A 72,089-nucleotide genomic window follows, 5' to 3' on the forward strand; every position below is an offset into this window, starting at 1 on the left:
AGATATGACATCCTCACACTAAAAGTCATCTTCTATGATGTATGATTTGAATGAAATAGAACTTTATACTTAGCACCAATAGACTTTCTATGTGCACTGAGGCTTTCTTTAAGTAAGAGCGAAGGTTCACGTAACTCTCATTAGATGAGACTGTCGGGAATGCCGGGTATGGGTCTCCTTATATCTCCAATTCTTTGAACCTATACTGCCAATATAGGGATCTAGCAGGGTTTGATCCCCTATATACACTTGCATGTTTTGGGTCACTTTGTCTGGTGATTCCACCTCCTTTCCGTATGGGGAAGATACTGGATTTCATGATTCTCCTATGATCTATGTTGGTGAAAGTTAAAGTTCCCAAAGAATGAATGATGCCAGCCTCAAATGATGCACATAATAAAATGAAAGATACCAAAGGTGTAAGTATAGGATAATCAAGAGGTGATCTAGACTTAAAGTAATGACACTAGGTTATTCTTGGTCAACGCACAACAAACCCGATGAGATTCTTAAACTACAATCCAGGTATGATTGGTATTGGAATAGTATATAACAGAATGAAAAATGAAGTACGTATGAATGAATTAAGCAGACTCTATGTTTCCTAAATAAGGATCCCTAGTTTAGGTACCATATGTGGAGCCCTGATTTTGGGAAGTCCTAACGTCAAGTCCATAATCCCATATCCTCATGGCATATGAAAGAATTGAACTAGGTGATATGATATGTGAAATATATTATGTGTTGTTTGCAAAATGATAAGTTTGATGATGCATGTTACACTCATGGCATGACTTTCCAAATCCAAATTTGGCAGGTCCATTGACTTCCGTGGTCCAAATTTGGCAAGTCCACTAACTTGACTTTCCATAAATCATGTTATTAGGAAAGAACTATTCTTTCTCAGGTATATCCTTTGTGTATGCTTTCATATACCCATACTTATACCAATTATGTACTAATTCCATACAAATATCTATTTTTAGGTGCAGGCACAGGTGGACGTTAGATCTTATAGTATGACATTGCAGCTATCAAGACGTGAAGATGTCATCTGGACTTGCTAGGCCATCATGCTTTCGAGCTTGTCTATTGTTATTATCTAGCTTAGATGTAGGCTTTAGATAGTAGATCATGTTCCAATAGTGTTTTTTTCCACTTTTATTTCACACTTTGTATTGGTGTCGTTTTGAAAAAAAATACTTTTAATGCAATTATGAATTGTTTCTTTCATTTGATTATCTCTATATTAGATTGTTAAGTTGTGAACGCCTATGATGTTACGTTCCAAATGTTTATCATGAAATAATAAAATAAAAATTTCAAATTTACCGCTAAAATTAACCTAGAAGGAGTAAGAATGGTGCATGAAGGCTTGTCTATGACCTCTTAGAGGTCAACGATGTTGGTCCCGTGTAGGGTGTATATTCTGGTTGTGACAAAGTTGGTATTATAGCACTAGGTTAAATTTCGAGTATAATAGGTTCACATCAACCAGATTTAGTAGTTTCTAACTCATGGTAGTGAAGTGCACCACTATCCTAAATTAGAAACTGCATGATACGTAGAAAATTTCCCTTCTTCTGATCTTATTGTGCCTTTCCTAATGTTTGACTTTCATGATGTTATTAGTGTATCTAACATCAATTCTTGTTTATTACTGAGAATGAACACTAGGAGAACTATTGGTCAGAGGAGAGGAGTAGCAGCTACTGGGAACAATCAGGTTCCACCCCAGGTTCCACATGAAGGAGTTGTTATGCCGATTAAACCAGCTGGGTTGGCTGATGAGGATATGTGGGCATCTCTGGACAAGATGGCACAGGCCATCACTATGCAGGCGAAGGCCATGATTGCCTAGGTCAAGTGGGAGAATGTTGAGAGGGACAACCCTCCAGTACGTAGCATGGCTGACAGGCTGAGAGACTTCATGAGGATGAACCCTCCTATTTTCACAGGGTCTAAGAAATCATAGGAACCCCAGGAGTGTTTGGATGAGGTGCATAATATTTTTGTAGCTATAGGGGCCATTGATATTTAGAATGTAGAGTTGGCTTCCTATCAGCTAAAGGATGTTGCATAGACTTGGTGCAGGATGTGGTAGGATAGCCGAGCTTTGAGCAGAGTTCCAGCCACTTGGGATCTATTTAAGACCGCTTTCCTGGGGACATTATTTCCCAGGTAGATGAGGGAGGCAAAAGTTGAGAACTTTATCAACCTTAAGCAATGATCAATGACAGTCAGAGAGTATTCCATGAACTTTTCAAATTATCCAAGTATACTATTTTCGTTAGAATCTAACAACACGGATGAGATAAGTACTGAAGTTTGTAAAATTATCAAGGTATTCTACATCCCTTGTATCTAACAACAGATGAGATGAGCATCTTCCTCACAGGAATCAACAGAGATCTGGAGGAAGAGTGTCACTCTACGATGCTCCATGATAACATTGACCTCTCGAGGTTCATACGGCTTGTCCAGATGGTATAGAAATGTCACAAAAAGAGGGGCATTCGTGATGCTAGGACGCTGAAGCCTCAAGATCACGCAGGTCCTAGCCATGTTGGCTAGAGAAACAAATTTGGCGTCCGGGAGCAGTCCAGGTTCACGAAGGGGAAGTAGAGTTCTGGGAATTCTAATTACCATAGGAGTAAAAAAATTAAAGGAGGCAGACCTGAGCCCAAGAAGGGAAATGGAGGTAAGATACAGCGTCCAAAAAAGCACTATTATAAGTGTGGTCGTGCTCACAATGGAGAGTGCAGAAATAGCACTAATTCCTGCTTTGGTTGCGGTAAGAGTGGGCATATGGTTAGATAGTGCCCACATAACAGAGGTAAGGCTGGAGGTAATGCTTAGCCTAGGCCTAAACCACAGGGTGCAGAAGCAGCCGAGCCTCATAAGAGGAACAAGTTCTATTCTTTAAATGGCAAGGAGGAGCGGGAGAAGTCTTTTGATATTGTGACAAGTATGCTTCAAGTATTCTAAACTTCTGTTTATGCTTTACTTGATCCAGGGTCGACGCTTTCCTTTCTAACTCTTTTGCTTGCTCTCAGTTTTAAAATATTTCCTAATGTTCTGCATGATCCTATAATAGTTAGTACACCTTTTGGAGAAAATGTAAAAACTGATAGAGTATACATGGATTTCCCAATAGTTGTAAGTGGTAAGACGATATGCGCAGACTTGGTAGAGTTACATGCATGATTTTGATGTTATCCTTGGCGTAGATTGTTTTCATAATTGTTATGCTTGTTTGGACTATCGTAGTAGGGAGGTGAGATTTCGTTTCCCTAATGAAGAGGAACTAGTTTGGGAGGGTACAATATACTGATGTCCAAGGGGTTATTATGTCATATTGTGAGTGTTAATGATATATATCTTGACATTCCTTTCATAGGCTCAGCTCATGTTGTGAATAAGTTCCTAGATGTATTTCCTGATGATTTGCCTTGATTCCCTCCTCCTCGAGAGATTGACTTTTGTATCGACTTAGAACCTAATACTAAGCCAATTTCATTTCCTCCCTTCAGAATGGCTCCAGCTTAACTCAAAGAGTTGAAGTTGTAGTTAAAAGATCTCACTGATAACGGTTTCATTCAGCCGAGCATATCCCTTTGGGGCGCTCAAGTGTTGTTTGTGAAAAAAATGATGGAACCCTTAAAATGTGTATCGATTATCGGAAGCTCAAAAAATTAACTATAAAGAATAAGTATCCACCTCCCGGAATAGATGTTCTTTTTATCAGCTCCAAGGGTCTAGTTTCTTATCTAAGATTGATCTTCGTTGAGGGTATCATCATCTTAGGGTTAAGGGTTGAGATATCCGAAAGACAACTTTTCATACCCGTTATGGAAATTATGGGTTCTTAGTTATGTCATTTGGTCTTACGAATGCACTTGCTTGATTTATGGATCTCATGAACAGGGTCTTCCGTGAATACCTTGACACTTTCGTCGTATTATTCATTGATGACATTATCATCACCTCTAGGACAAAGGAAGAGCATGAAAAACATTTTAGACTAGCGTTGCAGGTACTTAGACAACATCAGTTGTACGCTAAATTAAGCAAGTGTGAATTTTGGCTTACATCACTGACCTTTCCTGGGTCATGTTTTGTCCTATTAAGGTGTAGTGGTTGACCCCTAGAAGACTGAGGCTGTTAAGAACTGGTCAAAACCTCTTACTCCCACAGATATTCGTAGCTTCTTGGGATTGGCTGATTACTACTGCAAGTTCATGGAGGGCTTCTTCCATTGCTGCCCCACTAACAACTCTGATTAAGAAGAAGGACAAGTTTGAATGTACGGAGACTTGTGAGGAGAGTTTTCAGGAGCTCAAGGACAGACTCACTTCAGCCCCGGTGCTTACTTTGCCTAAGTATGGTGTGAATTACACTGTTTATTATGATGCATCTAGGGTTGGTTTGGGTTTTTTTTGTTAAGCAGGGTGGTAAGGTTATAGCCTATGAATCCAGACATCTCAAGGTTCATGAGAAGAGTTATCCCATTCATGACCTTGAGTTAGATGATGTGGTGTTTGTAATGAAGTTGTGGAGGCACAACTTGTATGGAGTTCATGTGAATATGTTCATATGCCACAAGAGTCTTCAGTACGTGTTCACACAAAGAGAGTTAAATCTACGTCAACGGAGATGGTTGGAGCTATTAAAGGATTATTACATTAATGTTCACTACCATCCAAATAAGCCTAATATTGTAGTTGATTCTTTTACAAGTATGAGTATGGGATGTACAACCCACATTGAGGAAGAAAAGAAAGAGTTAGCGAAAGATGTACACAAACTAGTCAGACTAGGTGTGTTATTGGTTAACTCTACTAGTTGGGGTGTTTCAGTTCATCTTTGTTCTGAATCATTCTTGGTAGTTGAAACCAAGCAAGGTCAGCAACTCTATCCTGTGTTTATGGAGCTGAAGGACTCAGTGTTAATAACGATGAATGATTCTTTCGCTTTGGAAGGTGATGGCAAACTTAAATATCAAGACAGGTTATGTGTACTAGATGTGGATGATTTGCGGACAAGGATTGTTGTAGAGGCCCATGGTTCCAGATATTCCATACATCAAGGTTCCACCAAGATGTATCGTGATCTTAAGCAAATTTATTGCTGTGATGACATGAAGAAGGACATTGCATATGTGGACAAGTGTCCTAATTGTCCGCCGGTTAAGGCAGAACATCTTAAACCTGGCGGTCTTACTCTGATTATTGAGGTTCTAATTTTGAAGTGGGAGGCCATTAATATGGAATTTGTGGTTGGTCTTTCGAGGACTAGGAGATTGCATGACTCCATATGGGTTATTGTGGACAGATTGGCTAAGTCTACCCACTTTATCCCTATGAAGTCTACTTACAAAGTCGTGGACTATGCGAGACTCTGCATATATGAGATTGTGAGATGGCATGGGATTCCTCTGCCTATCATTTCAGATAGAGAAGCTCAGTTTACTTCATATTTCTGGAGATCTCTTCAGAAAATCTTGGGCACGCAGGTAACGCTTAGTACAACCTTTCATCCTCAAACTGATGGGCAGGCAGAGTTCACTATTCATACATTGAAAGGACATGTTTATAGGGTGTGTGATTGACTCAGGGGTAGATGGGATAACCATTTCCCTTTGATAGAGTTTTCATATAATATTAGGTAGCACTCCATGTCTCGACCCAAATCCGGGCCGCGACTGGCACCCACACTTACCCTCCTATGTGAGCGAACCAACCAATCTAAACCTTAACATTTCAATATAATATAAACAGAAAGTAATGCGGGAGACTTAAACTCATTTATAAAAACCAATTCAATAACTATCAATATTCAACATCTATTATTCTTAAAACCTGGAAGTCATCATCACAAGAACATCTACTTTAAACTACTAATTCTAAGAGTTTCTAAGAAGCTAAAAATACATAAGAAGCTAGTCCATGCCGGAAGTTCAAGGCATCAAGACATGAAGGAGAAGATCCTGTCCAAGCTAGAAGCGTTAGCTCACCCTGAAGATCCGGTGTGACGAAGACTGGCTTGAGTTACTGTTGAGTCGAAGATGACGACACGTTTGCTGCACTCCACAAATAACAAGAAGAAAAACATAACAGTAGGGGTCAGTACAAACCACGGGTACTGAGTAGATATCATCGGTCAACTCAATATAGAGAATAGTATATATCAAGTAATATCATAAATCAACAATAAAACTCAACATGTAGCAACAACAAGTATTATAATCATCAATAAGTACCATCAAGTTCATCCATGAGGGCTCAAGCCTCAACACCATACTCATTTGGGAATTAAGTATATTAAGTTGAGTATATTATCATCTTTCAAGATTCATTATCTTTCCTCCTCTTGTGTCGGTACGTGACACTCCGATCCCCTACTACTATGTGTCGGTACGTGACACTCCGATCCCCTAATTCTATGTGTCGGAACGTGACACTCCGATCCCCTACATGTGTCGGAACGTGACACTCCGATCCACTAATACTATGTGTCGGAACGTGACACTCGGATCCACTAATATCATTCTGTAAATCATCAAGCCTTCTCTATTCCAAAGCATCATCAATCCCATTACTTTAATTCATCAAGCCTTCTTCTATACCAAGGCGTCATCATTAATAATGTATATTAAAGTTTCTTTTCAAGGTTTGGGATTCAATATTTTCATCATGCTTATCTTATCACAATCACATAATCATATTCGTGCAAGCATACCATTAAGACTATAGTAGGGTTTACAATACTACCAATACATATCATTCACTATTAAGAGTTTACTTATGAAGCATGAAAACCATAACCTACCTCCACCGAAGAATGGGAATCAACAAGCAATTTCCCATGCTTTGATATTCCCTCTGCCTCTTGATCGATCAATTTCTCTCTCTCCTTGTTCTCTCTATTTTCTTTATTCAAAACCTCTTTCTTTTACCCTAGTTAACATATAATTAAGTGTAAAAGATGGCAATAATACCCCACTAATTAACTTAGGGTTACCTCTTTTAACCCGCAAGAATTTGAGTTATTAATATAAACCCACAAAATCTATAATTAAGGAATGAATAGTCCAAAAACGTCCCTTAAAACGTGTAAGGAAATCCGATTCTGCCTGGGATTTGTGCAACCTGTGACGGGCCGTCGTGCCTGCGACGGTCCGTCCTGCAGGTCGTCGCAAAGTTCAGAGACCCAAATTTCCGCCAAGGGTCTGTGACGGTCCGTCACACCTTTGACGGTCCGTCCTGCCATTCCGTCACGAAGTTCAGAGAATCTATTTTCAGTACCCAATTTCAGATTTTCTAAGTGTTTTGAAACGAGACCCTACGACGGTCCGTCGTGCCCTTGACGATCCGTCGTGGGGTCCGTCACTTCTGCCAGTTTTTTCCAGAATTGAAGTCTGTTGCTCAAAACGACTAAACAGGTCGTTACAATAGATACCAATTTACCCATCGTTCATCCCCAAACGATCAAAAGAAGGAATACAAGGGCGAAAAGAAGTACCTGAATCTGTAAACAGATGTGGGTATTTTTCTCGCATATCCGCCTCCTACTCCCAAGTGGCTTCTTCAACAGGTCAATTCTTCCATTGAACCTTGAACGATGCAATCTCTCTTGACCCCAACTTGCGAACTTCTCTATCTAAAATAGCAACAGGCTCCTCCTCAAAAGACAAGTTCTCATCAAGTAAAACTGAATCCCAACGGATGATATAGTTTCCATCCCGATGGTATCTTTTAAACATCGACACATGGAATACCAGGTGTACTCCGGACAGCCTTGGAGGCAAGGCTAACTCATAAGCCACCTCCCCTACTCGCTTAAGTACTTCAAATGGTCCAATGTACCTTGGACTTAGTTTACCCCTTTTACCAAACCGCATCACCCCTTTCATGGGTGAAACATTCAACAAGGCTTGTTCACCCTCCATGAACTCTAAGTCTCTAACCTTTCGATCTGCATATTCTTTTTGTCTACTTTGCGCCGCTAGAAGCTTTTCTTGAATAGACTTCACTTTTTCCATCGAATCCCTCAAGAGATCAGTACCCCAAGGTCTGACCTCGAACGCATCAAACCAACCAATGGGAGACCTACATCTCCTACCATACAATGCTTCAAATGGAGCCATATCAATGCTTGAGTGATAGCTATTATTGTATGAAAACTCCGCTAAGGGTAAGAAGTTATCCCAATGGCCACCAAATTCTATCACACACGCACGAAGCATATCCTCCAACACTTGAATCGTTCGCTCAGACTGACCATCGGTCTGAGGATGGAACGCAGTACTAAGGTCCAACATAGTACCCAATTCCGCATGCAATGTTTTCCAAAACATAGAAGTAAACTGCGTACCTCTATCTGATATGATGGATAGTGGAACCCCATGCAATCGCACCACTTCCGAGATGTAAAGTTTGGCTAACTTTTCTGCATTGTAAGTCACCTTGACCGGAATGAAATGAGCAGATTTAGTTAACCTATCAACAATCACCCAAATGGAGTGATACTTACCCATTGTTTTCGGAAGACCAACCACAAGATCCATTGCAATTCTTTCCCACTTCCATTCTGGTATGGGCATTCTCTGTAGTGTTCCTCCGGGCCTTTGGTGTTCATACTTTACTTGTTGACAGTTTGGACATTTAGCAATAAAATCCACAATGTCACGCTTCATTCTACTCCACCAAAAGTGTTGCTTTAGGTCACGATACATCTTGGTTGCGCCCGGATGTATAGAATACCTTGAACTATGAGCCTCTGTCAGAATAGTGTTGATCAAACCATCGACGCGGGGTACACATACCCTTCCCTTGATCCTCAAAACACCTTCCTCATCAATTTGTGCTTCCTTAGCCTATCCTTGCAATACCTTATCTTGAATTCTGCGCAGTTTCTCATCATCAGACTGTCTTCCCTTGACCTTGTCAAGAAAGGAAGATCTTGCTTCCACAAAAGCCAACAACCCTCCCTTCTCATTTACTTCTAATCTCATCAAGTCATTAGCTAGAGTCTGAACCTCTCTAGCCAATGGGCGTCTAGAAGCTTGCAAGTGAGCTAGACTTCCCATGCTTCCCGCCTTCCTACTTAAAGCATCCGCTACAACATTCGCCTTCCCCGGATGATACAAGATAGTGATATCGTAGTCCTTTAGTAACTCCATCCATCTCCTCTATCTTAAGTTCAAATCTTTCTGCGTAAAGACATACTGAAGGCTACGATGATCCGTATAGATCTCACACTTAACCCCATATAAATAGTGCCTCCATTGCTTGAATGCAAACACTACCGCAGCCAATTCAAAATCATGAGTTGGATAGTTACGTTCATGCACTTTTAATTGTTTTGAAGCATAAGCAATCACACTCTTCTCTTGCATTAGTACTGCACCCAACCCAGAATAGGATGCATCACAATAAACAATGAAGTTCTTACCCTCTACTAGCAAGGTAAGGATAGGTGCGGTAGTCAACAAAGTCTTGAGCTTCTGAAAGCTTTCCTCACATTCGTCCGACCATACAAATGGAACATTCTGCTTAGTCAAGTTCATCAATTGGGAAGCAATAGAAGAGAATCCCTTGACAAATCGGTGGTAGTAGCTAGCTAACCCAACAAAGCTCCTTATTTCTGACACATTAGTAGGTCTTACCCAATTCTTCACTGTCTCAATCTTAGAAGGATCCACCATCACTCCATCCTTAGAAACCACGTGCCCCAAGAAGGACACTGCATCTAGCAAAAACTCACACTTAGAGAACTTAGCATAAAGCTTTTTCTCCCTCAACATTTCCAATACCATTCTCAAATGCTCTTCATGTTCCTTCTTGCTCTTTGAGTATACCAGTATATCATCAATAAATACGATCACGAAGAGGTCCAAATATGGCTTAAAAATCCCGTTCATCAAGCTCATGAACGCAGCAGGGGCATTCGTAAGACCAAAGGACATCACTACAAATTCGTAATGCCCATACCTCGTTCGAAAAGCAGTCTTTGGCACATCCGTTGCCCGTATTTTCAATTGATGATAACCGGATCTCAAGTCAATCTTAGAGAAGACACAAGCACCTTGTAACTGATCGAACAAGTCATCAATGCGGGGAAGAGGATACTTGTTCTTTATGGTTACCTTGTTTAGTTGTCTGTAGTCTATACACATTCGAAAACTCCCATCCTTCTTCTTTACAAACAAAACCGGAGCACCCCAAGGGGATGCACTTGGTCTAATGAAGCCTTTGTTCAATAACTCTTGAAGTTGTGCCTTTAACTCTCTTAACTCCGCGGGAGCCATTCTATAAGGGGGTATAGAAATGGGGCGAGTACCGGGTTCAAGATCAATACAGAAGTCAATATCCCTATCCGGTGGCATACTAGGAAGATCTGCAGGGAACACATCTAGAAACTCACGAACTACTGAAACCGACTCAATCGAAGGTACTTGAGTAGTGTCATCCTTGAGATGTGCCAAGAAAGCTAAACACCCTTTACTAAAGATTTTCTTAGCACGAAGAAAGGAGATGATACACACCGGATTGGAAGTGTAGTCACCCTCCCATACTAACGGGTCTGTCCCAGGCTTGGCTAACGTCATCGTTTTAGCATTATAATCCAAGATTGCAAATTGCGGAGAAAGCCAAGTCATACCCAGAATCACATCAAAATCATCCATTTCTAAGATAACCAAATCTACATAGGTGTTGCTCCCCACAAAGTTTACCACACAAGACCTATATACCTTTTCAACTACCACAGACTCACCCACCGGAGTAGAAACACAAATAGGCATATCAAGAAATTCACAATGTAAATTTAGACCATAAGCAAATGAGGAAGATACATAAGAAAACGTGGATCCAGGATCAAACAATACAGAAGCCATGCAATCACAAACCAGAAGATTACCTGTGATGACAGCATCAGATGCCTCCGCTTCAGACCGCCCAGGGAAAGCGTAACAATGGGCCCTATCGTTCGTCTGTCCATTGCCCCTACCATATTGTGATGTAGTGGCTCCAGTGTGCCCATCACCTCGGCCGTTTTGGTGACCACCATTACCTCGACCACCACGTCCTCCAGAATAATGGCCTCTACCATGACCACCTCTACCTCTAGCTATTGGGGGTCTATAACTTTGTCTGGGACAATTTTTCCTAATATGTCCAATATCCCCACATCCATAACATTCTCTGGAGTCAATCCTAGGCCCCTCGGAGAAGTGTTGACCGGTCTGAGGTGGTCCCCCAACTACAGTCTGTAGTGAAGACTGAATTGGTCGGACTGAGTAACTTACCGAACCCTGTCCTCTAGTGTAAGAACCATTAAACTCACCTCCCTTTCAAAGACTTTTTGATGTTGATGTTGGGGTGAAGTCGTCTGGCTTCACTCTTTCCACTTCTATCACAAAGTCTACCACTTCTTGGAAGGATTTTGCCGTTGCCGCTACCTGTAAGGCTGAAATCCGCAATTCTGACCTCTACCCCTTCACAAACCGGTGAATCCGCTCTTGAGGACTGAAACAGAGTTGAGTGGCATATCTGGATAGTGCACAAAACTTAGCCTCATAAGCATTAACCGACATCCTACCTTGCTCTAGGCTCAAGAACTCATCCCTTTTCCTATCCCTCAAAGTCCGGGGGATATACTTCTCCATAAACAAACTAGAGAATAAGGCCCAAGTCATAGGTGGTGCCTCTATTGGTTGACACTCGATATGTGACCGCCACCACATTTTGGCGTTCCCTTGAAACTGATAACTCACGAACTCAACACAAAACCATTCTACTATATCCATCTTGTGTAGTAGCTCATGACAGTCAACCAGAAAATCGTAAGCATCCTCAGATTCTGCACCCTTGAAGACTGGAGGTTTAAATTTCAAGAACTTACTGAAAAGTTCATGCTGATCATTTGTCATTATAGGCCCAGTAGTCAGACGTGGAAACGTGCCTATTTCCAATGGAACATCCATGCGGGGAGCCATAGTAGCCGCATGTTGTACTTCTGAAATAGGAGGTGTTGGCGCAGAAAACACTGGAGGTGCCTAACCTTGATCAGATCACCCGCTAAGATAAGCCAGAACCTGATTGATCATCTCTGGGGCAGGTTGGGGTGGCATTTCCTCATTTTGCACTTGTTCAGTTTCCCCATCCTCCCCTTCTCTTATTACTTCCTTAGTCGGTGGAGGAGTCACTGCCCTAGTATCAGATGGGCTAGGTTTTCGTCCTCTTCCCGTAGAGGACGTCCTCCCATGACCTCTTCCACGGCCCCTCGCCGCTGTTCTTCCTCGAGCCACAGCCCCAGTGGCTGGCTCCGTTGTTTTTTGTCTGGCCGGTGTTGGTGTTGACGTAGTCGTTGCTCTAGTTCTAACCATCTGCTAAAGAGAGTGAAGATGTTCAGATACCAATTCGTATCGCCTAGATACCAATTGGACTCAAGTAGTAGCACGAAAGAAGGAATGAAAGAGTGAAATTTTCCTAAAGTCTTATAGCCTCTCAAGGAAAAGTAAAGGCGTCCCCCTACCGTTCCTTAAGGCTCTACTAGACCTGTTCTTATGTGATGAGACCAACGAACCTAATGCTCTGATACCAAGTTTTTCACGACCCAAATCCGGGCCGCGACTAGCACTCACACTTACCCTCCTATGTGAGCGAACCAACCAATCTAAACCTTAACATTTCAATATAATATAAACAGAAAGTAATGTGGGAGACTTAAACTCATTAATAAAAACCAATTGAATAACTATCAATATTCAACATCTATTATTCCCAAAACCTGGAAGTCATCATCACAAGAACATCTACTTTAAACTACTAATTCTAAGAGTTTCTAAGTTGCTAAAAATACATAAGAAGCTAGTCCATGCCGGAAGTTCAAGGCATCAAGACATGAAGGAGAAGATCCAGTCCAAGCTAGAAGCGTTAGCTCACCCTGATGATCCGGTGTGATGAAGACTGGCTTGAGTTACTGTTGAGTCGAAGATGACGGCACGTTTGCTGCACTCCACAAATAACAAGAAGAAAAACATAACAGTAGGGGTCAGTACAAACCACGGGTACTGAGTAGATATCATCGGTCAACTCAAAATAGAGAACAGTATATATAGAGTAATATCATAAATCAACTATAAAACTTAACATGTAGCAACAACAAGTATTATAATCATCAATAAGTACCATCAAGTTCATCCATGAGGGATCAAGCCTTAACACCATACTCATTTGGGAATTAAGTATATTAAGTTGAGTATATTATCATCTTTCAAGATTCATTATCTTTCCTCCTCTTGTGTCGGTACGTGACACTCCGATCCCCTACTACTATGTGTCGGTACGTGACACTCCGATCCCCTAATTCTATGTGTCGGAATGTGACACTCCGATCCCCTAATTTTATGTGTCGGAACGTGACACTCCGATCCCCTACATGTGTCGGAACGTGACACTCCGATCCATTAATACTATGTGTCGGAACGTGACACTCCGATCCACTAATATCATTCTGTAAATCATCAAGCCTTCTCTATTCCAAGGCATCATCAATCCCATTACTTTAATTCATCAAGCCTTCTTCTATACAAAGGCATCATCATTAATAATGTATATTAAAGTTTCTTTTCAAGGTTTGGGATTCAATATTTTCATCATGCTTATCTTATCACAATCACATAATCATATTCATGCAAGCATACCATTAAGCATAAAGTAGGGTTTACAATACTACCAATACATATCATTCACTATTAAGAGTTTACTTATGAAGCATGAAAACCATAACCTACCTCCACCGAAGAATTGGAATCAACAAGCAATTTCCCAAGCTTTGATATTCCCTCTGCCTCTTGATCGATCAATTTCTCTCTCTCCTTGTTCTCTCTATTTTCTTTATTCAAACCCTCTTTCTTTTACCCTAGTTAACATATAATTAAGTGTAAAAGATGGCAATAATACCCCACTAATTAACTTAGGGTTACCTTTTTTAACCCGCAAGAATTTGAGTTATTAATATAAACCCACAAAATATATAATTAAGGAAGGAATAGTCCAAAAAAGTCCCTTAAAACGTGTAAGGAAATCCGATTCTGCCTGGGATTTGCGCAACCTGTGACGGGCCGTCGTGCCTGCGACGGTCCGTCCTGCAGGTCATCGCAGAGTTCAGAGACCCAAATTTCCTCCAAGGGTCTGTGACGGTCCGTCCTGCCATTCCGTCACGAAGTTCAGAGAGTCTATTTTCAGTACCCAATTTCAGATTTTCTAAGTGTTTTGAAATGAGCCCCTATGACGGTCGGTCGTGCCCTTGACGGTCCGTCGTGGGGTCCGTCGCTTCTGCCAGTTTTTTCCAGAATTGAAGTCTGTTGCTCAAAACGACTAAACAGGTCGTTACACTCCAGCATTGTGATATTACCGTTTGAGGAACTATATGGTACGAGGTGTAGATTTCAAGTTTGGGTGGTTTGAGGTTGGAGTGTCATCCATTTTGGGTTGAAAGATCATTCATGAGGCCTTAGAGAAGGTCCGAGTGATTAGGGACAGGTTTACTACTACTTACCATCGAAGAATTCATATGAAGATAACAGAAAACGACCCTTAGAGTTTGAAGTTGGTACCACGTCTATCTGAAGATATCACCTATGAATGGTGTAATGAGGGTTGACAAGAAGGGGAAATTAAGTCTGAGGTATGTTGGGCCTTAAGAGATCCTCAAGCGTGTTTGTGAGGTGGCCTATGAGTGTGTATTGCTTGTGGATCTAGCTTTTGTCCATACAGTATTTCATGTATCAATGCTAAAGAAGTGCCTAGGTGATCTAGCATCGATTCTACCTTTGGAAGGTTTGGGGATTGATTAAGACTTATCCTATGAGGAGGTACGTGTAGAGATCTTAGACAGACAGGCCAAGCAGCTTACAAACAAGGAGATTACCACAGTGAAGGTGTTGGGTAGAAATAATCTTTTTGTGGGTGCTACGTGGGAGGCTGAGGCCGACATCATATCATGTTACCCTCATATTTTCAGCTCTTGATGTTAGACTTCCTACTCTTAAGTCTAAATTTCCTTATCTCTCCATATTTTGTTGTCATTGCTTGGTTGTGCGTGGTAATTATATTATGATCTGAGTAGCATTATGTTAGATAGTGATAGTTTCATTGTTAGAGGAATGTTCCTAAGGGGGGATAATGTAACAAACCTAAAAACGAATAAGAAAAGAAATGCTTAACGAATCAAGAATTCCAATGATTAGACCAGGGTCACATGGATTGATGCGCCTAGAACAGGAACTCGGAACCCTTACTACTTCCAAGCCAGCTAACTTGGGGGTTATTTAAGCTTTAAATGTCTAGGTCCAACAATGTAGGGATCTCGAATACGAAGATTTACTCGAAGCAGTCTTTACTGGACTTAAAAATAGGAAATCTTAGGTTTGGAGGGACTAGGGGTAAAATGGTATTTTTCCAAGATAAGGGTAATATCAAAATTACCCTAACTATATAAATAATTTTTTATTTAATAGGGTGGAGGGGCGAATTTGGTAGAGAGAGACGAAATGGAGCTCTTGAAGTTAAGTCTTGCTCCACCCGGGTTCAAACCTAGGTGGAAGCAATGATTCAATGTTATTTTTTTTAATTTTTTAATTAATTTAATAAATTATTAGTTATTGACTCATTTAAAAAGGAAAAATCAGATTTTAATTACTAAATATTATTTATTTATTAATTAATATGTTTTTCTGACTAAGTCTCCTAGTTGACCAAGTCTAAACTACTTCACCTCTTTTAACTCTCTCTCAAGGTCATCTCTCTCATGTTTTCTTAACTATTTCACGTTCTCTCTGCTCGAAAAATACAAGAACTGATCAGAAAATAATCTTTCTTAACACTTGGAAGAACTTTCACGTTACAAATCTTATTCAAACATAACAAAAAACGTTAGGCAAAGGGAGGAGTCCTTCCGTCAAAAACATTGTCTTTAATACTTGGCTTGGGCGTGAGTTTAAGAGGGTGATTCTGAGCAGCAACTTGAGTGTTGAACAACACCATGAACAGGTAAGGGATTTCTCTCTTGAAATCCTTTGTCCAAGAGGAATTTATTTATACAAAAAGTCCACGTATAAAACTAGGGTGGTCCCCTTGAATGTTGAACTCCTTGTCCCTAGTCTCCTTCCGATTTCAATCTAAATTATGTTTGAAATCATGTTTTTGATAATATTACTGGTATTTCAGTGAGAAAATATGATGTTCATTGCAATTTTGTGTTTAAAAATAGGAAGCATGTTCAATGATGTCAACCGAGAATGATGTGGTGCAATATGTAAATGTTTGTTGTTGTTTCTATCCGTTTTGAAGTCTTAAAGTTGTTAGTTTGATGGATGAAATTTGCGTACATAAAATGTGTAATTCGTAATGTTCATATGAGGTGTATGTGACTGCTTTTAAGTGGAATGTGCATATAAAAAAATAATGAATCTACACATAACAACAATGTGTAAACAAATGCATGAAATACACCCCAAAAAGGTGTTAAATGATCCATGAACTTTCCTAAGTTTTCAAGTGTAAATATTTGTGAAGATAAGCTAATAAAATGACTAATTTTCCAGCAACAACTACAAGGTTCGTTTAGGGTAATGTGTAGAAGGGAAATCTGGAAACTTAATTGAGTATGGTTATGGGGCTTTGCGTGATCATTGCACTTGTTGACTTGATTGGGGTTCATTGGTAATTGTCTTGCTTTGTTATAATGAAATGTACTCTTATTCATGCTTATCGTTAATATGAATTGAATGTAGAGTTACTTGAGTATGTATCTACTAATATGGCATGAATGGTTGATTTGACTTTACTTGATATTTAAGTATTGTGAGGAACATGTCCGTGACTTAAATAATGTGAAGTATTGATTAGTATGGTCTTGTTGAAGATGCATTAAGGTTTTTAATGAAAAATGCATACTTATTGAAATGTCCTTTTCTTAGCATATTTTACAAGTATATGTGCATATAGTCTCATACTTATTACAAGTGCGTACTAACCCCATCTCTTCTTTTTTTTGCAACATTTTAGGTTTCGACCGTTGAAGGCTAATTTGAGATGACTTGAAGAAGACTTGGATATTATCTATCATCGAAGTGGGTAGGTCCTCACTTTTCGAGGGCAATGCCAATATCTAGCTTATGGAGCTGCTTTGTTTCCTAAGACTGTTTTGTTTACTCTATTTTCATTTGAGTACGATTTGTATAAGCCTATATATGGCTTCTTTACATTGATGTAGGGCTATGCCAAAATTGCTATGATCATTTAGATGATATGATATGAAGCAATCTTTAAGACTATGTTCTATTTTATATATATATATGTGTGTGTGTGTGTGTGTTTGTGTGTGTGTGTGTGTGTGTGTGTAATGACCCTTATTGTTATTTTTAGTGTTTTATCTTTTGTAAATCATTTAGAGCGTTCCTATAGCGATTCCAAGTCATTTATGACTTGCTGGGAATGACAGATCGGTTACCTGGTCATTCGTTTGGTTATTGTGTGAGTTTTAGTATTTTTGGAGCTTATGAACCTTGAACGATCATTTTTTATCAAAAGTTCAAGAAGATGACATCACAATCCAATTCTGACGATTCCATCAGTTCCGGAAGGGTCATTTTAGTCTAGTAGCATTGTCGACATGACTCCCAAAGTTTTCAGTGTAAGTTGGTGGGATTAGGCGTTGTAACTTTAAGTTTAAAGGCTAAGTTTGACTTTAGTCAACATTCTGAGTAAACGCGCTCGGATGAGAATTCCGTCAGCGCGGTTAGCTCCGGAATGTCGAGTTTGGTCTAGTTTGACCCTTCTTTCAGGTTTTGAGATTTTTGATATTTTTCCGAGCCCTTTTGTGGTTTTTGACTTAAAATGGCCAATGGAAGTGGGACCCACATTTTATCGAGATGACCTCTGATGAAAATTTCGACTGCGCCTTCGAGTCCAGAATGTCGAATTTTGTAGGGTAGCATATCTATTTTATTTTCATCAGGTTCTGAACGGATTCCGAGCACCCGTCGGAAACTTTAAAGAAAGTAGGCAAAGCTGAATCTGGTGCAGCCCCTATAAAAACCCAACTTTCAGCTTTGTGTCTTACTTTGGAATCTTGATATCTTGAGCTATACAACTCCAAATTGGGCGATTCAAAAGGCTAAGTTGTGAGATTTTTCGAGGGCAACACATTGGTGAGCTTGGAATATGATTTGGGGACCCGATTTGAGGTAAATTTTGGGTTTTAACTGCTGTCATAGCTCATTTTCGAGCACAAGTTTTGAGAAATTTTAGAAGGTGATTTCTTGGCCATTTTAGGTCCAAATCAAGTGATTCAGGAGCCTATATTGTGGGGTTTTTCGTGAGGATCGTCGTGGTGTGGTTGGTTTTGGCTGCTGGAGTTTCATTTTTGGTAAAATCTTGTAAGTAGCTGCTGCCATAGTTGCTGATTTTTAGCTTAGAATTTGGGTTCTTTTGTTGCATGTTCATGGTGGGACTGTTTTGAGTCCTGAATTGTGCTCCATTCTGGTATACAAGTTTCAAGAGTTATTTAGGAATTTTATTTGGGGTTAATTCGAGATTTGTCAACGCGGATCACACTTTTTCCATTTTGACCGTGAAATTGACCCGTCTCCGTTTCGTGCGACTTTATTGTTTAAATTACTGTAATAACTTTGTGACTCTATTTCTGATAGTGTATCAACGTTTCGTGGCCTTTTAGAAAGTAAAAGATCCGGGAGTGAATTTTGGAGCGCGCGTTATCTGCGTTCAGGTAGGCTATGGTTTCTCTTCTTAGATTGAACTCGAACATGTGAATGCATGTTGATTAGTTGGAATTTGGGTTGGGTAGTTATTGGATCATGCATAGGTTTTAAGAATTATATTTTTTCCCTTTTTCTGAGAATTATCGGGTAACTGTGAGCATGTTTATTGTTATTAATTGACCTTCTTTGCTATATGAATTATTTGTATGTTTGAATACTGGTTGTCAGAAGTATGTTAGGCCTTAGTTTAGGTTTGACTAGGGTTTTCCTTAGAAATGCATGATTCAAAGTCGGTAGGACTTAGTTTAGCCCCGACGTCACTCGGCCGGCTTAAATCCTTGTAGACTGATGTAGCAGACTTGAGTCTGATAGTTGGGTATTTAGAAAGACGATGAGCTTGCTCTAGCGATAGTTACTCTTATTTCTTCGATGTTACGGCTTCTTGAGTTACGTCAGTGACAATGATTTCCGCTCCGTGATTCAAAGTTGAGTTCGATTCAGCTTTAAGGACTTACATTGATTATCTAAGTCTGGATGGTGTTCCACAGGTTTATATGATTATGGATAGATAAAGACTCTTTCAGCAGCTATATCGACATCTTTGTCTTGTATCCGGATTTAAGGTCCGGCCTCGAACATCCACATACTTATGTAGAGCATCCGGTTAGAGGTCCGGCCTCAAGTATGTAGAGCATCCGGTTAGAGGTCCGGCCTCAGTTACTTATATTTTGCAATTGGCTACTTGTGTAATTCTGGTGAGTGTCCGGTTCAAGGCCCGACCTCCGTACCGTCAGATTTTACTTTTTGGTTCGGTGTTCTTTGGTCTCGAGTTTTATTCTCCTTAAGTTATAGTTATTTTGTGTACTCGTCGGGCTTATGGGGGTCCGTTCGGGTTTTTATTTAAACTTGTGCACGAGTGTACCTTCTGGGCTTATGGTGGGTCCACTTATGTGTAATTAGGTTATTTATATTAATTTAGTTAGATTTTTATACACTCGTGTGCATTATTGTGTTACTTAGCCTTTTGTTCTTGACCTCTAGTTTTGTGATTCCGTCATTTCATAGTGCTTTACTTTTCTAGTTCAGTCGGCCTATGATGCCTACTGGGTACCTATTTTTTTTGGTACTCATGCTACGCTCTGCATCTATTTTCGTGATTCAGGTCCGAGCACCGGTAGTCAGCGTTGATCGAGTTTGGGGAATTTCTGGTCCGGAGACAGGGGTGAGCACACAGCGTTTTGTTCTATTTCAGTCTCCATCTGTTTATATAAAGACTTGTTTTTTACTTTTCGAGACAGTCTAGTTTCGGTGGTCCACTATTGGGACTTATACTCGTTTTGTTGGTAGCTCTGTATTAGTGACTTCCAGGTTCTGGGAGGGATCCTTTATTGTATTTATGTTTTGGTTTACTTATGTTGTTATAGTAATTTTTCTTAGTCTTGTTTAGTTTCTTCTACCCTCACACCCAGTATGTGTGGTTCTGGGTTGTGGTTTGGCTTCCCTACTGATGGGTTATAGTAGGTGCCTTCATGGCTCGAGAAATTGGGTCGTGACAGTGTGTGTGTGTGTGTGTACGTGTGTTTATGTGTGTGTGTGTGTATGTGTGCAATAAAAGTAGAAGGCTATGTAACCTTCCTATAAGAAGGGTCTATGTATACTAGATATATAGATTATTTATATGTAACGGTCTATGTAAACCTCCTCGTAGAAGTAATGAGATGTTCTAAAATTTCTGCTAAATTAGACTTATGAATGTGATGATGTAAGCTAATAGTCTAGTCTTAGTCCTCAAAGAGGACGACAAAGTCGGTTACGTCTAGGGGTAAATCCGGATGTGACAGTACATCACAAGACAAATAATATAACACATAGTCAAGTAACTCTATGATCAAGTCATTATAGCTACAAGCATGAATAAGAGCACATTTCAACATAACCAAAGCAAGACATTTACCCATGAACCCTTATCAAGTCAACAAGAGCAATGGCCAAGCAAAGCCCCATAACATTAATCTATCAACTAACCCAACAAGAATCATGACCAACATCCCACTTCGCATAACATGGAATTTGAGAGAACATATCATCATACTTTAACAATGTAGACCAACACATATTCATAAGTGAAACCAATCCACATATAGTATACAAAATGTGCAAGTTCATCATATACATATCATGTACCATCATAATCATATACATAGATAAGAACATCCATCTAAAAATTTCCTCAAGGCTAGATAGTGCAATGTTTAGGTAGAGTCCCATACCCCTACCTCGACTAAGTTAAATCCCCTAGGTTGTTTTTATTAGATTCCATTCCTTTAATTCATTTAACTTTTGGGAACATCTTTCCCTAACCTACATAGAACACATGAGCTAATATGGAATTCGGGATCATGGTACCCTACACTGAAAGAAGGGGGACTACTTGTCAAGGTGGTACCAAAACACGAACATAGCAACTACATGGATCTACTAGATAGTATTCCTATGGGGGAAACATTTTTCAAGAACTAGGAGATATAGTTGGGACCGTGTTTATGCTACATGCATTATAGTCTCCAATCTCAAGAGTACATTGGCGATTCCGACCTTTCTTATGTAGGAAGGGACACTCCTCACTCTAGTTCACTCGATACTAAGCTAGAGTCTCTTTTGAAATGTCTTTAATGTCTTTATTAATCATCATAGGTTAATGTAGGTCATATAATCAAACCCTTGTATAAACATCATCATCATAGTTGAATAAGAATTACATGAGTATAAATTTTCATTACAATTCATACAAGTGAGGTTATCACATATACATATCACTTCATAATAAGGCACATTGGTAAATCATCACCATCTTTATAACATTACATCTTAACCAAGACCTCACATAATATAGTCAAGACATTCCAATTCAACATCACATCAACCCTATAAATCTTAATACAAGACATACTCCAATACGATATCATGACTTAATCACAATTAGTTAATCATTTAGGAGATTTAGGGTCCATAAATTACATGGGTTCATTAAATAAAAATCATCTAACTAAACAAAATTCAATCAATATACAACACTTGAAAACCTTTAACGCAAGATTCAATGGATAGATCATAAAATTGGACAAGTTCATCTTTGAAAACTTTGGAAAAATATTTGAATGTCGATTTCCTTGATGAATAGATTTTCAAGGATAAAAAACCATAACTCAATGATTTTAATCCAAAAATATTATGAATAATCACCACTAAATGTTCCAATCTAAGCTCTTCCTTGAGGTTTGGCTTTAATGGAGTTCTAGAGAATTTTTAAGAGAATTTGGGTCTTGATTTTTGAAGAATGAAATCTCCTAAATGTTTAAGGCTTCTAAAAATGTTTAAAATACCCAAATTACGCCTCAGTAACCGCCCAAAGTCTTATTTGGACGTGGGGTGAAATTACCACTTCACTACTGGTATTACAGTAAACCTGCGAAATTGATAACACCATCGACGACTGGCCAGTCGACGGACCTTTTGTCAAGAAATTGACCATCCTTGCATCTCGTCGTTTGGTTCATAGACTTTAATTTGGTATATGTATCTCCCTAGGCTATTTCTTGACCCACAACACCCATTCGACGATGCCTCGACTAGCCCACATGTCGTCGTTCGCCTCAGTCGATTGGGGCCTCGTGTAGGAAGCCTTGGCCTAAGGAAAGGTTCCTTCCTCAAGGGCCCTTGGTTGGTCCTTGGGGATATTTTTCCGTACGTTTCTAACCCTAATATGTTCGTATATGATCTTAGGACCTCCCATGTCAATTTCATCCCAAATTACAATAAACTCATGCCAAGTTAGAGTGAACTAACTTCACCGTTACAGTGAAGTTTCTCAACTTCATAAGGGATACATTCTACTATGCAATCCTCTCACTAAAATATGTCTAAGACTCATTTAAGTAAAACAAAGAGAGACCACCCATACACCCTCTGTAGGAACACCTAAATAATCCTTAAGACCACCTATAATGAGATACACACACTTAAAACACACCAACCACATGAACATGAGATCCTCCGACCAAATGTGATTTTAAGGTTCACTTGTGTAAGTTGTGAAGCGACCGCCCATACAATCCCTTACACGCACTTAAGAAAGACTATAGACTACCCAAGATATATTCATCCTCACTTAATACAACAACATACATATAATATGATATTCACCCTTCCAAAGGTTATAAAAAGCTTACTTAAGTAAATCAAGAAGATAACGTCCATGATTGACCTGTTCAAGATTACCTAAATAATCCTCTACACTACCTATGTTTGAATCCTGTCTACATAATTAACCAACTTTCCTAACTAGAGTCATTCTTAAGACATATCTAGGTAAGATACGAAGTGACCATTCCTATGCCTCCTTCAAACCTTAACTAGAAAACCCTTGACTACTCTTAATAAGTACTTATTCATTTAACATACTTTCTTAACTAAAATTATTACATTCCTTAGTTCATTGAAGACTCATTAATCAAATAAGGACATTCAAGCAATGATCTTGGAGAAAACCTAGGGACTCTAACTAACACCTTCAAAGCTTATTGTGAAATGTCTATATAGCATCCACATACCACCACCTAGACTTCATATTACTTCTCTAATTCTAGTTGGTATCCCATATGATAAGAATAGGCAATACCCGACGTAGACCATGATATCTAAACATGGAATCAAGAATTATAACCTACTTCGATGAGGGTGTTCTACTTGGCATGGGTAGATTTAGGACACATCCCATGTAGGGACATGGTTAAGGCATATGTAGGCCTTTTATGTAATCTAGTCTCATTCTCAAGTAGAGATACATTGTACTCTAGTCTAATTATCAAGTAGAGCTACTTCCCATAACATACTCACTTGGTACTAGCCTTTGTTCTCATAGAGTAATTCAAATTAAATGATCACATGATGATGTTCCATATCTATTTCATAACCCAATCACATTCACCCTACCAAAGATGTCCACTAGAGCTACCTTACAATGTCAAAAAAGATAGCTCATCATGACTTTTCTATGGATGATATGATGTTGTTCTATCTTATCAACCCTAAGTCTATCATTCATTAAATAAGGGATACCATTACATCTCTCGACTTCAAAGTTCATAACTTTACACTAGGTTTGAGGTTCCACGTACATGGCCTTCTTAACATCATTTAAGGTCTCATATATCAATCATTCATACATTAAGAAGGGTGCACTAACCATACATATTCAATACATCTCATATTCACATTTCTTTCATACATGTATCAAGTAAGGGAAACAAGTCTACCAAAAGAAGACACAACATATTGTACTTTATTGTATATAACATATCATTTTTTGAAGCATTTAGGAATGACCCTTATCATCTTTACGTCATCCTATAAATTAATATAAAATCATTAATATAACCATCATAGACTCATATAGTTAAGTAGGAATAACCATCCATCAACTCTAAGACTACTCAAGTAAAACAGATAATCATAGTCTAACATGATCACCTAACAACATCAATAGAACACATACATTCACATTGCTAACATGTAAGTAGATATCATCATACTTCACATAATAAATACAAAAATCATCATAATATTTCAAGTAATGCTGACAAGGCCATGATCATCATTATATAAAAGGTAACGCCGAAAATGCCATATCATTTGCAAGTAAAGCACATTTAACCGCCATCATTAGGGAGCCATACAAATCACAATATAATTCAAGTCTAATTAACCTTAAATAAATATAATTGTATAAGCGTACCACCTATCCATTCTTAGTACTTAAATCCATAGGTAAATCATCTAATTCAATATCATAAAGCCCGTACCCATGGCCATGAACATCAATTCAACACAACAACTCAACTACTCAATGAATATAAGTCAATTCAATAATATTTATCAATCTAATATATACTATACATAAATTGATTAAAATTATTAATTCAATCAATAGACCATAGAAAAAAACATTAGAACTTATAGGCATTAAGTCAACATTAAGTACCCATAAAGTAGTTAAAAACTAGGGTTCATACACTACATGAGTTTATAGGTCAATTATTTTAAAATCATCTAATTAACAACAATTCAATCAATATACAATTCTTTAAAACCTTTCATGCAAGAACACATGGATAGATCATAAAATTGGACAAGTTCCACTTTGAAGACTATAGAGAACTCTTTGAATATTGGTCTCCTTGATGAATAGAGTTTCAAGGATAAAAACATCAATGATGTTTATCCACCAATTTGATAAATAATCACCACTCAATTCTCCAATACAATCTCTTCCTTGCGTTTTGGCTTTGATGGAGTTCCAAAGAATTTCTAAGAGAATTGCGTTTTGATTTTTGAAGAAGGAATTCTCATAAGTGTTTAAAGCTTATAAACATGTTTAAAATACCCATAGTACCCCTCAGTAAACTCCCAAATTCTTATTTGTACATGGGGTGAAATTACCACTTCACCCGTAGAATTATAGTAAAACTTCAAAATTGACAACACCATCAACGACTAGCCTGTCGACGGACCATTTTTCCATAAACGGACTGTCCTAGCATCTCGTCGTTTCGTTCAAAGACTTGCCTTTGGGATATTGAGCTCCCTAGGATAGTATTGACCCATGACAACGATTGATGTGGCATTAGTTGGCCCAAGAGCCATCATTTCCCTCAGTCGATTGGGGCCTAGTCTAGGCAGCCTTGGCTCAAGAAAAGGGTCCTTCCTCAAGAGCCCTTGGTTGGTCCTTGGGGATATTTTCCCAGACTTTTCTAACCCAAATATGTTATTATGAAAGTTTAGTACCTTCCATATCAATTTATCAAAAACAAACACGTAAAACTCGATGAAACATGCTAAGATACACAGAGTCGTTTCAAGGCAAACCTTTCAAATGTCATGGACGTTCTTGGAAATTTGACCTTCAAACATCATGAAACTTGCTACACTTCATATAAAAACTATAATAACTCATAAAAAGACATCATAAACTCATGAAAAAACATATAGTCATATAACCACACATGAGGCACATAGGTGATTTAGTCATTGAACGTCTTGGTCATCCCTTGACGTTTGACTTCCAATTATAGACAAATTTAGGAACATAGACCCTAATAACAACCATGTTAGGTTCTAGATTAACCTATGTCATTTTCAAGGTACTACAGTTATAGGAGGTTTTTTTATGAATTTGCAGTATCGGTTCTCCATTGTCTACCCTAACTTAAAAGAAAGTTAAGTTTGAATGGAGAGAAGCTTGTGAGAAAGGCTTCCAAAATTTGAAAGATAATCTTACCGCTGCTTCATTTTAAATTTACCGGAGGGTATAGAAGGGTTTGTTATGCATTGTGACACTTCTCGAGCATGTTTAGGTTGTGTCCTAATGCAACATGATAAGGTGATAGAATATGCCACTAGGCAACTCAAGGTACACGAGAAGAACTATCCGACCCATGATCTTCAACTAGCGGCCGTAGTATTTGATTTGAAAAAATAGAGACATATATATATATATATATATATATAGTGCATTTATATGTTTTCTCTGATCATAAGAATCTCGAATATGTGTTCACCCAAAAAGAGTTAAATCACCAACCAAAAAGTTGGTTCGAGCTTTTGAAAGATTATTATATCAGTGTCATTTACCACCAGGGGAATGCCAATGTGGTTGAGGATGCTTTGAGTTTTATATATATGGGTGGTGTAGCCCATGTTGTTGATAGTAAGAAAGAGTTAGTAAAAGAGATGCGTAGATTGGACCGGTTGGGTGTTCGACTTGAAGATTCTCAAAAAGGGGGTGTCATGGTTCATCATAAATCTGAATCATCTTTAGTGGTTGAGGTGAAATATAAGCTACATGTTTATCCTCTATTGATGGACCTGAAGGAATCGATTATTAGGAAAGCAAATGAGTCCTTCTCACAGGGGGTATAGGGTACTCAGATACAAAGGTAGGTTGTGCTGCCAGAACTGGAAGACTTAAGAAGAAAATTTTTTGAAGAGGCACATGGTTCTCGATATTCCATCCATCCGGGTTCCACCAAAATGTATTGTGATCTAAAAGAGATCTTATGGTGGAATAGTTTCAAGAGGGACATAGTGGAATAATCTTTAGTGGATGAGGTGAAATATAAGCTATATCTTTATCGTCTATTGATGGATCTGAAGAAATCAATTATTAGGAAAGCAAATGAGTCCTTTCTCACAGGGGATATGGGGTACTGAGATACAAAGGTAGGTTGTACTACCGAAACTGGAAGACATAAGAAGACAAATTTTTGAAGAGGCACATGGTTCTCGATATTCCATCCATTCGGGTGCCACCAAAATGTATCGTGATCTTCAAGTGATCTAATGGTGGAGTAGTTTGAAAAGGGACATAGAGGAATCATCTGTAGTGGTTGAGGTGAAATATAAGCTACATCTTTATTCTCTATTTATGGATCTGAAGGAATCGGTTAGTAGGAAAGAAAATGAGTCCTTCTCACGGGGGTATGGGGTACTCAAATACAAAGGTAGGTAGTGCTGCCGGCAGTGGAAGACTTAAGAAGACAAATTTGTGAAGAGGGACATAGCGGAGTTTGTGGATAAATGTCAAAATTGTCAACAAGTCAAGGACGAAAACCAAAGATCGTGAGGGTTGACTAAAGATATAGTTATTCCTATTTGTAAGTGGAAAAACGTCAATATGGATTTATTTGGGGGGTTTCCTCGTACACGAAGGCAAAATGATTCGATTTGAGTTATTACTGATAGGTTGACCAAATCAGCCCATTTTTTTTCTCGCCAAAGCTACTTATTCAATAGAGGAGTATGTTAAATTGTATATTAAGGAGATTGTGAGAATGCATGGAGTTCCTTTATCTATCATCAAGGATATGGGTACTCAATTTACTTGTCATTATTTGAAAGCATTCCAAAGTGGACTTGGTACCAAGTTGAAACATATTATTCAATTTCATCCACAAAAAGATGGTTTGGTGTAACAAACCATCCAAAGCTTGGAATATATGTTTAGCGCATTTTCAATGACTTCAAGAATAATTGGGATTACCATCTACCATTGGTTTAATTTCCTAAAATAATAGCTATACTCAAGTAACGCCATGACACCTTTTAAGGACCTTTATGGGAGCAGATGTAGATATCCAATTGGGTGGTTTGAGGTAGGTAAGTTTGCTCTAATACGTCTCGGATCAGTTTAAATTAGGCATTGTAGAAGGTATGACTCATGAGGTATAGATTGAAGACGACCCAAAGTAGGCAAAAATCTTATGCCAACAATAGAAGGAGGGACCTTGAGTTTATGGTAGATGACTTTGTATATTTGAAGATATCACCCATGAATGGGGTGATAAGGTTTGGGAAAAAAGGGGAAACATAGCCTCAGTATGTCGGACCATATAAGATTTCTGAATGCGTCGAAAGTGTTGCCTATGAAATGAAATTACCTATTGAGTTTGATCTGGTTCATCCGGTGTTCCATGTATCAATACTCAAAAAGTTCATAGATGATTTAATGTTTATCATGCCTCTAAAAACAATAGAAGTTGATTCTAACCTTTCCTATGAAGAGGTCCCGATTGAGATTTTAGACCGACAAGTGAAGAAGTTGAGGAATAAGGAATTAGCTTCTGCAAAAGTTTCTTTGGAAAAATAATCTTGTGGAAAATATTACTTGGGAGGTCAAGGCCGATATACGTCCCAATATTCTCATGTTTTTCCTTCCTCTTCTCGTAAAGGTTGAGATTATTAATCCCTCCTCATTTTGGTCATAAAGGGTCATAAGTGTATGTGAACTTCCATGATTTTCCTTTATGTATGTATGTTTTTATGAAAAAGTCATGTTTCATATATATCTTGAATTATATGTTCTTCATACTTGATGACACTTGATTATATGGTTGGTATAGTTGAGTTATATTATATCTTGTTGTGAAATTGCTTAAGCATAAAGTTATGAAATGATGTATTGGTTCCTCGTTGAATATGTTAAGCAATATGAGAAGGAGAAGGAAATTCCTCCTTGCATAATGTGAAATGATGAAATGTGTGCATAATTGGTACTTTATAAATTTCTATCTCACAATGATGCATTATTGTGCTTGAGAATGGAATTAATATTTCCTTCTTTGTTATTGAATTATTATGATGTACCATTTGTTTGTTGGGCTTCTTGTCTTGAGTTCTAAATTTTTAAAAAAGATGTTAAAGTGTCACTCGGGGACGAATGTTCCCCGAGCGGGGATATTGTTACGCCCAAGAAATCCAATGACTAAAGCTAGAGCTTTGAATGAAGTATTATAAGTTAAAAAGGATTAAAATAGTGTTTATATACGTAAACTAATGTAATTAACGTGGTAAGGAGGTATTAGAGTCTATACGTCAAAAAAGACCATAATGTCTGAATGATTTGTAAAATTGAACTAGTAATTTTTTAGGTGTTGTAAGGGGATTTGAAGTGTTGTATGAGAATGAAATATTATAAAATTCTTTAAATATATAAAAAACATAAGTGTTAAGGGTATAAATGTCTGGGTACGACCACAACCCCCCCCCCCACAAAGGACCACCCTAAGGGTCCTTGAGGAGGATCTAGCCACTTAACCCAAAAAGTTGTCAAATGGCAGCTTGACTTATGGTGGGAAGTGACTAGCCGTCACTGCGATTATACCCCATAAGTGAGGCTCGTTGGTTGAGACTTAGTCTCCTCACCAAGAATGATCCTTTCCCCCTTCTTTGACCAGACTTAATACAAACATAACGAGTAGTAACACCACTTACTGTCCGTAAATTGTGGTCATAGGTTACTGCCACGTAACTGAGTTTCATTTTAAGTCAAGTGTCTTATTAGAAGTTAGTTATTTAACTAGGGGTTAGAAGGGGTGGTTAGTGAGTTTATTACCCAACTAAACCTAACTATAATACCCCAAACCCAAGACTCCAAGTCATTCTAACTAAACTCACAAAAAATAACTCAAAAACTTAACTTCTCTCCGAAAACTTTCTCAACTAAAGACTCCATTGAAGAAGACCATCAAGATTTTTCTAGGGATTTAAGAAAAATACCTTTATCCATTAATAATTATGGATTGATAAGGTATGGGAACTATTCACTCTTTGGACTCCTTTCGCCAAGAGGTTCCTTCAAATTGAATTTCAATGTTCTTCCAAATTTCTAGATTTCACTCAATTACATGGGTAACCTTTAAACATAACTTATTTAATTTACAATTGATTAATAATAATTGATTATAAATGGATTTATGAATTACCTTAGAATTTTGACCTAATTCCTTAAAGACCCATGAATGTTCCTCTTCCCCTAACCCTAACACTTATATTATGTTGATTAATGAATAAAGGTGATGAAATGGAGTATGTTCTTGCATAATTGACTATTGTATGATGATGACTGATTTATTTCATTGGTAAATATAATTTATTTGGTGATGAATTCTTGAAAGGATTCTTGGGGTCCATTGGTGAGATCCAAAATTATGAATATTCTATTGTGGTATTGTGGGCTTACCTTGGAGAATGTTGATCAATTAAAATATGAATAGTTAGGTTATGAATGTATGATCATTCTATGAATATGATGTTTGTGAGATGATCATTGGTCTGCTAATGTGAGGTATTTAAGGTAATTACCATGTACTTATTATAATTATAATTAAGAAGTAATGTTCTCGCTTGATGTTGGGTTGTGATGAAAGGACTTTCTCATTCAAAACCTAAGACCTATTTCATGATTGATTTTTAATAAAGACATTAAGATATATTTAATTTTCATTTGCTAGTTTTGTTTTGTTATGTTAGGTCTTATCATTGCTTTATTTGAGGTAGTGTTTGTTCTCTAGTCAAAATTGAGGACAATGTTGAATGCTTTTTGTGGGGATGACAATTAGTCAGTGAACCCCCTCATCTTTGTTCCACCTCCTTATAGTTTGAATATGTATGTTCTTTTGCAAATTTGAGTCTATTTATTGATTAATAGTGATGACTTGATTAGTCTCATAATTATACAATAATGAATACACAGCTACAATGAGGCCAAATGAAGTTGCATTGACCATATGTGAACTTGTGGCATCTCGTTGTGACAAGCTAATTTTTTAATCAAGTCTCTTGTGATGAATTTGCACCACGTGTGATCTTACTATGAACCATGTGTGATGAAACCTAGAATTTTCCTTGTTGGTCCAGTTGACTATGTGAAGCAATATCTTGATATGATCTTAGGGAAGTTTGACGTTCGTGTCTATACCTATGTTATGATGTTACTATAAACCATGTATGATGACACCTAGAATTTTCCCTGCTGGTCCAGTTGACTATGCGAAGCAATATCTTGATATTATCTTAGGAAATTTTGAACATTTTGAAACCATTTGACATTATACCTTTTTATGTGGCCTACCTTGTGAGTGTATGAACCCGTTTTGAACACCTTTTTAGCCTTAAACTTTTATCGGAAGAAACTTAATGACATTTTGACCTTTTTATTAATACCTTACAAAAAAATCCTCATGATTTGTGGTTTGTTTAAATAGCAAACTTAGGCCAAAAACCTACATTGGGGGTGTAGTAAAAAGAGAAGGTACATCAAGGAGTTCAAGAAAGTTCCCTTTTCCCCCATTTTTGTGAGAAAAATGGAACACCTCCATAAAAAAGATGAAGAAGAAGAAGAAAGAAATGAAAAAGAAATAGCAAAAAAAAGTTGTGGAATAAAGTTGTGAAAATGCAAAAACAAATGGGGTTTCCAACGGTTCATGGAAAGTTAGTAATGGGATAATTTGTGAGCACGAATGAAAATAATGAAATAAAGGAAAATAAGTGGTATTCATACCACATTTCATGAAGAATATGGACATTGAGCCTAAATGACCGAACCTTTTCACACATCCCCATAACATGCCTTAAAAGGACCTTTTTATCCTAAGTGGTGTGAAACAAAAATTGATTGGAAAATTCAGGCAATCCTATGGGAGAAGTTATGCACCCTGTTCATCTTTTTGAGTGTGAGAGTTGCATCAGATTTCGGAACTTTAAATTGTGAACCATTGTGTGTGAATATGGAATTATTCTTTGTGTCAGGACATTTGTATACCTTTGTTGAACATGAACTTGCGTTTGAAGCAAGTATTGTGAACTTGAGATTCTTTGATAATGGTGAGTCACAACATGAGTCTTTGATTGTACAATTGATCCTTGCATGATTAAGTTAAGTCCTGTTGTGCATTAATGATTGAGTTGTGTGTAGATTTTTTTCAGACATCCTTTTTGAAGTGATTAACTTGAGTTTCACTTGAGGACAAACAAAAGTTTAAGTTGGGGGTGTTGATGATTCCAAGATTTAGAATTATTTAAGGATTTATTTAAATAGAATTAGTGTCCTCTAATGCATATTTTGTGTCAATAATGATGTAACATCCTTGATTTTTAGGTATTGGGATACATGAATGAAGTATGGATACTAATGTGCAAAAAGAACAAATCAAGCCAAAGGAATGAAGAAATGAAGTCATTATGATAGACGATGGCGCTCAACGATTCACCAAATCTCAACGATACTACCAAAAGTTACAGAAGGCTGAAGCCAAATATGAGGTAATATTGGCGAATAGAAGTTCCTCTCGGCGCATCACCAATCCACTTGGAAAAAGATGACCAGGTCGCTAATAATGCCGATGAAAATTTAAACAAATGTATATCAGTGAGATAGACGAAGAAAAGGTTACTCACCGACCTATTCGGCGATCCCGGTCTGAATCACCTAAGGTTATAGTAACTAGATTAAGAAGAAGTGAAACATAAGAGAGAGATGAAGAACGATCAATGAGTCGCCGATCTATCGACGAAGATCAACTAACCACACCGAGTGGTCTCCAGAAATTACACGTCAGACTTGTTTAAATTAATTTGAGGACAGCGAAAAAAGGTGAGGAGAAAAGATTGAGTGAAAGAACCATTGCTAGAGATTTCTCAACGATTTCAACAAGATTTTCTTGGAGATTTTGCAATAAAAGACATTCTTAGTTGAATGTAACATCGAATTTTCATTAGAGCCAAATATGGATGCATAATGAATGTTAATTTTCATCTTTTTTCTATGATTCTCTAAAAACCCTTTTCTTCAATTTTTGACTATGAGACTAAATGTTGAGTTTTACTAGGTGATTGTCATTGATTTGTGGTCAATGGTGTTAACTTAAAGTTGGCCTAATTTGCTCTTGTGTTTTGATGTATCTTATATGATTATTGTCATTAATTCGTGTCTTTTTCTTTCTTGCGAGAGAAAAACAAAGACAACATAGCAAGTTGGCATCCTTAGTAGTGGGTCTCCATGATTTCAGCATGAGAAAGTGAAACATGGAAGCTATCCTTTGTATCTTGCTCGAGAGAGAGTGGATTTGATTAGGACAAGGGGTTTGCATCTTCCATGTAGTGTTGATATTTGAGGAAATTCAACAATGATAAGGTAATTGTTCGAGAGATAACTAACTGCTAAAACCCATAACCTTTCCAGTCCCTCTGTTTCTCTTGAATTCAAAATCATCTCTCAAGTCTACTTCATTATGAAATCTAGGGTTTGAAGGATCTACAGTCGCCATTAAATATTTCACCTAGTGTTCTCATCAAGGTATATGGTAACTCATTAATGGGTTTTCCTTTGTCCATTAAGTCCTAAAGAAACCTCTATTTCTCATTTACAATAAAAACTAGCAAAATTACCCACCCTCCGCACATGAATTAAATATCTTTTATATAACAATATTTAAAATATATCAATCATGAAAACTAAAATACTAAATTATCGTACAATAAGATTATGTAGTAACAAACATTAAGAATATAAAGGAAAATTAAAATGATTACATCTTATAATTTATCCTTTATAAAATAAGAATAAATTAATAACGGTAAGAATACACATCGAGATTTATAACATATGCAATGCTATCAATGAGCAATTCGACAAGGGCAAAGTACACAAATATTTAATTGTGAAGATGAAGAAGAAAAAGAACAGGTTTAGAATTTGCATTGTTAGAAAATAAGAGAAAATCTCTCTATTTATATACAACAAAGGAAAGTGTGAACAACGATTTATTGTGCCTTATCAGAAAAGTTACAACTATTTGGAAAAGTTGCAATCCTTCCAACCTTTAATAAAAGTAACAACTTTTCATAACAGAAACAAGACTTCGCACTTTAGCTAGTGTGCAATATTCATCACAAGACACTCAATTTCATAATTGTCTAGACACAACGAGATGAAAAAAGTTAACATATTGAATATGCAACTTTGCTTGGCCTCATCATAACCGCTCATTTATTTATTCAAGTTTCGGTATTGATCAAGACCGCAACTCAAATTATCAAGAGAACATCCATATTCAAACATAATCAAGAGGTGGCATAAAATTTTTTTAAAGGGGTCACAAATCATTTCGCAACTGAAACAAGGAGGCACAAACTCAAGCATCCAAAAAAATAGTATTCAACACAATTTATAGTTCAAAAACAAAAAAATATACACACAAAATCATCACAAAAGGTGGGCCTCACTCCACCACAAAACAAAAGCCATTTGTACTCAAATGCAAGAAAAATAAATTGAAAAGTCAAATAAAGATAAGATAGAGAGGGAGGTAAAAAAAACCTATCTAAACAGTCACTCCATCGGTCTGGGCATTAGTGCCCGGTGAAAATCTCTAAATCTGAATCATCTTTAGTGGTTGAGGTGAAATATAAGCTACATGTTTATCCTCTATTGATGGACCTGAAGGAATCGATTATTAGGAAAGCAAATGAGTCCTTCTCACAGGGGGTATAGGGTACTCAGATACAAAGGTAGGTTGTGCTGCCAGAACTGGAAGACTTAAGAAGAAATTTTTTTGAAGAGGCACATGGTTCTCGATATTCCATCCATCCGGGTTCCACCAAAATGTATTGTGATCTAAAAGAGATCTTATGGTGGAATAGTTTCAAGAGGGACATAGTGGAATAATCTTTAGTGGATGAGGTGAAATATAAGCTATATCTTTATCGTCTATTGATGGATCTGAAGAAATCAATTATTAGGAAAGCAAATGAGTCCTTTCTCACAGGGGATATGGGGTACTGAGATACAAAGGTAGGTTGTACTACCGAAACTGGAAGACATAAGAAGACAAATTTTTGAAGAGGCACATGGTTCTCGATATTCCATCCATTCGGGTGCCACCAAAATGTATCGTGATCTTCAAGTGATCTAATGGTGGAGTAGTTTGAAGAGGGACATAGAGGAATCATCTGTAGTGGTTGAGGTGAAATATAAGCTACATCTTTATTCTCTATTTATGGATCTGAAGGAATCGGTTAGTAGGAAAGCAAATGAGTCCTTCTCACGGGGGTATGGGGTACTCAAATACAAAGGTAGGTAGTGCTGCCGGCAGTGGAAGACTTAAGAAGACAAATTTGTGAAGAGGGACATAGCGGAGTTTGTGGATAAATGTCAAAATTGTCAACAAGTCAAGGACGAAAACCAAAGATCGTGAGGGTTGACTAAAGATATAGTTATTCCTATTTGTAAGTGGAAAAACGTCAATATGGATTTATTTGGGGGGTTTCCTCGTACACGAAGGCAAAATGATTCGATTTGAGTTATTACTGATAGGTTGACCAAATCAGCCCATTTTTTTTCTCGCCAAAGCTACTTATTCAATAGAGGAGTATGTTAAATTGTATATTAAGGAGATTGTGAGAATGCATGGAGTTCCTTTATCTATCATCAAGGATATGGGTACTCAATTTACTTGTCATTATTTGAAAGCATTCCAAAGTGGACTTGGTACCAAGTTGAAACATATTATTCAATTTCATCCACAAAAAGATGGTTTGGTGTAACAAACCATCCAAAGCTTGGAATATATGTTTAGCGCATTTTCAATGACTTCAAGAATAATTGGGATTACCATCTACCATTGGTTTAATTTCCTAAAATAATAGCTATACTCAAGTAACGCCATGACACCTTTTAAGGACCTTTATGGGAGCAGATGTAGATATCCAATTGGGTGGTTTGAGGTAGGTAAGTTTGCTCTAATACGTCTCGGATCAGTTTAAATTAGGCATTGTAGAAGGTATGACTCATGAGGTATAGATTGAAGACGACCCAAAGTAGGCAAAAATCTTATGCCAACAATAGAAGGAGGGACCTTGAGTTTATGGTAGATGACTTTGTATATTTGAAGATATCACCCATGAATGGGGTGATAAGGTTTGGGAAAAAAGGGGAAACATAGCCTCAGTATGTCGGACCATATAAGATTTCTGAATGCGTCGAAAGTGTTGCCTATGAAATGAAATTACCTATTGAGTTTGATCTGGTTCATCCGGTGTTCCATGTATCAATACTCAAAAAGTTCATAGGTGATCTAATGTTTATCATGCCTCTAAAAACAATAGAAGTTGATTCTAACCTTTCCTATGAAGAGGTCCCGATTGAGATTTTAGACCGACAAGTGAAGAAGTTGAGGAATAAGGAATTAGCTTCTGCAAAAGTTTCTTTGGAAAAATAATCTTGTGGAAAATATTAATTGGAGGTCAAGGCCGATATACGTCCCAATATTCTCATGTTTTTCCTTCCTCTTCTCGTAAAGGTTGAGATTATTAATCCCTCCTCATTTTGGTCATAAAGGGTCATAAGTGTATGTGAACTTCCATGATTTTCCTTTATGTATGCATGTTTTTATGAAAAAGTCATGTTTCATATATATCTTGAATTATATGTTCTTCATACTTGATGACACTTGATTATATGGTTGGTATAGTTGAGTTATATTATATCTTGTTGTGAAATTGCTTAAGCATAAAGTTATGAAATGATGTATTGGTTCCTCGTTGAATATGTTAAGCAATATGAGAAGGAGAAGGAAATTCCTCCTTGCATAATGTGAAATGATGAAATGTGTGCATAATTGGTACTTTATAAATTTCTATCTCACAATGATGCATTATTGTGCTTGAGAATGGAATTAATATTTCCTCCTTTGTTATTGAATTATTATGATGTACCATTTGTTTGTTGGGCTTCTTGTCTTGAGTTCTAAATTTTTAAAAAAGATGTTAAAGTGTCACTCGGGGACGAATGTTCCCCGAGCGGGGATATTGTTACGCCCAAGAAATCCAATGACTAAAGCTAGAGCTTTGAATGAAGTATTATAAGTTAAAAAGGATTAAAATAGTGTTTATATACGTAAACTAATGTAATTAACGTGGTAAGGAGGTATTAGAGTCTATACGTCAAAAAAGACCATAATGTCTGAATGATTTGTAAAATTGAACTAGTAATTTTTTAGGTGTTGTAAGGGGATTTGAAGTGTTGTATGAGAATGAAATATTATAAAATTCTTTAAATATATAAAAAACATAAGTGTTAAGGGTATAAATGTCTGGGTACGACAACAACCCCCCCCCACAAAGGACCACCCTAAGGGTCCTTGAGGAGGATCTAGCCACTTAACCCAAAAAGTTGTCAAATGGCAGCTTGACTTATGGTGGGAAGTGACTAGCCGTCACTGCGATTATACCCCATAAGTGAGGCTCGTTGGTGGAGACTTAGTCTCCTCACCAAGAATGATCCTTTCCCCCTTCTTTGACCAGACTTAATACAAACATAACGAGTAGTAACACCACTTACTGTCCGTAAATTGTGGTCATAGGTTACTGCCACGTAACTGAGTTTCATTTTAAGTCAAGTGTCTTATTAGAAGTTAGTTATTTAACTAGGGGTTAGAAGGGGTGGTTAGTGAGTTTATTACCCAACTAAACCTAACTATAATACCCCAAACCCAAGACTCCAAGTCATTCTAACTAAACTCACAAAAAATAACTCAAAAACTTAACTTCTCTCCGAAAACTTTCTCAACTAAAGACTCCATTGAAGAAGACCATCAAGATTTTTCTAGGGATTTAAGAAAAATACCTTTATCCATTAATAATTATGGATTGATAAGGTATGGGAACTATTCACTCTTTGGACTCCTTTCGCCAAGAGGTTCCTTCAAATTGAATTTCAATGTTCTTCCAAATTTCTAGATTTCACTCAATTACATGGGTAACCTTTAAACATAACTTATTTAATTTACAATTGATTAATAATAATTGATTATAAATGGATTTATGAATTACCTCAGAATTTTGACCTAATTCCTTAAAGACCCATGAATGTTCCTCTTCCCCTAACCCTAACACTTATATTATGTTGATTAATGAATAAAGGTGATGAAATGGAGTATGTTCTTGCATAATTGACTATTGTATGATGATGACTGATTTATTTCATTGGTAAATATAATTTATTTGGTGATGAATTCTTGAAAGGATTCTTGGGGTCCATTGGTGAGATCCAAAATTATGAATATTCTATTGTGGTATTGTGGGCTTACCTTGGAGAATGTTGATCAATTAAAATATGAATAGTTAGGTTATGAATGTATGATCATTCTATGAATATGATGTTTGTGAGATGATCATTGGTCTGCTAATGTGAGGTATTTAAGGTAATTACCATGTACTTATTATAATTATAATTAAGAAGTAATGTTCTCTCTTGATGTTGGGTTGTGATGAAAGGACTTTCTCATTCAAAACCTAAGACCTATTTCATGATTGATTTTTAATAAAGACATTAAGATATATTTAATTTTCATTTGCTAGTTTTGTTTTGTTATGTTAGGTCTTATCATTGCTTTATTTGAGGTAGTGTTTGTTCTCTAGTCAAAATTGAGGACAATGTTGAATGCTTTTTGTGGGGATGGCAATTAGTCAGTGAACCCCCTCATCTTTGTTCCACCTCCTTATAGTTTGAATATGTATGTTCTTTTGCAAATTTGAGTCTATTTATTGATTAATAGTGATGACTTGATTAGTCTCATAATTATACAATAATGAATACACAGCTACAATGAGGCCAAATGAAGTTGCATTGACCATATGTGAACTTGTGGCATCTCGTTGTGACAAGCTAATTTTTTAATCAAGTCTCTTGTGATGAATTTGCACCACGTGTGATCTTACTATGAACCATGTGTGATGAAACCTAGAATTTTCCTTGTTGGTCCAGTTGACTATGTGAAGCAATATCTTGATATGATCTTAGGGAAGTTTGACGTTCGTGTCTATACCTATGTTATGATGTTACTATAAACCATGTATGATGACACCTAGAATTTTCCCTGCTGGTCCAGTTGACTATGCGAAGCAATATCTTGATATTATCTTAGGAAATTTTGAACATTTTGAAACCATTTGACATTATACCTCTTTATGTGGCCTACCTTGTGAGTGTATGAACCCGTTTTGAACACCTTTTTAGCCTTAAACTTTTATCGGAAGAAACTTAATGACATTTTGACCTTTTTATTAATACCTTACAAAAAAATCCTCATGATTTGTGGTTTGTTTAAATAGCAAACTTAGGCCAAAAACCTACATTGGGGGTGTAGTAAAAAGAGAAGGTACATCAAGGAGTTCAAGAAAGTTCCCTTTTCCCCCATTTTTGTGAGAAAAATGGAACACCTCCATAAAAAAGATGAAGAAGAAGAAGAAAGAAATGAAAAAGAAATAGCAAAAAAAAGTTGTGGAATAAAGTTGTGAAAATGCAAAAACAAATGGGGTTTCCAACGGTTCATGGAAAGTTAGTAATGGGATAATTTGTGAGCACGAATGAAAATAATGAAATAAAGGGAAATAAGTGGTATTCATACCACATTTCATGAAGAATATGGACATTGAGCCTAAATGACCGAACCTTTTCACACATCCCCATAACATGCCTTAAAAGGACCTTTTTATCCTAAGTGGTGTGAAACAAAAATTGATTGGAAAATTCAGGCAATCCTATGGGAGAAGTCATGCACCCTGTTCATCTTTTTGAGTGTGAGAGTTGCATCAGATTTCGGAACTTTAAATTGTGAACCATTGTGTGTGAATATGGAATTATTCTTTGTGTCAGGACATTTGTATACCTTTGTTGAACATGAACTTGCGTTTGAAGCAAGTATTGTGAACTTGAGATTCTTTGATAATGGTGAGTCACAACATGAGTCTTTGATTGTACAATTGATCCTTGCATGATTAAGTTAAGTCCTGTTGTGCATTAATGATTGAGTTGTGTGTAGATTTTTTTCAGACATCCTTTTTGAAGTGATTAACTTGAGTTTCACTTGAGGACAAACAAAAGTTTAAGTTGGGGGTGTTGATGATTCCAAGATTTAGAATTATTTAAGGATTTATTTAAATAGAATTAGTGTCCTCTAATGCATATTTTGTGTCAATAATGATGTAACATCCTTGATTTTTAGGTATTGGGATACATGAATGAAGTATGGATACTAATGTGCAAAAAGAACAAATCAAGCCAAAGGAATGAAGAAATGAAGTCATTATGATAGACTATGGCGCTCAACGATTCACCAAATCTCAACGATACTACCAAAAGTTACAGAAGGCTGAAGCCAAATATGAGGTAATATTGGCGAATAGAAGTTCCTCTCGGCGCATCACCAATCCACTTGGAAAAAGATGACCAGGTTGCTAATAATGCCGATGAAAATTTAAACAAATGTATATCAGTGAGATAGACGAAGAAAAGGTTACTCACCGACCTATTCGGCGATCCCGGTCTGAATCACCTAAGGTTATAGTAACTAGATTAAGAAGAAGTGAAACATAAGAGAGAGATGAAGAACGATCAATGAGTCGCCGATCTATCGACGAAGATCAACTAACCACACCGAGTGGTCTCCAGAAATTACACGTCAGACTTGTTTAAATTAATTTGAGGACAGCGAAAAAAGGTGAGGAGAAAAGATTGAGTGAAAGAACCATTGCTAGAGATTTCTCAACGATTTCAACAAGATTTTCTTGGAGATTTTGCAATAAAAGACATTCTTAGTTGAATGTAACATCGAATTTTCATTAGAGCCAAATATGGATGCATAATGAATGTTAATTTTCATCTTTTTTCTATGATTCTCTAAAAACCCTTTTCTTCAATTTTTGACTATGAGACTAAATGTTGAGTTTTACTAGGTGATTGTCATTGATTTGTGGTCAATGGTGTTAACTTAAAGTTGGCCTAATTTGCTCTTGTGTTTTGATGTATCTTATATGATTATTGTCATTAATTCGTGTCTTTTTCTTTCTTGCGAGAGAAAAACAAAGACAACATAGCAAGTTGGCATCCTTAGTAGTGGGTCTCCATGATTTCAGCATGAGAAAGTGAAACATGGAAGCTATCCTTTGTATCTTGCTCGAGAGAGAGTGGATTTGATTAGGACAAGGGGTTTGCATCTTCCATGTAGTGTTGATATTTGAGGAAATTCAACAATGATAAGGTAATTGTTCGAGAGATAACTAACTGCTAAAACCCATAACCTTTCCAGTCCCTCTGTTTCTCTTGAATTCAAAATCATCTCTCAAGTCTACTTCATTATGAAATCTAGGGTTTGAAGGATCTACAGTCGCCATTAAATATTTCACCTAGTGTTCTCATCAAGGTATATGGTAACTCATTAATGGGTTTTCCTTTGTCCATTAAGTCCTAAAGAAACCTCTATTTCTCATTTACAATAAAAACTAGCAAAATTACCCACCCTCCGCACATGAATTAAATATCTTTTATATAACAATATTTAAAATATATCAATCATGAAAACTAAAATACTAAATTATCGTACAATAAGATTATGTAGTAACAAACATTAAGAATATAAAGGAAAATTAAAATGATTACATCTTATAATTTATCCTTTATAAAATAAGAATAAATTAATAACGGTAAGAATACACATCGAGATTTATAACATATGCAATGCTATCAATGAGCAATTCGACAAGGGCAAAGTACACAAATATTTAATTGTGAAGATGAAGAAGAAAAAGAACAGGTTCAGAATTTGCATTGTTAGAAAATAAGAAAAAATCTCTCTATTTATATACAACAAAGGAAAGTGTGAACAACGATTTATTGTGCCTTATCAGAAAAGTTACAACTATTTGGAAAAGTTGCAATCCTTCCAACCTTTAATAAAAGTAACAACTTTTCATAACAGAAACAAGACTTCGCACTTTAGCTAGTGTGCAATATTCATCACAAGACACTCAATTTCATAATTGTCTAGACACAACGAGATGAAAAAAGTTAACATATTGAATATGCAACTTTGCTTGGCCTCATCATAGCCGCTCATTTATTTATTCAAGTTTCGGTATTGATCAAGACCGCAACTCAAATTATCAAGAGAACATCAATATTCAAACATAATCAAGAGGTGGCATAAAAATTTTTAAAGGGGTCACAAATCATTTCGCAACTGAAACAAGGAGGCACAAACTCAAGCATCCAAAAAAATAGTATTCAACACAATTTATAGTTCAAAAACAAAAAAATATACACACAAAATCATCACAAAAGGTGGGCCTCACTCCACCACAAAACAAAAGCCATTTGTACTCAAATGCAAGAAAAATAAATTGAAAAGTCAAATAAAGATAAGATAGAGAGGGAGGTAAAAAAAACCTATCTAAACAGTCACTCCATCGGTCTGGGCATTAGTGCCCGGTGAAAATCTCTAAACTTGGACATCTGTGCCTGGAGTCACATCAACAAAAGTACCACCTCCATTGGGACAACATGGTAACATCAACAAAAAACACTAGCTTCACTGGGTCAACCATGGTGGTGTCTCTCTAAGAGGTTTGGCACGCATTCTCGAACATGGCATCCTTCAAGTTAGCAAGGTCATCGTAAGAATCATCATGACACACATTTATCTACTTGTCATCGGTCTCTACCTTCGAGTCATCAGTTGTTGTGCCATCTCTATGTAAATCTGTCGTTGTAGCTGGAGGAATCACAGATGTCTCTAGGAATAAACATCATCACCAACCTCTAAGAGTGAATTAAAGTTGGTAGACTTTATAGTATAAATACTTCCTTATATCCACAACATCAGTTTTCAAAGTCGTAACCTTAGTGGACTCCCTTATCTACTCTCACAAGACGTGACTCTCATAGTCAAATCATCAACACAAGCCCAGATGAGGTAAGTGCAGCTAGTATGGAACTCTTGATCATCCAAGGGATAAATCTTTCGAGTTTGGTCAACCTCGCATTACTTGAATGGGTCAGTTGCACCTTCTTCACGATCATGGACCTAGTGATATTGGTAGGTCAGGAAGGGATGGAAACACATGAGACATGTGAAGAAGAGGAAGGAGCAAATGTACCAAAACATCCAGTGGTTGGAGTAGGCAAAGATGCCTCCACAAGTATCGAATCAATATCCATTGAAGTTTCCCTCCGCCTGTCAACTACCTATCGAGTGTACTCTCACTCAATGCACCAGATGTTAGTGTACGATAAAGGGGTAACCTGTATATCCTCTCGCATCATCTAGGGGTACTCAAGCACGCTTTCACAACTCTGTGATAATGATCGGAATGGTAGAGAATCCTGCCTCTACTTGGCAATCATGACCATCTCTTTCTCAATGATAAGTCCCACGTTTATCCTCATCTTCTCTAACATTAACCCTAAATATTTTGTTTTTAACATTTTTGAGAGTGGATTTATTTTGTGAAGGCATGATGGATTTTTTCATGAATACGAAACAATACCATGCAACTATATTTAAATAAGAGCAGCACACATCAATTAGAATTACACAATTGGAAACGAGTTCAACCGCTATTTACGATATTGGGGTTTGGAAAACCAACCTATTATGATGAATTACAATTTTAAATGCTAGGCGGCAAAGAGTTCCAACTATTAAAAAAATCAACAACTAAAAAGTGACAAAATGCAATAATATATGAAATATAGAGTACGGGTGTGATCGTATGAATTTAAAAAGTGAGGGAATGTGAAAGAGTTTGAAATTTCAAACCTCTTGTCTTTTAAAAATCATCCAGTACGCGCCCTTTGATTAATTCTAGTGGACCTTGCTGAATAATTCGGTGACACACCGAGCGTTTACTTACCTCATTGTGTTTTATAGGACCTCCAATAAATTTAGGGGTCCAAATATAGGTCAAATTCGGGCTCATCAACTGGTTCGATGAATCGCCAATGCATTCATCGGCTTGCTAGTTTTACAAAATCCATCTTCAAAATTTCTTGAGTCAAACGACGGTCCTATTCAGGCTCGCCGACCAATTCGGCAAGTCACCGATTAGACTTTTGGTTCACTAACTTATATGTATTAAACACATTCAACTTTTTGACAAGAACAATCAACACACCTTATACCAAAAAGCAAAATAAAGACAATAAAAACTTGGGTTTCCTCCTAAGCAGCTCCTTAGTTAATGTTGCGACACGATACAAGTCCATGCTCAAAAATCATTCATGGGATTTGCCATATCATCACTATGAGACCCTCTTGTTGTCTCGAGTTTAGATGTGAACAAATTTGACCAATTTGGGTCTCCAACTTCTTGATAAAGATGGAATTAATGGTAACCGTCTGTTGAGGGTTGATACATCTTTCTTTATGTCACATCCAGAAAGTACCCCCTAGATGTAACCGTCATCGTCGTCCTTATATAGGACGAAGACTAGCCTTGTATCATTCATAATTACATTCATAGGTTAAAAATTATGAAAAATTTAAAAATTTTCTTCTTTCTCTATCATCATGTTTACATTGACCACGCGCGCGCGTGCGCGCGCGCACACACACACACACACACACACATATATACATATATATATATATATTATATGATATAGTGTTAATATATATGTCTCATATCATAACTATCTAAGCAAGAGTATAACAATTTGGCATAGCTGATACATCAATACAATAAAAGCCACATATAGGCTATACAATCATAGTACACAATTGAAGAGAATGAACAAAGTGTCTTTAAAACTAATCAACATCCAATACTAGAAAGTGGCATTGTCCTCAAAATGGTGAGGACCTCCCAACTTGGAGGATGAGGAACCAAGTCTTCTTGAAAAGTCGCCACGAACCCTTTAATGATCGGAACCTAAAATGGTAGGGATAAAGGGAGAAACAGGGTTAGCACATCACTTGTACTATGCATTAAATCAGATGCACATACAACATAGAAATCATGCTAAAAAGGGACGTTTCATTAAAGCATGCTAATTTACTTTTAAAAATCCTTATGCACATTTAAGAACCAATACAACTCAATAGTACATATTCATTAAGTCAAGACTATGTACATAACAAGACCAACAATATCAATCTAATCTAGTCAACATATATATCAACGTTATTAAGTACATAACCAAGACAACTCTATAATCAAGTTATAATGTCAACAAGAATGTATAAGAGTTCATAACATCATAACCAAAGTAAGACCATTCCTCATGACCCCCCATTAAGTCAACTAGTGAAATGGCTAAACAAGGCCCCATAACCTCACCCAACCAATTAAACCCAAAAATAACCATAAGAAATTTACAACTTCACGTACTATGCCATTAAGAGTAAACATCATCATAATTTAATAATAAAGACCAACCACATGTTCAAAAGTGAAACCAACATCACATAGTGTCATAAACATGTAAGATCAACATATACATATCATTTACAATTATAAGAATCTAAGCACATAAGAACATCCTTCTAAGACATCCCTCATGGATGACTAGTGCAATGTACAGGTAGAGTCCCATACCCCTACCTAGACTAAGTCAAATCAATTAGGTCATCCTACTAAGAGTTCACTTCATTAATCATTTTACCTTTTGGGAATGTCTTGCCTTAAACGGCATAGAACACATGAGTTAATGTGGAATCTGTAGTCATGGAACCTTACATCGAAAAAAGGCTGACTACTATCCAAGGTTGTATCAAAACATGAACATGGCATCTAGGTGAATCTCGTAGCTAGTATTCTTATGGGGGCAACATGGTTCACGCACTAGGAGATGTAGTTGGGACACTCTTTATGCTACATCCATTATAGTCTCTAATATCATGAGTATATTAGTGATCCTACCTTTCTTGTGTTGGAAGGGACACTCCACACTCTAGTTCACTCAGTGCTAAGCTAGAGTCCCTTTTTGAAATATATTTAAGCATTTACTAATCATAATAGCTTAGTTTAGCTCATAGGGTCTATCCCTTAAATATTCATCATCATAGCTCAATAGGAATTTCATGAGTATTGTCCTTTCATTAAAATTCACACATCTAAGGTGAGCACATTACAAAATCACATCACAATAAGGCACATTGGTAAGTAATCACCATCCTTCTAACATTTACATCTTATCCAACATATCACAAACCATAATTCAAGACATGGCCATTCAACATCATATCAACCATATCAATGTTAACATAAGGTATGCTTCAATACAGCTTCATTACTAAACACAAGTAATTATAATTGAAATAAAAAATTGAGATCACAAGACTTACCCCAATCTTCTTCACAAGCAATCATCAAGGTTTTACCATCAACCATCCGATTCAACCCAACAATGGGTGTATCATAAAACAATAGTAATTAAAACAATAATAAAGTTAACTGAATCACTACATAACAATTCATCATTGGTTCATAGCCTAGGGCTAGGGACTTAAGTCAAATTCATGATCTACATTAATAACATGGTCAATTCATCATGAACTAGCATAATTGAATTACAATACATCATAATCTACACACAATTATCTAAATAAAACTTAAACAAAACAAGTTATAAAATCAAATTCGTAATATAAAAAAACTCTAGAAACTCATCTTTTTGAATTCAATTTGGAGGAACCCTTTGGGGAAAGACATCCCAAAGGTTAAAGGAGTCTCATACCTGGTTAATTGATGAAGTTTGATGGAGAAAATGGTCTTATTTATTCCCTATAACCCTCCTTTGTTTTGTACTCTATGGAGTTTCATTGGGAGAGAGAAAGCAGACAGAGAAGGAATAGTAATTGGGTTTTGGGAATTATGAGAGTTGGGTTTAGTTTTATTAGGTTAGGTCTTGATATAGAGGTCCTTAATTAACTTAGGTATACCACCATTTAACCCTAAATAATTCACTAACCAATGAATTAACTCATTGAATTAATTAAAATAAATTAGCAAAATAGTGGCCTAACATAGAAGACCTTGACTGACGGCTCATAGATCTGTCGATGGCCAAGCCCCCCTTCCATCATACACATCAATCGTTTGTGCTAGAGAATGGTACAAATGGACCTTTAGCCATAATGTCTAAGTATTGGTTAACGGAGACAACAATGCCCCGTTGATAAACCCATGCATCATCTACCGTGGTCGTAGCTGCACATTGTCCAATTGCTAGCTTTTAGCCTAACAAGATGGGTCCTCCTGAAGGACCCTTTTCTTAGTCATTAAGGATTCATACCCAGACATTTTTATTATAAATCAACTCTAATGCGTGTTAGACACCTATTCACCAAATTTCATCATTTTTAAACACTTAAAACCTAGTTTTTGGATGTCATGGACGTTCCTTGATGTTTTGATTCTAAAACTTTCTAAAAATGACTTATATATTTTATTTTTGACCCTAAAACAGTGTTAAAACTCTTTAACTCTCATGTTAGGCACTAGATTATGCTTTAGACTTTCGGAGTATTACACTTCATTTCCTTGAAAACATTATCAAACCCTCCAACTATGCTAATTATACACAAAAGCATATCCTTAACCAGGCAAGCCTCAGAATCTTTGGGATTTTGACGCTCCTAGGGAGGAACATACTTCTCCTTCTCCCCAACTCTTTCCTTCCAAGTGGGGTTACAATCACGGCACTCTCTGTCACGGTCTCTCCATCCTTCATTCATGTTCTAACCTTAGTTACCACCCAACCTTTCGTAGTTTGAACGATAACCTCCCATTGGTTGTTTAGAAAGTTCACTTCCTCATTCTAAAACGCTTCAAACAGGGCCTTAATACGGTTTACACAACCCACACCGACAGCATTGACACTCATTGAACCAACACCCATGACATTCTTGGCTAACATGTCATGTTGGTTCATCATCTTTGCCATGTTTTTGTCCATCTTTTGATCTTTTTCAAGATGATCCTTGGTCAAATTAAAAAGTTAGAGGGGAGACATGATCTTCATGGGTGTACCATGCCCAATTAATTTTGGGCATACCATCTAAGAGTTGGGTTCCTATAATGTAATTTTGTTGCATTAAACTTCCCTGAGAAATATTATATACCACTCCCTTATTCACTAAATCAAGATTTTGTAAAAGTATTGCAGAAAAACATTGTCGGGAAATCCATAGGTTAGGAATTGTAGCACAAACTTCTTAAATCTTAGCCAAGTCTCAGGGATTGTCTCACCCTCTAAACGCTTGAAACATCGGATGTTGTCCCAAATTGTCATCATCTTCCAATGAGGGAAAAGTCGCACTTAGAATGCGGTGACAAGATCTTCCCATAAAGTGATAGAATATCTTGGCAACACAGCCAACCACTTACATGCTTCTCCCATTACATAAATGGGAACAACCTCAACTGGACCGACTCTTGAGATATGTTCTTAAGGGATAAAAAACTTCAAACATTAACAATGTTACTTATATTCTCATGGGACACTCATGAGCCGACCACCCGAAAAAACTCTTTCAATTGCTAGAGTGCCACAAGGTGCTTGTAATATGGAACATAATAGTCCTGTCAGTTGGAGGAAACTAAATAACACCAACTCTTCCCAGAAGATTTAGGTAATTAATATTCGACTTATTTACATCATTGAGTGTCATCTTGGTGGCCAACTTGGGTACTAACACTCATATCCTTTGTTTCATATAACTACAAAAAAAAGTACATTAAACTATGACTAACAAGAATAAAATTCAACTTTAAAAAAAGAATTTCAAACAACACTACTCCACGACAACGACTCAATTTTGATAAAAAAAAATTTTGAAGACACTTCATCAAATTCTAAGTGTCAATGATCGTTAGTCAGTAATTAACCCAACTAAATGAGTTGGGGTTGAATCCCACAAGGAGCGATACATATTCAATTCAATTTGGATGTATGAACATGTTCAACCAAGTCATAGGAATAAAAGTTGTAGAATAAAGACTTAATTTAAATTAGGGGGTGACACAAATGTCAAATAGGGGATTGGGTTTTAATTATGAACTATAAACAATAACAAACAATACACTTAACAATAATGAGTCAAGGTTCTTGGGATAAGATTGATTACATGATAGTATACACATATGGATAATTGTAACTATTACTAATTAGCTAGATATTAGTGAGAAAGCTAGACTATAGTGGAGGTAAATTTTATCTTGAACAATTTACCCTGAATCAAGCTGATTTCTCTCGAACATCAACAAATATACAAAAAAGAATAACCCACACCTTAGTCTATTCACTCTCTCGAGCTGAATGAGTGATATTGGGTTTAGTATTCACTCTGTCGAGCAAAACCCAGGGCAACCCAATAATCACTGACCATCAACCAATAATTTTGGTTCTAAAACCTCTCTCCCAAGGAGGCATAGAGCACTAACCTTGAACTTATTTTCAACTACAGTTTCTGAATTGAAAAACAATTCATGATTAAACTCACCCCTAAAAAACATTTAAACTAATGGTTAGAAATATCAAAAAAACTAAATCATCTCATAATGACATATCTCGCCCTAAGAATTGGGGTTTTAGCTAGACATTATAAAAAGGTAAAAATAGTTACCAAATTTGTTATCCATCATCTAAGTACGATAATATTTTTCCTTATAATGCTCCGATTCGACCCACTTTCAATTTCTCAAAAGTGAAAAACTTCAAATCTTCAAGTTTAGTAAAAACTAGAGAAAAATTTTGCCATTTCTTCAATACTCAAAAATAAATTAAAAAAATATATCATCTAAGAGACTAAACTAATGTTCAAAAAATGTATTTATAGTCACCAAAAATGTGCTGCAAAGAATCACTCGATGAAGTAATTCAGGCTCACCAAACCACTCAAGGAGCCGCCTTCTGGTCTATTCAGTTGCCCTTTACGTTGGTGCTCATCATCTGGGCGATCTATCTTGGTTTCAAAGAATCACGCGGGTCATCCGCCGACTGCTTCTTTCCATCTCCAACTATATTCTTTCACTTCAAGCTATGGCATACCAAACTTTAGGCGGTCAAATAGTCATTAGGCGATTTTTGAATTGAACTTTGCAATCACTAGGTTGTCTTTATTGATCCTTTTAGCTTGTTTTGTTCCTTTTTGCTTTTTAGTTTCCTTGCTTTGTTCGTCAACATAAATACCTAAAAATAAAGGGTCCTACATCAATTATTGGCACAAATTAACCATTTGAGGACACTTATTCTATTTAAACAAAGCCCTTAATGAGTACAAATCTCAATCTCATCATTAACCACTCCATCTTTGAGAAAAATATAGAGATTAGCAAAATTTGGGGTTACTCAGACTTCACCCCGCTAGACCCATGATATATTCATCACAACCGAACAATTGAATCACTTTTAGACATCAGAATCAACAATTTAGTTGAAATATTTAAAGACGCACAAACCAACAATCATTCAATTATCAACTACACTACCCAACAATATTCAATAACATTTATCACAAACATTTTATTTTAATCTACAATTGAGTTTGGGGTTCGGAAAACTAGCCTTTATGTAAAAAAATATTTGAAATGCCAGGCTGCAAAGAAAATAAAAAATTCGTTTCAAGCAAAGATCCCATGCAAAAAACAAGATTAATAGTCAGAAAGTACTAGAATTTAATGTTAGAGTAAAAGTACAAGAGTTGAATTTTATAAATTGTAGTTGAAAATGCAATTTTAGTTTATTGTAGCAAGCATTGTGTGTTTTAATCAATTTGATAATAATTAGTCACAATTTGAATCTTAAAGTGCACATATGAACATTTCAAGGTAGTTTGAACCTCTTGTGTGCAGATATGTTAAGTCTTGGGTAGCAATTTTACTTGGGAAAATGCAAAAGTATAAGTTGGGATATTCATGAGTCTGAGGTCGTGAGTTATTTAGGGCTTAGTTTCATAATTTAATGCCCTCAAATGTAGATATATGCTTTAAAGTAATGTTATGTGTTGAATTGTAACTTGGAAAACAAAAGAGCAAGGAATGGACATTAATAGGCAAAATAAAGAAGAAATTAAAAATCGAAGATAGCTAAACAACTCGGCAATCCACCAGTGGCCTCTTAACCTGCCAAAACTTATAGCCAGTTACCTTGAAGAAAGGAGATTTGGCAACGAATAGACCCTTTTGAAGGCATGCCAATTAGATCCGTGAAGAAGGTTTAGTCTACCAAATATTTCAAAATCATAAATGAAAATGCAACAAAAATAATGATCCAAGAGAGCTATTGGTGAATCCCAAAATCCTTCAGCAATCTTGACTCATATTTTCTAGTGTTACATAAAGAAATTAAGGGCAAACTCAAGACAAGAAGGTCATGGACGGAGCAATTGGTGAGTCACTGACATGTTGGTTGTACACGACTTACCTCGTTGTTTCACCCAAAAATACCAAATTCTGAAAGAGTATAATTTTATCAACATAGATCTCAGTATTCTACCATTATAAAACTCATTGTTTTGAGGAAAAAAATGTTGTTTTTTCTTAGTTTTTAAAGAATTTTCTAGGGTTTTCAAACAGGATTTTGATTTGGGTTTCAAAATCAAAGAATTTTAAAGACTTGAAGGTTCATATCCAACCTTAGGGGAATGCAATAGGTATGAATTTCATGGATTTTATAATGTATGGGTAAAACACCCACTCTTAGGGGTGTGATAATGTGTTTAATTGACTAAATTAGTTGATAGGTTTAATTAATTATTATTTTTTCTTGAGGTTCAATTTATGAATTGTAGGGAAAATTACAAATTCTAAATTAGTGTTCTATATTTGCTTGAGAAATATGTGTAGAATTAAGGTTATAGATATGCATTTATAGGATTTTAGTATTTGTGGGTTCAGCTCGAGAGAGTGATTATTTACTCAATTTCACTTAAGTATCTTGAGAGAGTAGATCATGTGAGGTCATGCGCTGCTTATAGTTTTATTCTTGTTGAGGTTTTAGAGAACTCGCTTGAATCGTAGAGTTGTTTGAGAGAAAGTTATTACATTTATAGCCTAGCCTACACACTAAGTTTCCACTTATTTGAATAATTAATAATTACCCAGCAAGTGAAATTGAAAATCGATCAATTACATCCCCAAGAATCCTTCTATATTTGATTCTTCCCTTTTATTTCGAAGTTGTTATTGCTTGAAATTTAAACTTTTACATAACCCCATCTTACATTCGTTGTCAAACCATTAACTTACATTAATTGGTTTCAACAATATCTACTTCTACAATCAATTTGAAAGTATGTTTTACTTCTTAAGTAAATTCTAATTAGTAACACCCATTGTTAGATCAACCTAACTCGTGTTGGGTTAACAGTAACTTACGATCACCTACACCTAGTATTAGAAGAGGTGTAGATGAGTATTATCATAAATGGTGCTTCTTTCGGGAGTGATGTTTAGAACTCTCTTGTTAAAGTTTGTTGATGACCTTTTTATGTGTAGTTGAACAAACATATACGTGTTTGTTGTTGTTGTTGTTCACTCCATAGCAGAATGAGTGCTCAAGGGAGTAACATAAGGCAAATAGGGTTACTATGGAAAAATAAATAATTCTTCTTATATATAAGGAACTCATCTTGGTAACATGGGTGTTATACGGATACCTCTCGATGATGAAAATTTGGGTTTTCACGTGACTATTACGATCTTGCATATGATACAAATGAAAGATGTTTCTGATAGTTTGGTTCATGATGTTCCCCATAAGCACATGCAGAAGTTTGTGGACATGTGTAGCCCTTTTTCCTTCGAGGAGAGTGCACAAGAATCAATGAGACTTCGATTGTTCCCCTTCTCTTTAATAGGGGAAGCAATAAAGTGGTTGGCTGATTTATCTAGAGACTCAAAGCCATCGTGGGAGGAGATCACCGAGACATTCAATATGCATTTATTTCCTCTCTCAAAGATGGTCATGTTAAGAAATCACATTCAGAATTTTGAGCGTATAGATGGGATCCGTTTATGAAAAAAGGATAAGGTTTCAGAAATTGTTTCTCAAGTGACCAATTCGTAGTCTCCCTAGTGATGTGTTGCTACAATATTTCTATAGGAGCATTGATACACTCAACAAAGGGATGACTGATCAACTTGTTCGTGGGAGGGATTATGCAACAAGCATTCACTATTTCATCATCCCTTCTTTATAAAATATCCCATATAAATCGTGTTTGGTATACCAAAAAAGATCGAGTAGCACCTTTGACCTTTTGAATGACCAAGGAAAAGTACAAAAGAACTAGGAGCGATATGAGGACATTGCAAAGATGATGTCTGATATACCGTGGTTTCACGACATTTTTAATATTTTTTCCTTAAGTTTAGTGTGTGTCCAAAAGCCTTTTTTTATTGATTTTTATTTAAGTTTCTCTTTATTTGCAGGAAATATGTCTTAAATGAACGCGGAAGTTTTTGAGCAAGAAAAGCAGAAAAGTTACCACCTACGGCGCCAAATTTGATAACGCTCAAACTTTCTTCTCAAATAAGAAGTAAAGTGGTCGTATCAAGTAAACAACTCAACTAATGAGGTTGGAATCATTCCCACGACGAAAATAGTTTAGACTTAACTTTAATCTCTTATTACTATTATTTAGTCAATTATTTCCATAGAAAATAAAAGACAATAAAAAGGGGGGTTTTATTTCTAAATTAATGAGAATAACTACCTAAATTAAAGTAAACAACTAACAGATTCAAATCTTAGAGTTTAGTTAATTAATAAAAGTAACTAGGGTTTAAGTGTTCCCCACAGGTTCCTAACTTGATAATTCTAACTATAACAATTCTTTCCTAGTATCTTCCATGCAAAGTGATAAGTTATGTATTGCTAAATCCTTGGTCTGGCATCTAGAAAATTTCACTCCGCACCTTGGTCCGTCTACTTGTGCTTCTATATTAACCCTTACCTTTACCTCATATTAAGCATTATATTCGATATTTGACTAAGTTATTACCTCGCACACATCAATACTAGCCTATTAGATAGTATACACTTAATCTATGTTAATAATTAGTTTCCTATTATCTACCTCCTTTCTCCGGCAAGTAGCATTCGGTGACCTAAAAGAAAAATTGGTGTTTGCACCTATCATTATTTCTCAAGATTGGAATAGTCAATTTGTGGTGATGTACGATGCTAGTGGGGTTGATATTGGTGTAGTGGGACAAAGAAAGAACAAAATCCTTCACCCCATTTACTATGCTAGTAAAACCCTAAATGAAGCTCAGAAGAACAACACAGTGACTGAGCAAGAACTCCTTGCAGTAGTCTTTGATTTTGAAAATTTTTGCGCCTATTTGCTAGGTACTAGAGTTATAGTGCATACTGGCCATTCCACATTGAGATATTTCATGGCAAAGAAGGATGCAAAACCAAGGTTTATTCATCGGGTATTACTGCTACAAGAATTTGACTTTGAAGTGAGAGATAGAAAAGGGACCGAAAATCAAGTTGCTTATCACTTGTCCCATCTAGAATATGAATCTATGAGAGAGTTAAGGGATAAGACTGATATTGATGATACTTTCGCCGATGAGCATGTATTGGCTGCATCACTAGACTTGATTCCATGGTTCGCAAATTTTGCGAACTATCTGGCCAGTGATATTATTCCATCGGACTTGTCCTTTATCAAAGAAAAAAGTTCATGTACGATGTGAAGAAGTTCTTTTGGGATGAACCATACTTATATAGAAGTTGTGCCGTGGGCTTATTCGGCATTGTGTGCCAAAATGTGAGATGTTGAGTGTTTTAGAGGCATGTCATTGCTCACCCGTTGGTGGACATCATAGTGGTATTCGAACCGCACATAAGATATTACAATGTGGCTACTATTGGCCAACTCTTCATCAACATGATCATGAGTTTGCTAAAGCATGTGATAGTTGCCAAAGAGATGCAGCATCTCAAGAAAGCAAGAGCTCCCTCTACACCCCATTCTTGTGATTCAGTTATTTGATGTTTAGGGTATTGAATTTATGGGTCCTTTTGTGAGTTCTCATGGAATGAAGTATATTTTAGTAGCGGTTTATTATGTATCTAAATGGGTGGAAGCTATCGCCCTCGCAAGAAATTAAGGGAAGAGTGTCATTGCATTCTTTAAAAGAATATATTCTCTCGTTTTAGAACCCGAAGGGCAATTATTAGTAATGGGGGCTCCCACTTTTGCAACAGATTGTTCAAGGGGTTATTGGAGAAATATGGGGTTCGCCATAATGTGGCCACTCCTTACCATCCTCAAACTAGTGGGCAAGTTGAAGTGTCAATAGGGAGATCAAAACAGATATTGTCAAAAATAGTGAACGCTGGTAGAACGGATTAGTCAAGGAGTCTTGATGATGCTCTTTGGGACTACCGGACAGCGTATAAGACACCCATAGGTATGTCCCCATACCAACTTGTATATGGGAAAGCTTGTCATTTTCCGGTTGAATTAGAGCATAAAGCCATGTGGGCTATGAAGAAGTTGAAAATGGATTGGAACGAAGCTGCAGAACAACGGTTAACTGGGTTTAATGAACTCCATGAATTTTTCCTGAAAGCTTATGAAAGCTTAGCCCTCTACAAATAAAAAATGACGAAGTACCATGACCTAAAAATTGAAAAACGAGAGTTTATGGTTGGGGATTTGGTGTTTATATTCAATTCTAGGTTGCGCTTGTTTCCGGGCAAGCTCAAGTCAAAATTGACTTGCCCTTACTTGGTTACCCTACTATTTCCCTCATGGAGCAGTTGAGTTTGAAACCAAGGAGGGTCTGCGGTTCAAGGTGAATGGATAATGCATAAAAATCTATTTTAGGCATGTTGAATCGGCGAATGAAGTGATCGAGGCATACCATATTGATGAAGTCTGAGTAATCAAGTGTCTTCAGTCGTGCCGCGACATTAAATTAGGTGTTGGTAGGGAGGCAACCCAATACCTATAGTTTTCTTTCTAGTAATGGTAGTATTTTCTACTAATGGGTTTTAAATTAGCAGGTATCACATCACCACGAAATTCTTCACAACATCACTCTGCAACAGTCACTGATGGATACATCGACGGACCGTCACATGAATCAGTTGTGCCAGATATGTCTTTTATTTATTTTCAAAACTAGGGCACACGCAACTCAACCAATCATAGACCATCGCAGCTGTGACGGACCGTCTCGAGGACTCGTTGCATCATTAATGAGCGTACCCAACCCGACCCGATTGGGGGTATTTTAAAAATTGTTAACATTTAAAAAACCCACCCCTTCATTTCACCCATTTCCTTCCCTCATTCTACCATTTCCCTCCCTTTCAAACTTCCAACTTCCTACTTCTCTTCTCTATCAATTGATCACTTCACTAGATCCCCAAATTCCTAATATCTACTCTCTATTGGTCCTAGTCTGTTGCTATGGTTTTTTTCTTGTTAACCAAGTTCCTCAATTGCATGTCTTTCTCCTCTTCTGAGGTATGTGTCTCTTCTTCTACCCATTTACATTGCATTTCTATTTTTCAATTAGTATTAGCCTATTTCTTATTGATAGGTCTTCATTAGTTGTTCCAATTTAGTCTGACCTTGGTTGAGAATACTCAAGTTGCCTTGTTAAAACTCTAGAAATAAGCATTGCTAGTTTGATAGGTATTTGGGTTAAAAACATGTAGGTTAACGCTAGGTATTCTTGAGTAACAGAGGATGAATGTGGCATTCTCAGTTATGTCACTGAATGAAAGAACCACATGCCAGACCATCGCTCCAATGACGGACCGTCATAGGGTCTTCTCCAACACCCCACTGTTTGTTTTTTCTAAAGAGTCCACCAACGGACACATGCGAAGGACCGTCATTCCCATAATGTTCCGTCCTGCACAAGCGTTCTTGTTGTCAGAGACCTTATTCCTCAGGGTTTCCAAATTTTTCTAAGTTTCCTCTGATGGACATCTACGATGGACCGTCATACCTTCGACAGTCCGTCCTGCACAACCGTCATGGTTGTCAAAGACCCTTGTCCTAAGGGTGTCTATTTTTTTTCTAAGTGTCCTCTGACGGACATCTACTACGGATCATCATACGGTTATAGAACCATCTCCTAAGGGTCTCCATACCTTTTGTAAGTGACCTCTGACGGACATATATGATGGATCGTCGTTGCCACAATGGTCCATCCTACACAACCGTCATGGTTATCAGAGACTCTTGTCCTAAGGGTCTCCCACTTTTTCTAAGTGTCCTCTGACAGACATCTATGACGGACCATCACACCCTCAAAGGTACGTCCTACCCAACCGTCGCGACGGTCAGAGACGCCTCCCTTAAGGGTCTCCATACCTTTTTCTAAGTACCCCACGATGAACATCGACAATAGACCGTCATTGTCACGACGGTCCATCCTACTTAGTAATCATAACTGTCAGAGACTTTCCTTCAAGTGTCTCTTCATAAAAATAATTGAAGTAAGCCATGACGGACCCCTGGACGGTCCGTCGTACTCACGACGAGCCGTAACCTAGTCTTCATGTTTCATTGTTACTATAGAGATATAAGTACAACTTTGCTCTTATATTTACTTTGTGTCATTTTTTCTTATCTTGTTTGCTCCTTCTAGTACTAACATTGATTCTTTCTAAATACTAATTCTAGTGGCACCAAAAAAAGATCGAGTTTACGCAGGTGGGCATTGAAAGTCTATCGCCCCATCTGCCTGACTGGTTATAGGCTCTGGTGATGAGCATGATCCCGAGTACGTGACCCCATGCACTGCCACTCCATCACGAGTTGCACGGGCAACCAGAGCTACGCCTGAAAAGGTGGCATCCGGCGTAGTCACTGAAAAGGTGTCATCCGTAGAAGTCCCTACACCCGCCATATCTGTACAGTCTGCCTCGTCTAATGAGGCTGATAGTCCTGATTCCACTCCAGGCTCACCGACTGGTTCTCTCACCCTGGTCGCCGGCCAGCCCAAAGCTGGTGTGTCGATTGGCAATATCAAGTGTATTCAGACGCCATGTTTCTGAATGATAAAAGGTTCATGACACGGACCGTTACACTGGAAAGGCGGGTCCTTACGGGAAATCTCCCCACCATGCCATAGATCCACAATCTCTTTACCAGACACCGGCTAGAGTGGAAATCTCATGCTTTGGGCCGCTACAGTGAGGAGATGGTCCGAGAGTTCTACGTCTCATATGTGGCTACTCTCCGATCACATATAGATAGATGGGCTGACCCGCCAAATAGACCCCACTTAAGCATGTCCGATTATGCAGCATACAGGTTGATATCTCACTGCCAGCCATATGCCGGCAGCTGTACGGCGAGGATGTTGATGCCAACAGGACCCCTCTCACCACCGAGTTCGACTACCGGTGAAAAATTGTAAAAGATGGCCAATTCTTGCGTGATACATCATTGAGAGAGACCACAAAGAGGTGGATGGCATTGCACTTGTTTATTGATAGAGAGAGTGCCGAATGGGTGACAGAGCCGAAGGGAGCCATCAAGAAGTCTAACTTGACCTACACGGCTAAGTCCTTATGGTTGATTGTCCGCCACTGCCTTTTCCCCACGACAGTTGACAATAAAGTCACATGGGATTGCGCAATTCTGATGGCGGCAATGATAGCGTGGTTTGAGGTGGAATTCACTTGGACTCTATAGGCGGTCATGCACGAGAGGGATTTTAAGGTCACAACTACTTACCCATTTCCGTGCATGATATTTTCCTTATGCAGGTCCGCTTGTGTGCCCATCTGGTACATTGATCAGCTAAAGACTCCGCTGGGCACTATATATAGGCCTCATCAAGGATAAGGACAATGAGTTGGATCCATGCAGAGGGTCCCGTCCTGAGTTACCTCCACTTTGTGAAAATCTGGCTGACACTGTAGCACATGCTCAGACGGTCGAGTCTATCCCGGGTAGTAGCACTTACCTTAGCTCCTTTCGCTTATCCCTTTTCCCCAATATGTTCCCACTTTCTAGGGTTCAGAAACTAGAGGCACAGATGACTCCACTTCTGCATCAGATCCATCCATGGATGCAAAGGTCTATTGCTGAGGCATAGGAGCACTTGGAACGTAAAATGGTCCAGCACACAGAGCGGAACATTGCTCAGGTTCATCAGCACTTGGACGTTTTTGAGTTGCGGGTGCTAGCCAGGAAAGCCCCTCAGGTGGACGTGTCAACCCTTCAGGCTGCGGTCGAGAGTCTGCGAGTGGACATTGATATGATCCTAGAGGCTAGGGTTCCTGAGTCTGAGGCCCCTTTTGCATAGCCTGCTGAGGACACAGTGATGGTGGCCTTATTCACCACTTTTGAGATTCCACCACCCCCCCTCGAGAGAATGCCAAGATACCCAAGGGTTAAGAGGAGGATGAGGCTAGATAACAGAAGAAGGAGCTCCGTGAGATGGAGGCTGCGAGGAGATCCTCGCTTGCTGAGGAGGAGGCGCGTAAGATTAGAGTTGTCGAGTAAGCTGCAAGGACATCAAGCTCAAGATATTTGGAGACCGCGGGAGGCACTATTGATAGTGTTGTTGTTGATAAGGACACTACTGAGGGTGTCAAGACTACACAGGTAGTGGGTTCTAGGGAACCGGACCCACAAGCCTGCTGATCATCGGTGCTTTACACCCTAGGTTCTCTTCTCCTACCACTCTCGTCTTTCAGTTTTTTTATGCATTGGTGACAATTGCATATCTTTTTGTTGGGGGTGGGGTTACTGGAAAGTGAGTGCTAGGGTGAAGTCTGAGTAGCCCAATTCACTATCCTCTTTTTGGGTTTTCTTGCCTGTGTTCTTTTTCCACAAGAGACATGATTATTTTTATTGTTAAACCGCATGACTTTATCTTGTGAACATAGTACACTCTGAAGTATGGTGGCTAAAATGATATCCTGAGGTAATGAAAATGATGCATGACTAGGCATAGTAATTGATAAATGTGTGGCTCTAAGCATGACATAGTGATACACAACTGCATGACCCTAAGTCTAAAATTCGAACTAGCTGTCTGATAATCTGGTAGAGTAATGAGATTTCAAGTGAGTGTGAGGAAGATTTGAATAGTCCACTATTTGTACTGAGTTAGAACTTTCCTGGTTAGTCCTGCTAAAAGTAAGTTGTAGTAAAAAATTTGTAAAGGATCATAGGCAAGGTTCAATATAGCTAATTTTTAGCCTAGATAAAAAAAACGAATGAAATTAATCCCTCTTTGATCCAAATGATTTGAGCTTAAACAAGACCTTTCTTTTTCACCCCAACTTATCTTTTATGGGAATAATGTGTTGGCTCTCCTCCCTCTTTGGACATGTCCACCTCACCTTATTCCAAAAGCATAAGTTGAGGGTGGCTAATGCAGCAAACAACCTTTTCATGGTCCTGACCCAACTTTGGGTATTGTGTACTTTGACTCATGGAAAAGTCATGAGTTGAGGGTAGCTAATTTGAAGAATGCTCTGGAAAGTGGGGTTGAAAAAATAAAGAGAGAGAAAGAACAAAAGTAAAGTGAGTCAAAAAAACAGTTAAAAGAAAATTTAATTAAAAAAAGTAATATATATATATATATATATAAATACAAGCATGAAAAGAAGAAAGTGACTTACACAAATGAAGAAAGAAGGGAAAATAGCAAGGTGAAAGAATATTAGAAATTGGGCAAAATAAAATGATAAAAAGTGGTATGTTTAGCCGATATGTCAAGGAGGGTAAAAAGTCACTAAAGTATACCTAAATATACCCTACCTAACCCTGAGCCTATGTTACAAGCTAAGACTTAAAGAAGTTAAAATAAAGGCAAGCTTATGGCAATATGTATAAAGGAGTTGTGAATTTTTTCTGAGAGTGAGTGTTGAAAATAAATCCTTACACTCAAACGTAAATCATTGTGTGAACAATGAGTATGTTGTTTTGAAGTGAGGACACTAGTTCCAATACCAGAAATATTAGCACCTCGGTGAGAAATTGAAGAGTATAGTTTTCAGTGCGTGGTGAGTCTGTGTCATGGTCTGATTCTACATTACTCAAGCCTAATAGTGATAACATGCATAAACATGATGAGACTGATTGGGATTGAGAGCCAAATTATTGCGGAAGCTAAAACATGGATACTATTGTACAAAGATTTTGTAGTGAGTCATAACCGTCGCTTGAGGAAAAACAATGAATTTAAGTTGAGGTTGTTGATATACGATGATTTCATGGTATTTTTAGTACTTTTTCATTAAGTTTAGTGTGTGTACAAAAGCCTTTTTGTATTGATTTTTATGTAAGTTTCTCATTATTTGCAAGAAATCTGTCTAAAGATGAACGCAAAAGCTTTTGAGCAAGAAATGTAAAAAAATTACAACCTACGGAGCTTGTGATTGTCCATCGAGCTTGTGACGGTCCATAGGTGGCATCGTAGTGAAGCTGCTGAAGGAAGATGAGGAAGTCTGACCTAAGTGTGGGATTACAAAGTTCATGACGTACCTTCATAGCCACGACGGTTCGTCCTGCTGGTTCGTCGTTGATTAGAGAGTAATCCCAGTACCCGAACTCCAAGAAGTTTAAGTATTATGGAACGGAGACCCGCAACGGGCCGTTGTTCTTTGAACGGTCTGTCATACATGTTCGTTAAGGGTAATGAAAAAAGCAGCAGAAGGATTTGTAAAGTATAGGATGGCGGAGGCCATGACGGCCCGTCGTTACCACGATGGCATGTCACAAGGTCCGTCGACTCGGACGCGTTTTGAAAGATTTTCTGCAATTATGTCCCTATTTATTAGGTTTTTGGTTTTTATAATTGGTTGGAAAACCCTCGTTTTTGGGGTTAGAATCTTTGTTGTTAGACTTTTTGTTAGTAGACTCTCTTACAGTAGACCCTTTGATATTAGACTTTTGATTATTAGACTTGTTGATAGTAGACTTTTGATTGTTGGTGATTTTGTTGATTAATCAAGTGAATTTCTGGAATTTATTATTTGTCATTAAAGTAAATGCATGAATTGAATTTCTGGAATTTATTCTTTGTCATCAAAGTAAATGCATGAATTCTTATATTACATATACGAATATTGTGATTATGACTATGGGTAACTAAACTCCATAACTAGGGTTGTGGGAACCATGGGTGAATAATGAGGTAAACCTAACTAAAATAACAATTCTAGAATAGTGTCTTGCATGTATTGATAATTCTTTCGTTAAGATGTCTTTTTAACGGATGGCCAACATTAGAACTCGCCTTAATGCTAATTGCCGGACCAAGGAGGTAGATAATAGGAAAAGAATTATCAACATAGATTTAGTGTATACTATCTAGTAGGCTAGTATTGATTGGTAGGAGGTAGTAACTTAGTCAAATATCGAATACAATGCTTAATATAAGGTAAAGGTAAGGGTTAGTATAGCAACACACGTAGCTGGACCAAGGTTCGGAGTAAAATTTTCTAGATGACGGACCATGGATTTAGAAATACACAACTTATCACTTTGCATGCAAGATACAAGTAAAGAATTGTTATAGTTAGAATTATAAAGTTAGGAACCTGTGGGAAACACTTAAACCCTAGTTACTTTTACCAATTGATTAAATTCCAAGATTTGAATCTGTTTGTTGTTTACTTTAATTTAGCTAGTTATTTTAATTAATTAAGAAATAAAAACCCCCCTTTTATTGTATTTTCTTTTCTAAGGAAATAATTGACTATGTAATAGTAATAATAGATTAAAGTTAAGTCTGAACTATTTTCCTCGTGGGAATAATTTCAACCTCATTTGTTGGGTTCTTTACTCAATACGACCGCTTTACTTCTTGAGAAGTAAGTTTGAGCGTTATCAATGTCTTAGATTGTATTTCTAAATGAACAAGTCATGAAGATTCTATCTGAAAATAATGTTGTGAATTAGGTTTTGACTCTAAAGTAAGGTGCACATGGGCTCAAAGGATACAGGTGGGACTCAAGGTTGGAATATGCTTGGTGAAAATAAATGGAAAAGTTATAATTGTGTTGTGAGTGACCATGATGCTTGTTGGTACACATGGTTAATAGCCCAAGATCAGGTGACTCTGCAAGAAGTTGTTCGGTAAATGAGTTCTTGTCTCACATTTTTACTACGGTTGAAGGTTCATATGAAATTTTGAAAGAAATCAGGAGTAAGTTCTCATCCTTGAATAATAAGCTAAATTGTTATTCGGATGTTATCAAGCAACTTGAAAACCAAATGAGTCAACTCACTTTCCAAGTTGGAACTCATGGGTTTGTAAGAAAATATTGTTTTTGCTTAGTTGTGAAGAATTTTCTAAGGTTTCCAAGTAGGGTGTTGATTTGGGATTTTAAATCATTGTGTACTTGAAAGACTTGAAGGTTCATACCCAATTATGAACAATGAAATAGGTATTGATTTCTTAACTTTTAAGATGTATAGATTAAGGGGTGTGATTGTGTGTTAAATTGTCTGAATTAGCGTATGGGTACTATAAATTTTTGGTTTTTCTTATTGTTATGAAGTGGGTCTTACTTATGACAGTTTCAATTTATGAATTGTAGTAAATCTTGTGAATTCTTAATTCTTGTGCTATGCTTGCTTGAGAAACATGTGTAGAATTAAAGTTATGTATTGACATTTATAGGATTTGGGTAGTTGTAGGCTCAGCTCGAGAGAGTGAGTCTTTACACAAATCCACTTATTGATATATAGAGTAGATAATTTGTGGCCATGGGCTACCTATAATTTTATGCTTGTCGAGATTCAATCCTAGCAGAGAGAAAACTATCACATTTAAAACCTAGCCTACCTAATAATTTTCAGCTGATTTGTACATCTGATAGTTACCCATCTAGTAATTGAAAATGAATCAATCACATCAGCAGCAATAGCTTCATCGTCTAGCGATTTATGATTGATCCAATATAGGCTTCGTTCGGGTGTCGGATGATGGACTCGTTCTATGATGGCATAATTGTTTTATTGATGAACTCAAACTAATATCTTGAAATAACGTTCAAGTACATCTTATTATAGGGGAACCTAACTAAATCCACCTCAAGGTGACATATGAAAAGGGTGACAGCAAACCCTTGAGATCCTCCAATGTCTTCTCCTTTATCAAGTTTCTATAGGTGTGCATGAACTCTGATGAACATGCCAATACTGCATTTATATCATAGCATCGACATTTCACTTTCAGGCATCGGACAGTAATTCCACTCGCTCGCTTTCGGTGCGGTATGTCTCTACCAACAACGTTTGGTCTATCCATTCCTTAAAAACAATGTGGGAGAAGTTACATAGAATTAAGAAAATCCAAATGTGAGTGTTTGAGGTTCTTAGCAACAACCTTTTAGAGCGTAAGCATGGGTATTTGTTTGAAAGTTTTAGTGTCAATTTTTGTCAATACCTATGACTTTAAAAGTGCTATTTTATTGAACGACATGTGTGTGCAAATCAGATAAGGTAAATTGAGTTCCATTAGTCAGATGTGACATCATAGCATCTTATTGTGGCTATGAATTTTGTTGAGTGGAACTCTTGTGATAGCGATTGCACATATGAAAAATTGGTTAATTTTTGTTTTAGATAATTATGTGCGATGCCATGAGTGGTGACGTTGGCTCGAAGTGCATGCTAGACCAAACCTAGAGCTTTCCCCATCGGTCCTATTGGCTAATATGAGTGAATGACAGAGATGATCTTAGGAAATTCATGGAGATTGAGTCAATTTTGTCATTGTACTTCTTTATGACAACCTTGCGTGAGTGTGAAGCTAGTTTTGGCACCTTTTGATCCTACCCTTTTCTTCAGAAGAAACATAAACACAGAGGACTTTTTTTGTCTCCCACTTATTATCTTCATGAGGCATTGGTTGTTGTAAATAACTTAAGACAAAACCCTATGTTTGGGGTCTGTTTAAAAAGGAGGTAAAGCAAGAAGAAGATTGACAAATTACCCCCTTATAAAAATCTTGTTGAAAAGGATGAACCCTTTCATATATAAAAAAAGAAATAAATAAATTGTTGAAATAAAATGGATCAAATAAGCAAAAGAAATGAGGTATCCAATTAGTTGTGCTTGAAAGAATAGGATGCGGATTTTGAGACTCAAAAAGTGTTGTAGAGAAGGTGAAAGAATGAAAGCATTTCATGAAGGTAGAAGTTACTAAACCTAAATGATCATACAATTACTCTCAGGTCTGTTGCAACACTTAAAAGACCTTTGTAATCTTTAATGAGATTATCATCATGTTGATGGGAAAATACGTGCAAGACTATGCGGAAAGATCATACATGTATTTTTTATAGAGTGTCACGCCCCGAGAGCACCCCGTTGACGGGAAACGGCTTGCTTGACCCCTAAGAGTATTCATACAATCCCTTAGCATATCATAACACAAGAATGTAGGGGAAATTGCAGAAAATTTAAAACTTCCTTTACAATCAAAGTCTTTTCTAAAATAAGAGAATATCTACAAAACTATGTATCAAACCATCTAAACACTTGGATTCTAACTCTTCAAAAAAAAGCTTAGTGACATAGCTCTTACACAAGTCTAAAACATAAAAGAAAGACAAAAAAAGACATGTTGTTGAATGCTCAAACACCATAAATACTCACCAATCATCTTTTTCTTGATGTCATTATAACCTAGCCAGGAGGATGTAATACAATATCTCCAAAGCCTATACTTATAGAAAATGTAGAAGAAGGGGTTTGCATTAAAACATACTAAGTACGGAAGCTAAGCGTAAAACTATTAAAACATGCACGAAAAGGGGACATTTCATTTGAAACCGTGCTATATGCCATTTTAGAACATCATATTGGAAAAAGTTGGAGAATGCAACTCATAAAGCAAATCATGTACAATTCATCACCACATAAGAACTATCATCATAACTACAAGCATAGTTCCAACATAAGCATAGTATATATCCCAATTCGTCACAATGCATAGTCTTAAATCATAAACATAACACATAGTCAAATATCAAGATTTTCTCATAACTAAGAAATGATTACATAAGAAACCTTTATCTCTACTAGTGCAATGCATATATAGGACTCCATAATCCTACCTACACTAACTACAACTACATTACGCAAAAAGGGATGTTCTTTCGTCGAGTTTGGTGTTGAAACTACGAACTTGAACGTGGTTTGGAGAGGGTGTTGAACAGTAGGTCATTCATTGTATAAACGTCAAAATAAGGTATGGGTTTTCTTACTCTTGGTCCCTTTCCTAAGAGACCCGTAGGACTCAGATTAATCTATTCCAAAAACTAGAGTTATTCCGCTTATCATGTCCCTGTCACCAGTTCCCATTGATTCGTACGTTGGATATGTTTGCTGGTAAAAATTATAGTTTTAATATGTTTTCGTGATGATTATGTTCATGTATGTGTGTTCGTATTTATGCAATTATTAAAGTATGTTTTTCCAAGTCTATGGGATAAGTAGGTGTGCAAAGTGAATGTTGTTGTGGCTCTTGGACACGGATCAGAGCATGGAATGACATGTTTTATGATCGTATTTCACATGAAAAAACTTGTATAAATCGTGATGTTCATATGAGGTATAATGTGGCTCATTTGATCAAAAAACTATTAGCTAAATGATTCACGAAATTCCCTAAGAATTAACTCACAATGTTGATGAAAAGAAGCTGAAAAATGTAACTCAAATTTCCAGCACCTTGTTGGTTAATTTCAGCGATGTTGTTTAATAAGGTATGTAAAATGAAGAAAAATAAGTGAGGTCACTGAGGATTGAACCCGTCCCCTCACCATGTTAAAAAATCATTGAATTAATGTGAGTTAAAAAGAATATGGAATGTGGGATTCGAACCCGTGTGACTTAACCGAAAATGAAAAGAAAAATAATACATAAAAAATAAGAATGAGGTGTTTGGGATTCGAACCCACAACCTCTATGTCAAACATTAAGGAGAATTAAATTAAAATAAAAATAGAGGCATGTGCGAATTGAACCCACAACAGCACGGAAGAATAAAGGAAATTAGAGAGAAAAGAAAATGAAGATGAGGGGGTTGGATCCCACACCCTCTTGGTCAAATAAAAAATTTATTTAAGGAAAAAGGAAAATAAAAGATAATAAGGTTGTGGGAGTTCGATCCCACATCCTCTCAGTCTGAAACGAATGAAAACTGAAGAAAGAAATTAAGGGAAAATGAAAAGGAGGTGTTGGGGCTCGATATGGGTTCCCAAGTCGTGTGGATTAAACTAATATAAACAAATATTTATGTGTTGTCCAAGGGATTCGAAATGGGTTGACTTGCTCGAATTCCATTTTGATACATAATTCATACGTGAATAAATGTTCAAAAATAATGTTGTTTGCATAGATCAAAATTGACATCTTGACATACCTACAAGATGCATAAGTCTTATACCATATAATCTTAGGAAGATATGAATCACTTAGAAGAACTATGATCGAAGCCTCATGGTTTGTATGTATACACCCATAAGTCTAGCATACGCGTAAAGTAAGTGAACATAAGATGTATGTAGCGAAATGATGAAACTCTAGAAGGGTCAAGTAAGAGTGTGAAACACACTAAATGTCCAAGTGCATTGGCATATGATGAAATGAACATTCACGTAAAAATTGGTGAGTAATTATGAACAGTAAATATGAAAAAGCGTATGAATGTGGTGACAACATGATAAGAGGCTAATGTGAAATATGAGAGCAATCTCAAACGATCCTAAGTAAATGTTACCAAAACATACTCAACTATGAGGGTGTAAAGATGATGAAAAGACTAGTATCTAGGAAAACTCTAACAAAAGTATTGATATTAATGTATACTTAATACTAATGATGAAATTAGAAATCATCTATTGATCTATGATTTCATCATACTAGAAGTCATTTTCCATGACGTATGAGTTGAATGTAATGGAACTTTGTACTGAGCACCGATAGGCTAGCTATGAGCGGTAATGCCTTATTTCGGGAAGGGAGGAAGATGGCTTTCTATGTATGCTACTTCCAATATAGGGATCAAGCAGGGTTCAATTCCCTATGTACGCTAACATGTTTTCGATCACTTTCGCCATTGATTCCACCTCTTTTTGGTTTGGGGCAGACACTGGATTTTATGATGCTCACATGATCTATGTCGATTAAATTTAAAGTTCCCAAATGAAAGAATGAGGATAGCCTCAACTAATGCACATAATGAAATGAACGAAAATAAAGGTGTTAGGATAGGATAATAAATAGGTGAGCTAGACTTAAGTAATAACACTAGGTTATTCTTGGTCATTGAACAGCGAACCCGATGAGAGTCTTAAACTACATCCTACGTATAACCGGTGGTTGCACTAGTATATGAAAGAATGAAAATGAAGTACGTATGAATAATGAAGCAGACTCTGTTTTTGTTAATGAAGGCTCTCTAGTTGAGGTCCCATATGTTGAGCACTCATTTTGGGAAGTCCTAATGTCAAGTCCATGATTTGAAGGTCTCATGGCATATGAAAGAATGATGTGAACTACGTGATATGATATGTGCAATGCGTTATGTGCTTCTTGCAAAATGATATGTATGATGATGCATGTTACCCTCATGGCATAACTTTCCTAATCCAAATTTGGCAAGTTCACTGACTTTCCTATCCAATTTGGCAAGTCCACTGACTTGACTTTCCATAAATCATGTTGTTAGGAAAGAGCTATTCTTACTCATGCATGTCCTTGGTGTATGCTTGCACATACCCATACTTTTTACAAGTGTGTACTAATCCCATACATTATCTACTTCTAGATGCAGGAACAGGTGGACATTAGAGCTTAAAGTAAGACGTTGAAGCTATACAGACGTGGAGCATTCATTGGGATTTGGTATGCCTTCATGCTTTCGAGGATGCTTGCCCATTATATTAGAGCTTAGATATAGGTTTGAGTTAATGGAGTATGTTCCACTAACTTTTCTTTCTCATCTTATTTCAGACATTTTATGGGTGCCATTTTGCCAAGTATACACTTAATGCAGTATGGAACTATTTCTTTCATTTGATGATATTAATATTATATGGTTGTTTCTGAACGTTTTTCAGTTTATGTAGAATGTCTTATATGAATGTTAAGTAACAAAAAGCTCATATTTGCCGCTAAAATTAACCTAGATTAAGTAACGATGACGTATGTAGGCTTTTATGTGACCTGTGAGAGGTCAACGACGCCGGTCTCTTCTTGAGTCTAGACTCCAATCGTGACAATTATGTGCGATTGTCCCTTCAATGACTGAACAACAACATTACCACAAAAGACAATTTATCCTCAAAGATTTATAAACATGCTCATTATATCATAATCATGCATTCACCTAATATCGTGCATTCAAGAGCAATGCTGATTCAACACATCAAGTATTCAATACATGGAACCTTGATCACAATCATGACTCAAGTAATACATTTTTCTCATGCATAGACTCATACGATCATATTATAGGTCATGTGGGTGAGATTTTATTCTCAATGTGTAACGACCTGTTTAGTCGTTTTGAGCAACAAACTTCAATTCTGGAAAAACAGGCTGAGGCGACGGACCAAACGACGATCCGTCATGGGCACAACGGACCGTCGCAAGGTCTCATTTCAAAACACTTAGAAAATCTGAAATTGGGTACTGAAAATCGACTCTCTGAACTTCGTGACGGAATGGCAGGACGGACCGTCACAAGCGTGGCGGAATGGCAGGACGGACCGTCACAGGCGTGACGGACCATCATAGATTGTTCAGTGGAAATTGACTCTCTGACTCTTGCGACGACCTGCAGGACGGACCGTCGCAGGCACGACGGCCCGTCACAGGTTGCGCAAATCCCAGGCAGAATTGGATTTCCTTACATGTTTTACGGGACGTTTTTGGACTATTCCTTCCTTAATTATAGATTTTGTGGGTTTATATTAATAACTCAAATTCTTGGGGGTTAAAAGAGGTAACCCTAAGTTAATTAGTGGGGTATTATTGCCATCTTTTACACTTAATTATATGTTAACTAGGGTAAAAGAAAGAGGGTTTGAATAAAGAAAATAGAGAGAACAAGGAGAGAGAGAAATTGATCGATCAAGAGGCAGAGGGAATATCAAAGCTTGGGAAATTGCTTGTTGATTCCAATTCTTCGGTGGAGGTAGGTTATGGTTTTCATGCTTCATAAGTAAACTCTTAATAGTGAATGATATGTATTGGTAGTATTGTAAACCCTACTATATGCTTAATGGTATGTTTGCATGAATATGATTATGTGATTGTGATAAGATAAGCATGATGAAAATATTGAATCCCAAATCTTGAAAATAAACTTTAATATACATTATTAATGATGATGCCTTGGTATAGAAGAAGGCTTGATGAATTAAAGTAATGGGATTGATGATGCCTTGGAATAGAGAAGGCTTGATGATTTACAGAATGATATTAGTGGATCAGAGTGTCACGTTCCGACACATGTAGGGGATCGGAGTGTCACGTTCCGACACATAGTATTAGTGGATCGGAGTGTCACGTTCCGACACATAGTATTAGTGGATCGGAGTGTCACGTTCTGACACATAGAATTAGGGGATCGGAGTGTCATGTTCCGACACATGTAGGGGATCGGAGTGTCACGTTCCGACACATGTAGGGGATCGGAGTGTCACGTTCCGACACATAGAATTGGGGGATCGGAGTGTCACGTACCGACACATAGTAGTAGGAGATCGGAGTGTCACGTACCGACACAAGAGGAGGAAAGATAATGAATCTTGAAAGATGATAATATACTCAACTTAATATACTTAATTCCCAAATGAGTATGGTGTTGAGGCTTGAGCCCTCATGGATGAACTTGATGGTACTTATTGATGATTATAATACTTGTTGTTACTACATGTTGAGTTTTATAGCTGATTTACGATAATATTGATATATATTGTTCCCTATTTTGAGTTGGCCGATGATATCTACTCAGTACCCGTCTTTTGTACTTACCCCTACTTTTATGTTTTTCTTCTTGTTATTTGTGGAGTGCAGCAAACGTGCCGACATCTTCGACTCAACAGTAACTCAAGCCAGTCTTCGCCACACCGAATCTTCAAGGTGAGCTAACGCTTCTAGCTTGGACTGGATCTTCTCCTTCATGTCTTGATTCCTTGAACTTCCGGCATGGACTAGCTTCTTATGTATTTTTAGCTTTTTAGACACTCTTAGTTAGTAATTTAAAGGTAGATGTTCTTGTGATGATGACTTCCAGATTCTGGGGATAATGATAAGTTTTTGAGTTACAGAAGTTGATTATTTATGAGTTTAAGTCTTCCGCATTACTTTCTGTTTATATTATATTGAAATGTTAAGGTTTAGATTGGTTGGTTAGCTCACATAGGAGGGTAAGTGTGGGTGCCAGTCGCAACCCGGTTTGGGTCGTGACAAACTTGGTATCGGAGCATTAGGTTCGTTGGTCTCATCACACAAGAACAGGTCTAGTAGAGTCTTAAGGAACGGTAGGGGGACGCCTTTACTTTTCCTTGAGAGGCTATAAGACTTTAGGAAAAATTTCACTCTTTCATTCTTTCTTTCGTGCTACTACTTGAGTCCAATTGGTATCTAGGTGATACGAATTGGTATCTGACCATCTTCACTCTCTTTCGCAGATGGTTAGAACTAGAGCAACGACTACGTCAACACCAACACCGGCCAGACAAGAAACAACTAAGCCAGCCACTGGGGCTGTGGCTCGAGGAAGAACAGCGGCAAGGGGCCGTGGTAGAGGTCGTGGGAGGACGTCCTCTAGGGGAAGAGGACGAGCACCTAGCCCATCTGATACTAGGGTAGTGACTCTCCACCGACTGAGGAAGTAATAAGAGAAGGGGAGGATGGGGAAACTGAACAAGTGCAGAATGAGGGATTGCCACCCCAACCTACCCCAGAGATGATCAATCAGGTTCTGGCTTATCTTAGCGGGTTATCTGATCAGGGCCAGACACCCCTAGTGTTTTCTGCACCAGCACCTCAGGCTCCGGAGGTACCACATGCGGCTACTATGGCTCCCCGCATGGATGTTCCATTGGAAATAAGCACATTTCCTTGTCTTACTACAGGGCCTGTAATGA

Source organism: Solanum lycopersicum, chromosome 4 (assembly GCF_036512215.1).
Source record: "Solanum lycopersicum chromosome 4, SLM_r2.1".
NCBI lineage: Eukaryota > Viridiplantae > Streptophyta > Magnoliopsida > Solanales > Solanaceae > Solanum > Solanum lycopersicum.